General features: G+C 38.1%; 2 protein-coding genes across 2 annotated transcripts; both read left to right on the top strand.

The window, feature by feature from the left end:
- The first annotated feature begins 42976 nt into the window (after positions 1–42976).
- On the top strand, positions 42977–46914 carry LOC114369302 (serine carboxypeptidase-like 45). The gene is made up of 10 exons (XM_028326507.1): positions 42977–43349; positions 43450–43551; positions 43650–43745; positions 43914–44006; positions 44112–44182; positions 44288–44578; positions 45002–45126; positions 46030–46122; positions 46259–46376; positions 46478–46914. Exons 1-10 carry the CDS (start codon positions 43097–43099, stop codon positions 46628–46630), a joined length of 1395 nt encoding a protein of 464 aa, XP_028182308.1. The 5' UTR covers positions 42977–43096; the 3' UTR covers positions 46631–46914.
- A 16423-nt stretch (positions 46915–63337) lies between these two features.
- LOC114371506 lies at positions 63338–70170 on the top strand. The gene is made up of 2 exons (XM_028328922.1): positions 63338–64355; positions 70076–70170. Exons 1-2 carry the CDS (start codon positions 63338–63340, stop codon positions 70168–70170), a joined length of 1113 nt encoding a protein of 370 aa, XP_028184723.1.
- Positions 70171–72089: the final 1919 nt, after the last annotated feature.

Raw genomic sequence — 72089 nt, 5'->3', positions numbered from 1 at the left:
CACATTCACACAGTAACCAATAAAAGATATAGAAATCATAATTAAAATGAAAATTGAGAAATGTTACCTTTTTATCCACAAAGATCATTTCAACTATCTTTTTTTGAGACTACAATCTACTCCAAATATTTTTTATTCTAAGGCAATTTCTAGGTCTCTCTATTGTCATCGATCTCTTTAGTGTTGTTTACCTTTCATGAAATCCTTAGGTAGCGCTTGGTTTGAGTGTTTTCTATTTTCATTTTCAAAGAAAAAAGAAAATAAGGGTGAAAATACATTTATTTAAAATTTAGAAAACATTTTCTCCAAAAACATTTTCCAAAACAGGCTCAAAACTAAAAATAACAAATCAACGTTTTTAGCCTTTTTTGAATAAATGAAAACGCAGTGGCACCTTATGGTACTTTCTTCTCGATATATATTTTCTAAATCTTGAAAACTTGAAAATAGAAAATGAAAACAGAAAATAAACACTCAAACAAAGCGTCACCTTAGATTTTCCACCAAAAATCAAAAACCAATACATAAGTACTACTCTAACTAAAAGCTAACCGCCATGTTTTTCTATTTTTGCATTACCATATTGGTTTTGTTTTGGACTATTATAGTTTGTGAAGTTATATCATGAGGTCTGCTAAGTAATTAGTTTTGAAGTGATCAACCACATAATATTCCCTCAAACAACTCAATATTTTTCTGGTAGACAAACTCCTCAGTCTTTGAATTATTGTTTGGGTAATACTTCATGAGACTGAAATTGAAAAAAAAAGGCATGAATAAAAGCATTACTCTGAGTAAATACAATAGTAGTATAGAAAGAAAAGCTATTAACAACAGAATGTCCAAACAAAAAAAAAGTGATTAAGAGAAAAAGCCATACAGAAAGGTATGAAAAAGTTTCTCTCTCTTTCTCCCATGTTGATTTTCTAGAGTGACAAGAAACATACATTAACCATAAACAAAAGCCATACAAAAAGGTATGAATAAATCCATTAACAAAAAAGACAACAAATTAAAGAGATGAATACATTCACAAACCTAGATGAAAATCATGAGAAAAAGAAAGCAACATGCCCGTTCTCTACCAGCAATAAAGGAGGAGAGATTTTCCTGAAATTAAAACATTCACAAACCTAGATGATGTTGGATCAAGTGGCCTCGGAATAATTAAGAAGGGGGGGTTGAATTAATTATTAATGTGTCTTGACTAATTAAAAATTTATCCTTCTTAATATTACTAGACTCAATTAGGCTTTACTACTAAGTTATGAGAAAGTAAAGAACAGAAACAATAACTTAGACAAAAGTAAAGCGGAAATAAAAAATACACAGCGGAAATTAAAGAGTGTAGGGAAGAAGAAGACAAACAAAAGATTTATACTAGTTCGGCAATAACCCGTGCCTACATCCAGTCCCCAAGCAACCACCGATTCTTGAGATTTCCAATAACCTTGTAAAATCCTTTACAAGCAAAGATCCACAAGGGATGTACCCTCCCTTGTTCTCTTTGAACAACCAAGTGGATGTATGCTACACTTGAACTGATCCACAAGAGATGTACCCTCTCTTGTTCTTAGTATAACAACCCAAGTAGATGTACGCTCTACTTGTACCACAAAGGATGTACGCTCCAATGTGTTAAGACAAAGAATTCTTAGGCGATTAGTCCCTTGAATCTTTGTAAGGGGAAACAAAAGATATCTCAAGCGGTTAGTCCTTTGAAATCTTTTGTTTAAAGGAAAGGGAAGAATCAAAAGAATTCTCAGGCGGTTAGTCCTTTGAATCATTTGTCAAGAGGGGGAAGGGAGAATCAAAAGAATTCTCAGGTGGTTAGTCCTTTGAATCTTTTGTCAAGAGGAAGAAGGGATGAAAAGATAGCACACTTTTGTTTTCTGCAGAATTTCCACTTGCAGAAAAACAATTTTGAAACAAAGTTTAGAAAGCTTTTTGGCAAAGAAAAAGCAATAGACAATGGTTAGAGAAAGACTGTGAAAAAGAATTGTTTGGGAGAATATCATATATATCTTTTGAATGTGTGCCAAAGTCATGCTTTTATAGACTCTTCATGTCTGGTCAAAGAAACCATTGGAAGAGTAATGACTTTTGAGAAAACCATGCTAAGAGTTATAACTCTTAACTTTTTCTTCAAAACTGTTCACTGGTAATCGATTACCACAAAGGTGTAATCGATTACACAATGCATTTTATGAAATGTTGTGACTCTTCACAATTAGATTTGAATTCCAACGTTCAGATTCACTTGTAATCGATTACTAATATAGTGTAATCGATTACACTGTTTGAAAATCATTTTGGAACGTTGCAAACCATTTGAAAACATTTTGGAAACCAAGTTGGTCACTGGTAATCGATTACTGATAACTGGTAATCGATTACCAGAGAGTAATCACTTTGGTAACTTAGAAAATTTGAGAAAATTCTTTTGTAAAACAAAACTATACTATTTGGTTTTTGAAAAAATCTTTTAATACTTATCATGTGTGAAGTCTTGACTTGTTGCTTCTTGATTTCTTCTCTTGAATCTTGAATCTTGGATTGGATTCTTGATGCTTGATCTTGAAGTCTTGAATCAATCACTTGGGCTTTTGGCATCATCAAAATTGCTTGGTTCATCATCATGAAGCTTGCTTCTACAAATGAAAATTAAGAGAAAAAGAAAGCAACATGGTCGTTCTCTACCAATAATAAAGGAGGAGAGATTTTCTTGAAATGAAAACATTCAAACAATACTTTATCAGCTGTTCGAAGGAGAAGATTTTGTGAGAAGGAGAAAATCAAAATCACAAATCTTTGATGAAAAATTAAAAACCCTGGATTACCCACTACCACATCAACAACATGTGTAATGCGTCGGAGATGGTGAGAAGACAAGTCAACGAGAAGGAGAAGAAGGAAAGCATTCAATATCAGTTGTGAAAAGGAGAACATCATAAACGAAAATCAGAGATAAATCAAAAAAAAATTCTTACCAATTATCGTAGTAGTAGAGGCTTGCATTTTGCATTTGAGAGAGTGACAAGAGGAGCCGATGAGAAGGAGGAGAAGAGGAAAGAGGAGAGGGAAAGGAGAGATCGAGACAGAGAAAGAAGCAGAAATAGGAGAAGGATAAAAGGAATGGAAGAGGCATAGAAGGTTGTAAATGAAAGAATGAGAATGACAAAAACTACTTCTATTTCGATTTGATTTTGGCCGAAAAAGAGTATGGATAGTGAAAAAAGTTTCATTTTAACGGTAGAGAAATATCACATATGCAGGAGAAGTTTAGTTTTTTTTTTTTTTGTAGAGAAGGCTTTCTCTCTCTTCAGTACATTTTTTTTTTGTCAAAGGAAAAATAAAATGTTTTTTTTTTCAAAATTCCATTGGTGCAACTAGGCAGGAATTTCGACAAAGGACAAGCTGACACGTGAACAGGGAGAACCTTGTTTTATAAATGAGTAATAGATAATAGATTTCTTCATAAAGTATTCAATGAATATAACTTAGTTGACAACACACGTTGATTTTGTGAGAAAAAAAAATTGAGTTTGATTCTCGCATTATATACTATTAGATAAGGATGAAGAGCTTTAAGTGTCACTAAGACCAAAGCAAAGATTGATCTCATTGGATCAAAACTTATAAGAGTACCTTGAGTATCAATGAAGAATCTGAAATCCTAATTTCGATAGTGTCAAATAAAAAAAATTCATATTAAATTAAAAATTGTTCAATTTAAAAATAAGTATGTGCGTATTACAATAAGTGCGTGAATATTACAATACAAAATTTTATTGTTAACTATGATATCATATTAATTATTTTTTATTAGATATAAAGTCTTCTGTTATTTATTTTTAAAATCAGCTTATTATAATTATAATCATTTAAAAACTCAACCCGTGTAATACACCGGTCAAAATCTTGTTTGACAAAATTTTGTGACTCCATGGACGACAACTCATGCTACTACCCTTTCCTTAGTTTGCTAATTGGTTGTTTACACATCACACTTTGATGGCATGTATCCTGAAATCACGCCGTGTGTATAAGCGTTAAATGAGTAGACTAACAGTAAACTTTATCTTTAGGACCTTTCGACCCCACGAACATAAGTAGCGAGAGATTTTTATAATTATTTCAATGCTTAAATAATTTTTTAGTATCCGTAAAAATTGATTTAATTACCTGTTATTAGTGAATTTATATTAATCGATAATGTGGTTAACGAAACACCATATCTACAAATTCAGATTATTTAAAAATTGTTGGTTCAAATATTCATGTCATTTCTAGGATAGGTACCTTCTTTCAAAAATAAAGGTTAAATATCAAAACAAAAACACTCATATTTTATCAGCATTAAAAAGTTATTTAAACCTAAAATAAATAAATAAAAGTTATCGTTATTATACCAAAAATTCTTGGCTACCTTCTTCTTCCTCCCTTAACAGCAACGACCCTGAACTATAATGAAATTTAGTGGTTGAGTAGTTATAAGCATCCAATTCTGGCGAGCGAATCGAGAACAACGTCTGGAGAGCATAATCACAGTGGAAGTAAAGGAAAACAAAAATGATCTCAGGAGTCGCTTAAGAGGAAAACCCGATGCTTATATTGTCAGCAATAAAAGTAACGGGTTAAAATTTGCATTAATTGGAATGAACAAATACAACATACAAGAGATATTAAGTGGAGTGAGTTGTGATGCATAACATGTGACAATGAATAATTAACTTTTATTTTAGTTGAAGAGTATTATGTTGGGAAAACGTAAAAAGAAGAGAGTGAATATAATTTGTGCGATGTAATGATAATGATAATTTTTTTTTTAGTCTGAAATAACTTTTGATAAATAGGATTGTTTTGGTTTTGATACCTAATCTTTATTTTTGTTTTGGTATATGATAAATTTTTATTTTTAAAAAAGATTAATTTATTTAATTTTTATACCTAACCTTTATTATTTTTGGTATATGACAATTTTTTTTGAAAAAAAGATACTTTATCGTGAAAATTAAGTTAATAATTTTTAAATGACTTGAATTGATATAATATTCAGTTAACTATATCATCCGTTAACAAAAGTTTACTAACAACAAGTAGTTAAATCGAATATTAAAATATGTGAGGTACTAAAATAAAAAATGATAATTTAGGTATCAAAATCAAAATCAAAATTGTGTATTTTATAGCTAGTAGAAAGTTATGTGAGCCTTATTTCTATAAGTAAGATTTTTTTAAAAGCATGTGATAAGCTGGCGATAGAATATGAGAATTAAGAAAAAAGAATTATAAAGAGATGCTAGAAAAAAAGTTTTCGGAAGAAAATAATATAACTCTTAGGAATATGTTTGGGTAAAATTTTTTAAAAATACTTTAAGAAAAAAGAAATAAGAAAAAAAAGATGAATTTTACTATAGATTAAAATGAACTTTTCATTAGTTAATTTGAAAATTTTGTGATATAATTTCTCTAAAAAAATAAAAATTTATAAATTAACTAAAAAATAATTATTTTCATTAATAAAAAAAGTATTTTATTTTATTTTTCTTAGAATTTTCTTGTCTTGAAGTGCTTTTGATAAGGATATCGAAATATGCTCTAAATCTGGTGATATATGCACCAAGCAGTAAGTACTCGGTAGGACATATGATAAGTGGTACAGAAATTTTTTATTTGTATTTATTTTATTTTCACAAATATTTACAAACTGCCATGCTATAGCAAATTAGCAATGTGATAATGTGGAAGAAGATTGGACAAGAGGGAACTGATTCATCCATCATCCACCTTTGTCCAAGGAGTAATGGCCCACTCTTTTCTTCAATTTTGTCTTATTGACCATCTTTCTATCTCCATCTGGAATGCCCGTGAGTCGTTGCTGGTTAGTCAATTAGGCAATAATTTCAAATCGGTGGAAGTGGAACCAAAGAATCTCATGGTTCTATTTTTAATATGTAAATTTTTACATGACAGTGACCGTGAAGCTATTCACACAGCTATCCCTATGCTGGCAACTGCTCAGTGCTCACACTCTTTAGTCCTTTTTCTACAAACAACTCAAAGTGGAAAATAGTAATCAACTAATCATGACGAGAAAAAAAGAAACAGGAGAGCATAACCGAATTTCCATATATTTGTTGGGCTTTAAAAAAAGTGATGGTGTCGGTGGACTATTATTTCAAATGATCCTCTTAGTGCACCAAGGTAAGGATAAATAAGAGCCTAGGCTTAGAGGACCATGACCTCCTAAATAAGAGAGGCATGGAAATATCTAGGTAATTTTCATTATTGTGTCTTATTACATGGGTCCTATATATATATAATATTAAAAATAACAGAATTTGTAATTTTGTAATAACAAAATCATAACAGAATTAATTGGAAAATGGAAATGGCAGACAAAAAAAGATAAGGCAAACAAGATTGTCAGCTCAACTCTCAATGCCATTAGATGTAGTTCCTAAGGTACCCAGGTGTTGTAACCTTTCCCTTAATCATGCTTGAGGTTCCTCCTTCCTAGCATTCCCTACGTCTTCCAAAATCACTTTGTCCTCAAGGTGATATGTGGATTTAAGCTAGTCCCAGTCTTCCCATGAAGTATCCTCGGGTGATAATCCCTCCCACTGGACCAACACCTAAAGCTTGGAGTCAACGAAATCAGGATCCTAATGAGTGCTGAAAATCACTAAAGGAGTAATGATGGGTTAATTGCCAGTGGAGGTAGCTGGTAAAGGCAAGGGCAAAGTGAGGTCCTCCTTGGTGGAATAATGAAACAGTTTGAGCAAGGAACAATAGAATACAAGGTGAATACATGCACCATCAGGCAGTTTGAGCTTATAAGCAGCCTTGCCAATGTGTTCCAAGATTTGGTAGGGCCCATAATATCTTTTAGCAAGCTTCGAGTAAACTACTAAAGTTCAAAAGATAGTGGATTGTCGATGAGGTCATAGTTCACCATGACCCAGTCCCCTTCGTGAAAATTAACATCCCTTCGTTTAGTGTTTGCAATTTGTTTCATAAGGGCTTGTGTTTTCAAAAGCTTCTTTCTTATTTAAGTGAAAACTGCCTCTCTGTTCGTTAGAAGTTCATCCACGACCTCGAGGTTAGAAGTTTTGACAATGTATTATGGAATATTGAAAGGCTTTTTGCCGAAAGTGATCTCATATGGAGAAGCTCCAAAACTTGAATGCAATGAGGTATTATATGACCATTCTACCCAGTTCAAGAATTTACCCCGTGATGATGGTTTCTTATGGACAAAAGCTCGAAGGCATTGTTCAATAATATGGTTGAGCACCTTTGTTTGGTCATCGGTCTTTGGATGATACGCAAAACTCATTCGTAAGCTAGTGCCACTCAGCATGAACAATTCTTGCCAAAAAAAGACTTATGAACAACGGGTTGTGATCTGAAACCAGACTACAAGGCATCCCGTGAATCTTCCCAACAATATCCATGAATAGGACGACGACGGTGTGTGATGTATGGTGGGTGGGTAGCATGCCCAGATGGATTCCTTTCGAAAAACGGCCTACGACCACCAAGATAGTGAAACGGAAGCAAGTCAACAATGAAGTCGAGAGAAAGGTCCTCCCATGGCTGGAATGGGACCGATAAAGGGCACAACAGCCCAACCACCTTTATGGTCTTGTACTTCGTATGCTAGCAATCAATGCACTCTACAACAAAATGTTCCGCATCTTTTCGAATTCCTGGCCAAGTAAAATTCTCACTGAGGCGTGCCAAGGTTTTGGCTACCCTCATGTGGCCACCTATGGGAGAAGAATGATACTCCATGAGCAAGGTGGAAGTAAACGATGAACCTTGAGGTAACCAAATGCAGCCACCTTTTAGGATCAAATCTTGAGCAATAACATAGTGTGGGTATGCCTTTGGTTCATTCAAAATAGCCTAGCGCAACTGAAGGAAAGCCTGGTCTTGCAAGAGATTCTATTTCAGTTCTTCCAAAAAAGTCAAACATGGAATCGATAAAAGCAACAGAGTGCTCGAAGAAGGTTCTGAGATTCTGGATAAAGCATTTGTGGCCACATTAAATTTTCCTGAACAATATTGAATTGAGTTATCCTACCCCATAAGTCTGGCAAGGTATGTTTGTTGTTTTGATGTTTGGACCACTTACATCATCAGCTCTTTTAGACTATGATGGTCCATAAGAATGGTGAAGTAATGATCCAAAAGGCATCGTCGTCGTTTCTTCACCATAGTGGTGATAGCAAAAAGTTTGTGAACATAGGTGGAAGCGCAAAGTAATTTGGGGGTAGATGGTTTGCTGGGGAAGGGGATAGAATGCCCTCTCTGTGATAAAACGATGCCCATGCCGAGACCAGAAGCATCAGTCTCCAAGGTAAAAGGAAAGGAGAAATCCGAAAAAAGCGGAACAGAGGTTGTGGTGAGAGCACCTTTTTAATTCACTGAAAGCATGTTGGGTTGCAGGGGTCCACTCAAATGAATCCTAGGTTGTCAACTTGGTCAGGGGAGCCGCAATGGAAGCATAGCCACGGATAAAACGGTGATAAAATCTGGTGAGTCCCTGAAAGCAACGCAATGCCCGTGAGGATTGCGGTGTGGGCCACTATTGAATAGCTTGAACCTTAGTTGGAATAGGTTCAACTCCCTGAGTCGAAACCATGTGACCAAGATACCCAACCTGTTTCTGGGCAAAAGAACATTTCAACAATTTAAGAAAAAATTGTCCATCCAAAAGAATTTGGAAATCTTTTCCCAGATAAGTTAAATGTTCAGTGAAGGTTCTCTTAAAAATTAGTATATCGTAAAAAAAATGATGATGAAATGGCGAAGATATGGCCAGAAAATGGTATTCATTGTCGCCTAAAATGATGACGGAGCATTCCATAATCCAAATGATATGACTTTGAATTCATAGTGGTCGTGGTGAGTGCGAATAGCTGTTTTGCAGACATCATCCTCGTGCATCAAAAGTTGATGATATCCCTGGAGAAGGTCTAGCTTCGAAAACCAAGTTGCACCGCCAAGTTCATCAAGGAGCTCATCGATGGTCAGGATTGAAGAACAATCCTTGATTGTGATGGCATTTAACGCACGATAGTCAACACAAAATGTCCAGGAATCGTCATGTTTTCTGACCAAGAGTATCAACGATGGAAAAGAGTTGGTGCTAGGACGAATGAGCTCCTTCTATAACATCAAGTCAACTTGGGCTTCAATTTCCTGTTTCTAAAAATGAGGGTAACGATAGGGCCATTCACAGGTTCAGAGTTTGGGAGATGGTGTATATGATGATTTGTAGGCCGTGAAGGAGGTAAGGAGGATGGTTTCTGAAACATGGAGGCAAATTTAGTGATGAGATCATGAATTGTCGGGGGGAGGTGGTCTATGTTTGTTTAGGTTAAAGGGAGGTCTGTTGGGATAATGTGAATATGAAAATAGGCACTGGCTCTATCCTTGCGAACCAAACATCGACGCTATGGTGGGGTAATGGGATAAAGAGAAGAATCAGTGTCTCCCTACAACTCAATAATGTGTCCTTTGCGTAAGAACTTCATTGATAATGCATTGTAGTTCGCCAATACTGGGCCAAAGGATTTGAGCCACTACACTCCTAACACGAGGTTCGCACCACATAGCGGTAAGACATGGAGGTCAACGGTGAAGGTGACGTTCTGAACGTGTAGCGGAATAGCTTCGTGGAGAAGGTGGCAATCGAGCTGATGCCCATTATCCACCATGACTTTGAGGGGAGTAGTGGTGCAAGGAGACCGTCCCAATTGGTGTACCAGATGTTCTTGGATGAAGTTGTGGGTACTTCCCCCATCAACTAAGATCACCACCTGTTGTGCTGCAATGTGGCTCAAAAGACGCAAAGTCTCAGGAGCTAAATGACCTGAAAGTGTGTGTAAGTTGATCAAGGCCTGAAGCAGTTCATGGGTATCTGGTGGGTCAGGTAAAGGTTCCATGACAGGGTTGTCTTCTTGAAAAGCCTCATCATCATCTGCAATCAGAAGAAAGGCCTTAAAGGCACATTTGTGGTCGTGATAGAACTTCTCATCATAATTAAAACAAAGGCCACCCTCACATCTCAAGGTTAACTCCTCCAGAGACAGTCTCTTGGTAGGTAGAGAAGGAAGAGGTTTTGACGGTGTAGGTAACAAAGGAGAGAAGGAGGTTGCGGAAGAAGGTAAAGGAGACGAGAAGGTGGTGGAAGGTGGAATTGGAGTAGGTTTGTCGCGGAAAGAACGACGACTATCGAGAACCTTCTCCTCTTGGAGAAGCTATAGTTAGACGCTCATGGTCCGGGGTTGAATGATATTCAAAAAACTGATTTATCTTGAATATCCAACCCAAAGGGTTTGTACCATCAAACCTTGGAACTTCAAGCTTCATGCAATAAGAAGAGGAAGGTGAAACAAGTGGTGGAATGACGGTAGAGGACCATGGTGAGTGGCCAGGTTATTTAGGGGTAGTGAGTTTGGTAATGAGTTCATCTAGCTTAAGGGTCACAGTGTGCAAGGTCTCACTGAGGGTGATGGAAGCTTGCTTGAGAAGCTTCTATGGAGGCTAGATCTTTGAGCTTAAATGAGGTCCTTCAATGGTGATTTTCAACCATGGAGTTACAGAGAAAGATAAAGGAGAATAGGTGAGAGGAGGAATCATCCACTAGGGAATAAGCCATGGAAGGAGGAGCTTCACCACCAAGAGAGTGTCTTGGATAAGAAACTTAGAGAGGAAGCTTCGATGGAGGACGAGAATGAGAGAGAGGGGGGGAGGGGCACGAAATTGAAGGAAAAAAAGAGGGAGAGAAGTTGAACTTTGAAGTGTGTTTCACAAGTTTCACATTCATCAAAGTTGTGACAAGTGTTACACATGTTTCTATTTATAGCCTAGGTCACTAACTATTTCATTTCATGCGAATCTAAGAGGAATATTCCAAGGATATGCCAAAGACATCTTAGCATATTCCCTTTAGATGCCACAAGAATGGAAGGTGTGACTCTAGCACATGGGAAAAAAATATGCCACAAGAATATGCCAAATGAATATTTCAAGAATATGCTAGAGGCATCTTAGCATATTCCTTGAGAAGCTAGGGGGGACTACAACCACCCCTCCAATAGTTAAGCTCACTCCCATGCCAAAATACATGAAAATAAAAAAAAAATCTACTACAAAGACTACTCAAAATGCCCTAAAATACAAGGTTAAAACTCTATACTAATAGAAGGGCCAAAATACAAGGCCTAAAAGAAGAAAAACCTATTCTAATATTTACAAATAAGAGTGGACCCAACCTTGGCCCATGGTTCAGAAATTTGCCTTAAGGTTCATGAGAACCCTAGGGCCTTCTTTAGCAACTCTAGCTCAATCCTCTTGGAGTCTTATATCCAATACCCTTGGGGGGGTAGGATTGCATTAGAGGGATAATTGATGGGTCATGAGCTTGGTGATGGAATCCTCCAATCTATCGGAGTTCACCGTTGATCGAGTAGATTCCGCCATCGAAGACGGGACAACGAGAGCACCAAATTTTTAATGCACAAAGGTAAGGATAAACCAGAGCCTGGGCTTCGAGGGCCAATGACCTCCTAAACAAGAAAGGGAAGGAAATATCTAGGTAATTTTCATTACTTTGCTTTATTACAGGGGTCCTATATTTATATTAGTATTACAAATAACAGAATTTGTAATTTTGTAGTAACAAAATCATAACAGAATTAAGTGGAAAATGGAAATGGCAGACAAAAGAAGATAAGGCAGACAAGATTGCCAACTCAGCTCTCAATGTCGTTAGACGTAGTCCCAAAGGTATCCAGGTGTGGTAACCTTTCTACTAGGCCTTCCCCTTAATCATGCCTGGGGCTCCTCCTTCTTAATAGATCCATTGGTTCAGAATAAATCATTATTTTGAATCATTAGATTAATCTCATTTCATAAGTCAAATCTATATTTTTTATACCAGATCATTCCTCCTACAAATCTCCTCTTGGAAACCACTATGGCCAACCACCTAGGTGCATTCTCTTCACACAAATCCATACCCCAAACCCTTTCTTCTAGCTACGTGTTAGTCAGTTAATACGACTAACTTTTGTGTAAAAAAAGTTGTGTAAATTGTATTCGACTCCTTCCATTTACAGTTCTATTTGTAGTATTGCAAGTACTAGGTAATAAGTACTTAGTATCCCACTTTTGAGTATTTAATAATCTTTCCATTTCAATTTCAGGTAAAATAAGCAAGTTTGGTGAAGTTGATTTTTGTAGCTCACTGAGCCATCCTCTTCTGGTTGAGCGCATGATCTGCTGGGTGCAGCATGATTGGCTGAGCGCATAGAAGAACTTGGAAAAAGATGACCTGTACAAGTGCGCTGAGCAAGAGTCAAACTCGCTAAGCACACCGCTTGCACCTTCAGGCTGAGCAAAGAAGAGGCGCGCTAAGCCAAATGTCACTTAATTTGGCAAAGCGAACTAGAATGTGGCTGAGCGAACGACAAAAAATCAGCAACACTATTTAAAGCCTAAAATCAGAAATGGAAGGGAGTTCTTAATTTTTGGCGTTTTCTCTGTTCTTGGAAGCATTCATCTGAGTGGCTGAGTGGTAGAGAGAACTTCTGGTGTGAAGATCTTAAGGGACAACAGAGATTAAAGAGGAAGTTATCATACAGAGTATTGGATGAGAGTTTGAGTGATTGTGAGGTTTCTAGAGGTGAAGGAGACATCCTTACCACTTGTACTTCCTAATCTTTCATTTTCTCTTTTTCATCTTTGTAAGAGAAGCTTCCAAGTTATGGAGAGCTAAATCCTCAGTTGGTTCTTCCTATGGGGTGCTTGATGTAAATACTCTTATATCTATCTAACGATGTTGCACGTGTTCTCTGTGCTATCAGTACCTCATTTTTAGTATGCTTTTGCTTTAATCACATAGATGCATGCTCAGTTAGGGTCATTCGACATTGGGAAATGATTTGATCCTTAGAACTAGATAGGACGGGGCTAGTTTATCGTATTTTCATGAGGGATCGGGTTACGGTAATGTAGTTGTTGGTATATATGTCTTAATGCAGTTCTGGTCAAGTTTAGTCCAACAAGAGGAATCTGAGGATGACGCTTGGCTAGGATTAGGCTAAACATGCACGAGACATTGGGGTTTAGCAGTCCAGGAGACAACATAGAACACAGGAACGCTGTTAGGTAGAGAACATCTTTAGTAGCCTCAGTCAGCCAGTAGGAAGACCAACATGTTGACCATCTACCTTCGCACCTACCACTACTCACCTTTTATTTACCTTTGTTTAGTTGGTTTACACACGTGTCCATACTACACACAACCCTTTTATAACAAGACGCTTATTTACTGAACCACAGTTTTACCAAGTAAAACAAGTTCCCAAAGAGTTCGATACCGGTTCTTACTGTTTTATACTACTTGCGCGATCCGGTACACTTGCCGGCCATCGAACAAGTTTTTGGTGCCGTTGCCGGGGAATCTTCTTTCTATTTGGAAAGTTTAGTTTAGTTCTTTAAGTGCCTATTTATTATTCTTTGATTATTTGTGAATACTTGTTTTGTCTATATTTGTTTTCTTCTTGAATTGGATAACCGTTGTTTCTGTCAGTATTTTGTATGCATAGATCTCCTACAGGTAATTTAGTTCCTCTGGACTTGGAAATTGAAGCTACCTTAAGAAGGAATAGAGCCGAGAGGAGAAGAAAGTTGTTGCAAGATAGGACAGTAGCTTCCATTCTAGAAGAAGAAGCTCAATCTTCTGACTCTACATCATCTGATTCACCGTCATCAAAGGAATCCGCTATAGATCTACCAGAAGCCTTTGTCATGGCTGAAGAAGATCAACACAGGGTTACCCTTGAGGATTATTCTAGTAGTTCAGTACCGCAATTCTTTACAAGTATTGTGAGGCCAGAAGTCCAAGCACATAATATAAACTACCCTCATTCATTGATTCATCCGATACAAGGGAACCTATTTCATGGATTACCAAATGAGGACCCCTATGCACACTTAGCAACATACATAGAGATTTGTAACGTTGTAAAGATTGCAGGAGTGCCAGATGAAGCCATTAGGCTCAGTTTATTTTCATTTTCTTTGGTAGGAGAAGCCAAGAAGTGGCTCCATTCATTCAAAGGTAACAGTCTGAAGATGTGGGAGGAAGTTGTTGAGAAAATTTTTGAAGAAATACTTTCCCGAGTCAAAGACTACAGAAGGGAAAGCTGTTATTTCATCATTTCACCAGTTCCCTGATGAATCCTTGAGTGAAGCATTGGAGAGGTTTCTGGGTTTGTTGAGAAAGACTCCCACACATGGATTCTCTGAGCCAATTCAATTGAACATGTTTATAGATGGGCCGAGACCACAAACCAAGCAGTTGTTAGATGCTTCAGCAGGAGGAAAGATAAAGTTGAAGACCCCTGAGGAGGCAACTAAGTTGATTGAAAATATGTCTGCCAGTGATCATGATGTTTTACATGATAGAGAGCATCAACCCACCAAGAAGAGCTTATTGGAGTTATCATCACAAGATGTTGTGTTGGCACAAAATAAGTTGCTTTTTGAGTAACTTGAGATCTTAACAGAAACAATTGGTAAGTTGCCAACTAAATTGTCTACTGGGCAACCTTCACTGTCTTCTATTTCGCAGGTTACAGGTTGTAGCATTTGTGGTGGTGCTCATGAATCCGGCCATTGTATTCCTTTTGAAGATCAAATGCAGGAAGTTAGTTACATGGGAAATCAATAAAGGCAAGGATACAACCAAGGAGGATTCTCAGGTTTCCAGCAAGGTCCCTACAATTAGCAAGGATAATGGAGATCACACCCTGCTAATCAATTCAATAAGGACCAGGGTGGACCTTCCAATAGGCCGCCTCAACAAGGGCCTAATATTTTCCAGAGGACTACCAAATTGGAAGAAACTCTGGCTCAATTCATGCAAGTGACCTTGTCCAATCATAAGAGTACTGAGTCAGCCCTGAAAAACCTTGAGATCAGGTGGGTCAACTGGCCAAGCAGTTAGCTGAGAAGTCATCAAACAACTTTGGGGCAAATATTGAGAATAATCCCAAAGAAGAGTGTAAAGTTGTTGTAACAAGAAGCAGAAAGCTTGTGGCGGTTGAGGATGAGGATGTTGTTGCTTTGAAGGAGCAAGTTCCTTTAAAGGACACTAGTGTTAAAAAGAAAAATGAGGTAACAGATGCAATGAGTCAGAGGGGGGAAAAACAAATAATGGTCGAAGAGAAAGAAATAAAAGACCAAAAAAACGAAATAGAGGTAGGAAAAGAAAAAGAAAAAGTTAAAAAAAATAAAGATGAAGAAAAGAGTAGGAGTGAAAAAGAAAGAGAAAAGAGGAAAGAAAAAGCTTCATATAAGGGTATGGAAGTGCCATATCCCGTGGTACCATCCAAGAAAGATAAGGACCACCATCTGGCGAGATTCCTAGACATTTTCAGGAAACTGGAAATAACTATGCCTTTTGGAGAAGCTTTGCAGCAGATGCCACTTTACTCAAAGTTTTTGAAAGATATGTTGACAAGGAAGCACAAATACATTCACCAAGAGAATATCGTTATGGAAGGCAAGTGTAGTGTTGTGATACAGAAGATCCTTCCACCAAAACACAAGGACCCTGGAAGTGTGACTATTCCTTGTTCAATAGGTGAAGTCACAGTGGGAAAGGCTCTCATTGACTTGGGAGCCAGTATCAACTTAATGTCACTCTCCATGTGTAGAAGGTTGGGAGAGTTGGAAATCATGCCCACCAGAATGACTTTACAGCTTGCTGATTGATCCATCACAAAGCCTTATGGGGTAATTGAAGACGTTCTGATAAGAGTTAAGCAGATGTTCTTTCCAGCTGACTTCGTGGTCATGGATGTGGAGGAAGACCATGAGGTTCCCATCATTCTGGGACAACCCTTTATGTTAACTGCAATCTGTGTAGTTTACATGGGAAGAAAGACATTGGAAATGGGTTTTGAAGATCAGAAGATCAATTTTGATCTATTTGAAGAAGACAAGCCTATATCAGATTAGAATGTCTGCTTGCAAGTGATGGAGGGTGGTAAGGAGGTCCTGAAGTTAAAGGACAAAGTGGATATCACCCATTGAGGTAAAAGCGTTAAGCTAATGACGTTAAAGAAACGCTTCCTAGGAGGCAACCCAGTTTTAATTATGTTATTTTGTTTTTCTTGAATGGTAAAAGTTAGAACTTCATAATCATTAGACAGGGGTATATCAGCTTGTTTGAATAATAGATATAGGGGTTTTTCTTGAAAGAGGACTGAGTTTCAACTTAGAAATTTTTTTTTTCTGAAAAATAGTCCTCTCACTAAGCCAAATTGCTCTGGCTGAGCGCATAGTTGTCATGCGCTAAGCGAGCCATAGGCTGCGCTAAGCGATTCAACCCCTGCATCTATAGATGACTGAGCGTGCTAAGCGGACCATCATTAAGCTAAGCCCAATTCAGTTCGATTTGAGTTGGGCTAAGCCAGTAGTCACCTTGCGCTAAGCCTCATTCTTTGTGGCCTAAATAGCGCTAAGCGCATACCCCTCTGCATGTAGCATGAAGTATATCAGCTAAGCCGGCCATGAGCCCGGCTTAGTTAGAGTTGCAGGAATTTTCATCTGCACAACTCGCTAAGCACGTCTATTTGTGCAAAGCTCTGTGCTAAAAAAGAAAAAAATTGAATTTCAAAATTTGGGCTTGGGCTCAGTGAGAAGGCCCGCTAAGCAAAGAGCGTGTTGAGAAACCAAACGTCTCACACATTCGCTTAGTGTGCGAGCTCGCTAAGCGAACACATCAGTTTTGGCTTAAGTGAGTGTAAAAAATCTATAACCTCCTCCTGCACTCTCTCTACCTACAAAATCTTTCATGCATTTTCAAGCATCCTTTAGCGCAATTCTTTTCCGATCATCAACGAACATCTTTGAATCAAGTAAGCTCCTTAACTTTACCTCTGCTTATGCTTTTGTTGAACCTTAGGATAGAAAACCTTAGGTTAGAGACTTTGATTTTCTTTAGGTTAGACTTTAAGTAGATTAGGTAAAAATTAGGACTTTGTAAGGGATTGTACTGTGTATGTAAATGTGATGGTTTTGCATGTTTGATAGGTGCCTTTTAGAGGCCTAAAAAGAGAAGAAAATGAAGTTCATTTTCTACATTTTTTGTGGAAAACACGATGAACTCGCTAAGCATGTCTGTTGTGCTAAACGAGTTCATCAAAAGTGCTTGAATGAATGCATTTCCAGTGGAACTCGCTAAGCCAGCCATGATGCACTAAGCGAGTTCATTTTTTTAAGATGAATATTCATCATTTGGTATGAACATGGCTAAGCGACGGCAGTGTGCGCTACGCCACAAGAGCCTTGGAAGAGACAAAACTTAAGGCTAAGCGAGTGTTGTCTCGCTAAGCCCAAGAAACTTAGAGCATTTTCTTATCAATTGTTGTGGGCTAAGCCAAGGATATTTGAGCTAAGTGCAATTCGTTGCGGCAATCATTGGGCTAAGCACGTTTGATGCGCTAAGCCACTTAACTTAGAAAAATTTTGTGAAGTTTTGGGTGCGCTAAGCGCTATTCAGTGCGGCCTTGATTCGGCTAAGCGTGACCCTGTTGCGCTAAGCCACTAGGTGAAATAACCTACTCTTGGCTAAGCGAGTGCCTGTCTCGCTAAGCCAATTATATAGAAACAAATTTTCTATCATAATTGGCTAAGCGTGCCCCTGTTGAACTAAGTCGTAGTGTTACATTTTTTAGGGTGCGCTAAGCGAGCAGTATCCCGCTAAGCGCACATAGTTAATTTCAGCTTTTATTTTCTATTTTTTAACTTGAATAAATTTTGGTCTAATGTGAATTTTGGGTTCTTTTTACATATGGCATCCAGGAAAAGGAAAAGCGCCACTTCCAGGCCTCAAGCTCAGTATGATACTAGGAGATTCCAATCCTTGGAAGCCTAGAACCGATACACAGATAACATTCTGGACCGGAGGATCCTTCCGGAAAGGAATGCTAAGATTTATCATATCGAATTTGACGAGTTTAAGGTAGAGTTGGAGAGGCATAACTTACACCAACGCCTCGCCAATCTCCAAGATGGAAGCTTAGATGTAGCTGTGGTGAAGGAGTTTTATGCCAACTTATATAGCCCGGAAGACCAGAGCCCTAAGCAAGTGAGGGTAAGAGGACATTTAATCAAGATTGATGATGGCAGCCTGAATACCTCCATGGGAAAATTTTTTTTCTCTCTCTTTCTTTTTTTTTCGCACTGTTATGCATTTCACGATAATTAATTTCAGAAGGAAAATTATCACTATAGAGTCCTGAATGGCCAGTTCACAACTCTATTCAAATTCATTTCTTTCTGATCACTCATAACCTCCAAACTATTTTTCTCTTTCAAAAATATACCAGCCATCATTTTAGGTCGTCACGTGAGAAATAATAAGGTGCGGTCGGTAAACTCTTTTCAAATAAAGTTTGTTAACATTTATTTTTCAAATAATAAGATAAAACATATTTGTTTCATCATCAAAAACTGTCCAAAATATGGGAGTTTGCAAAATAGCACAGTGACTTCCAGAGCAAAGGTAACAATTGTGGTGGCTTCAGCCACAATATATACAATCATTAAAATTTCTATACAAGAGGTCTACCCACCCAAAAATCAAAAGAGTAAACCTAGCAGTCTGAACTAGATACACCCACCTACAAAAAGTATGTACGCCTAATCTAAGGAGCCGTCTGCTATGATGAAGAGTCGTCACTAATCGCTATCCCTCCAGGGCCACTCTCCTCTGTAGAGTCTGCCTCAGATGCTGACATATTATCCTTTGGAGAATCAACATCAGGGAGTGGGTGTCATACCCTAATTTCGTCCGGGGACCTTTGCTAAATGACATGCGACCTTTCTTTGGTCCTTGTGAGGTGCTTGGCACCCATCATTAGGCAATTTGTGAAATTCCGGGACATGCCGAAAAACAAAAGAAAATATTGATGCACAATCCGTAAGGTTCCGTGACACACCGGAAATCAAATGGAAGCATCGTTGCATAAATAAGTGAGGTTCCGTAACATTCCGTAAGTCAAAAAGGGGATGATTATGTAATCCACAAGGTTCCGTAACATTACGGAAAGAAAACAAGTATCGTTACGAAATTCGTAAGTTTCCGTAACTTTACGAAAAAAGAATCACCAAAAAAGGGCAAGGGGGTGTACTTAGTAAAACAGGGGGTACAAACAGTAATTTTCGAATCTACACCCTTCTAGAGGTTTCTGGGCAATTTCTTGCTTAAGGTTGAAGTAACCTAGCTCGCCTGGACGAGCTAGATGGCCACCACACCCCCCGTTTTGTTGAAAAATGGGATTCCGGGGCTTCCGGGACACCCGTAATGCTTCCGTAAAATTCCCATAACTCTAAATAAGCATAATTAACTTAATACGGGTGAGACGGAAGAGAAAAAAAGAAGAAAATCAAGTCCTATATGCTTCCGTAAGGTCGCCTGGGTTGCTTCCGTAAGATCCTTTAAAGCTGGGTTGCTTCTGGAGGAAGCAACCCAGCTCGCCTGGGCGAGCTAAGGTCGCCTGGGCGAGCTGGGCGGCAACCTCTTCCCCCTTTTTCCTATAAATAGGCTGAAGGGGGTTGTTCAAAGGATCCCTCAGCCCCCTGGCTATGTATTTCAGCTGTTTTGGGTGAAAAAAATTGTTTCCGTGAAGAAAATCCAAGCCGAGATGCTTCCGTAACGCTTCCGAGATGTTTCCGTAAGCAAATCCGTGAAGGTTTTCGTCCGTTCTTCATCCGTTCTTTGTTCTTCAACGGGTAAGTTTTCGAATCCGAGACTTTCAATTCATTTCTTGTTTTTTAAGCTTTCATCTTTATTGCGTTCATTTTCGATTTCTTTTCTTCCGTCTTTAACGCGCTTTTACCGTTTATTTAAGCCGTTTTCTCACCTAATAAATGATAAAATGAATTTCAACCGATCATTTGTGTTGTAATCTCATTTAATCACTTTTAAAACGCTATAACCTCGGTTAAACCAAAAAAAGTAAAATAATAATAAAATAATCAAAATATCTTGAAAAATAATAATAAAATAATCAAAATATCTTTGAATAAAATAAATCAAAAAAATCAATCGGACGTTTTTCTTTGGAAGTTTCCTTGAATGAATTGATTAATAACCAAAGTGAAACTAAGACTAAAATAGACTCACAAATCAAGTTTTGTCCGAAAATCACTAAAAACCGTTTTAAGGTCCAACGCCTTAAACGGTCCTCTTTGCTTTTATCGGTTAACATGGACCGTTCAAAAGCATAAAATCAACATGTAACTTTATCGCTTTTGCAAGAACTACGTAGGTCTGATTTCCTCATCGCAATTGAGGATACGTAGGAGCAAAAGCCCCGCTTTTGTCGACCACCCCAAGAGATCGTTAATGGTCCAATGCCTTAACGTTTCTCTCCTTTCAAAAACAAGAGATCGTTAATGGTCCAATGCCTTAACGTTTCTCTCCTTTCAAAAACAAGAGATCGTTAATGGTCCAATGCCTTAATGTTTCTCATCTTTCAAAATCAAAAGACAGTTTAATGGTCCAACACCTTAAATGACCTTTTGTTCAATAAAAACATACTTTGCAAAAAAGACAAAAACAACTTAACCAAACACTTTGTTCCGAAAGAACTACGTAGGTCTGATTTCCTCATCGCAAATTGAGGAATACGTAGGAGCAAAGGGAAACACCCTTGTCGACCACAAAAAGAGAAAAATATAAAAAGGGTATAAAGGACATAGAGACATAAAAAGGGAAAATAAAAAATTAAAGTCATGTTTGCACATTCGATTAAAGGCTGCCGTCCCTTGGGACGGACGTGTGGGGTGCTAATACCTTCCCCGTGCGTAAATACAACTCCCGAACCTTTCACTTAAAAGTTCGTAGATCGCGTCTTTTCCGGTTTTTCCGACGTTTTCCTCAAATAAACGTTGGTGGCGACTCCGCGCGTATTCCTTTCATGGAACACGCATCCCGCGAGTCACGCATCGCCCTCCCTCCGAAGGGTAGGTTGCGACAGTGGGTCTTCATCATCCTCAGGTAAGTCAAGGGCATCCATAGCAAGTTCAGGAGGTAACTCCTCTGGGTCCTCTTCAAGATCCTCTCCGGAGGATGACACCTCTATCACTTGAACCGGCTCAACTAGTCGATATGGAGTAGGTGTAGGTAGTATCCACTCCATAGGCTGTTGAAGTATGCGTGCGGGTTGCTCCAGATGTACTAGCGAAGTAGCAGTGAGTCGAATTGTGCCACGGAATCGACATCTCTCATTGCCTTCGAGGGTCTCCCAAACACCCTCTAGGCACTCCATCACGACACGATCATGGATCAACTGTGCTGCCATCGCGATCTTCAAGAGATAAAAGAAAGGGGTAGACTCTTTCACAAGAAATCTACTACACAGGTAACAATACAATGCGTCCCATAACTGTGACATCCTGGAAATTTCTACCCGGAATTTTGTAAACGATGCATTTTGAATGATTATATATAAGTATTATTCAGTATATATATATACTTCTGGTAGAAGTAGGTATATTGGGGAAAAGATACGCGGGTTAGGCTGATTAAGGAAGAGAAATCCATAACTGGATAGTTATAGATTAATTCTCAATTAATTAGTCTAAAAATTATCGTTTTGCGTGCAACTTAAAATGTAACAAAACCAACCTCTGAACCACGCCCGGGGTTTCATTCTGAGCGTTTTGGTATATATATTGCCTACTTTCGGAAACTGGCCCCGACGGGTGCAGAGAAACGCGAGGGATTGGAACCAGAGAAATGGCACGCAAACCGAGGTAGGATTTTAGTGTTTCAAAAGGTCAGATTTTTCTCTTCTTGTGACTGAGTATGAGTCACATCAAGAGAAAAAGTGGGCCCCTTTTTGCTCCACTCAAAAGAAGACATGTGGCACAGCTTTTTTTAAAAAAAAAAAATAGGAAGCCTTTTAAACACAAGCCACATTCTCTCTCCTCACTCAGCCCAAAAATTTCAGAAGCTTTTCTCCCTCTCTTTCTCACGTTGCTATTCCTTTCTTCTTCCTCACCATTGAAGCTCCATCAAAGCTCCAACCTTTGCATGTCATTTCTGCTCCAAATCGCGAAAGGAAGCCATTTTCGGAGTCGTGAAGCGCACCTCTCCATTGTGGGACTTCACATTTCAGGTTTGGGTAGACTTCTTCTCACATAAATTTTCGTGGGTATTGGGTTTTGGGAGATATGATGGGTAGTTTTACTAGGTTTATGCCTTATGATAGTTATTTGTGAAGGAATTTGATGAAAGCATGCTAAACTTGTCATGTTTGGTATGAGTCAAGCTTACCCATTCTATTTTAGGGTTTTTATGATGATGCTTGTGATGCTTGTGTGCTGAAATGGCTGATGGAAAACTGATAGAGAAGAAGGGTAGGGTTAACCTAGGGTTAAAAAGTGAGAATGTAGTGATATGAGTGGAAAAGTGTGATGCTTTGAGGATTTGAAAAGCCAAATCTGGATTTAGTGGTAATTGGAGGTTAGAGTGAGTTAATCCTAGTTTGGAATGTCATTTAGGACTGTGGGAAAGCTTGGGCTGTGCAAAGGAGGAAAATGAATGACCAAAGTGAAGGTAAGAGCCATTTCTAGGGTAAATTGGGTGTTGAGGAGTCAAATTTTGATTCGGTAGAGTTTTCGTCGTAAAACCAGTTTGAGCGAGTTTAGATTAATGTTATAGACTTGTGTGAGATGAGAGTTTGCTCCAAAATTACCCCATTCTCATTTTCACTTCTCAAACCTTGAAAATTCACTAAATTGAGGGGTTTTAGATACCTAGATTTTGAATTGCTTTGGGCTGAAGTTTGCCTTTGGTTTAGGTATGATTTATACTTGATTTAGGACTTGTAGGATCCAATTTGGGCAATTTTGGATGAGGGCAAGAGTGATTTCGAAAATCTGCACTTCTATGCAGAATTTTGCTGTTAAAGTGTGCAGCAGAATTTTGTGTTGGTGCAGAAAATGCTTATGCATTGCTGGTTGTGGAAAGGGTTGTATATATTGGGTTCTGGACGTTTCCTAGAAGATCCCAACGGTCAAAATGTAGACTTATGTACTAGGGATCTCCAGTAAAAGTTTCGAGTCGATCCAACGGTGAACGAATTGGAACGAAGAGAATGTTGCTGGGGTAATTGAGTAAGAAAAAGTTGTGGTATTGGTTTGTGTTTTGGGCAGAGTTTTCTGCCTCTGCCCTGTTTTCTTGGTTTTGATAGTTCATGATGTTTGGATGTTGAAATTGCTTGGATGTTGTGGAAGCTTGGAGGGATTGATGGGGACCCAGTGTTGAGAGGAACGAGGATAAGGGCTACGTGGGAGTACGTGAGCTCAGTTGAAGGTGGGCAACTGGGGATGGTGGATTTATGTGTGATTTGTGAATGTGGAAAGTCGACTTGCACCATCGCCCGATCGCCACCTAGTACCACATATGATGGGTACCCCATAATCCTATAAGCTTGAAGTGAGGAAGTGTGGAAGAGTGAGTCTTCCTACTTTTATTCGTTGACCACAGAGTGGTACCTGGAGATATGTCGCGGGGGTCAGGAGACCTTGGGGACGTCAGGTGGGGTGCTATTGCCCAAAACCAAGTTTGACCAATCCCGACCCAACCCGGGCATAGTCAGTCAGTGAGAACCTGTGATGTACCTAAACAGGCGAGCTCCTAGCAGTCAACCGATAAAAGAACAAAGACCACAAAGCAAGGAGGCTTGTGTGGTGGCTGGCCAGCTATGGATCTTGAGTAATATTTGGAATATGGCCTCTGGTAATCGATTACCAAGGATGGGTAATCGATTACAAGGCTTAAAAATGAAGACAAGAAGTTAAGATGGCCTCTGGTAATCGATTACCAAGGATGTGTAATCGATTACCAGGCCTAGAAATAGGATCAGGAACGTGAGAGGGCTTCTGGTAATCGATTACCAGGCTTAGAAATGGAGACAGTATGTTGTGGAGGCCTCTGGTAATCGATTACCAATACTGTGTAATCCATTACACAGAGTAATAGGCCACTGGTAATTGATTACCAGTTATGTGTAATCGATTACACAGTGCATATTGCAGGTTTTCATGTTCTAAAGCTGTGTAACTCGAGTTGGGCCTCTGGTAATCGATTACCAATGTTGTGTAATCGATTACCAGAGAAGAAAAGCCTTGAGGCACACCTTTTAATTGCATGTAGTGGTTATGGGACACATTGTGTTGCTACTGTAGTTAGATCTCTCGTGAAAGAGTCTACCCCTTTCTTTTATTTCTTGTAGATCGTGATGGCAGCGCAGTTCATCCATGACCGAGTGGAGATGGAGTGCCTAGAGGGAGTTTGGGAGACCCTCGAAGGCAATGCAAGGTGCCGATTCCGTGGCACGATCTGACTCACGGCTACTTCGTTGGTACATCCAGAGGAACCAGCACGCACGCTTCAGTGCACTGTGGAGTGGATATTACCTACACCTACTCCATATCTACTAGTGGAGCCAGTCCAAGTGATTGAGGTGACGTCATCTGAGGAAGACCCCGAGGAGGACCCAGAGGAGCTACCTCCTGAGCCTGTTGTGGATGCTCTTGACTTTCTAGAGGGTGATGAGGACCCACTCCCTGAGGTGGATTCTCCCGAGGACGTCATGTCGGTATCTGAGGCAGACTCTACGAAGGAGAGCGGTCCCGGAGGGATAGCGACTAGTGGAGGTTCTTCATCATAGCAGACGGCTCCTTAGACTAGGATTATATACTTTTTGGGGGTAGGTGTGTCTAGTACAGACGGTTAGGTTTACTCTTTTGTTTTTTGTATGGGTAGATCTATTGTATAGGAATTTGATGAATGTATACATGTGGCTAAAGCCACCACATTGGATACCTTTGCTCTGGATGACACTATGTATTTTGCAAAACTCCCATATTTTGGACAACTTTAGATGATGAATGTACTTATGATTAATCTTGTCATTTGAAAAGAATGTGTTAACAAACTTTATTTGCAAGAGAGTTTACCGACCGTATTTTATTTTACTATTTTACACGTGACGACCTAAAATGATGGCTGGTATACTTTTATTTTTGAAAGAGCAAAATAGTTTAGAGGTTATGCGTGATCAGAAAGAAATGACTCCGAATAGAGTTGTGAACTGGCCATTCAGGACTCTATAGTGATGATTTTCCTTCTGAACTTAATTACTGTGAAAAAAAGAAAGAAACGAAAAAGAAAAACCAAAAAAAAATTTCCCATGGTTTTTGTTATTTAAATCATTACTATTAAACCAGTCATTATTTAGGGACGCCACAATTGGTGGTATCAGAGCAAAAGTTGGATTCTAGTGAACCTGTTTATGGTCTTGCTGTGTGAATGTTGTGTATCTCTGAAACATGGGAGTAGGTTTCGGGGAGTGACGTTAAGTCACACATTGTGTGTGTTTCTACTTTCTTATCTTAAGCAGGAATGTGCAATTGATTTAGTAGAATTGTTGTGTGTATATGTATGTATAGAGAGAAGGATATTGTTGTAACTGTCATAGCCTGTGTGGTACACTCTCTCAGAAGAATTTCTTGGATACTAATAGCTTCCCTACAGGATTAGGTATGGCAGGACGTGGTAGGGATCAGAACCGTGATGTCCTGGATCGCATCACAGCTGTGCTGGAAACTCTAGTGCAGGAACGTGATGTGGAGCCAGCGGAGTATCGGGGACTCATGGCTTTCCGTAAGAACCACCCGCCGAAGTTCAGTGGGGACTATGATCCAGAAGGTGCTAGGTTGTGGTTAGCAGAGATTGAGAAGATTTTCGAGGCGATGGGTTGCCTCGAGGAGCATAAGGTCCCTTATGCGACATTCATGCTCCAAGGAGAAGCCGAGAATTGGTGGAAGTTCGTGAAGCCTTCATTTTCTGCACCTGGAGGCGTGATTCCTTGGAATGCCTTCAAGGACAAATTTCTAGAAAATTATTTTCCACGAGATCTCAGGAAGCAGAAGGCGAGGGAATTTCTGGATTTGAAGCAGGGGAACATGTCCGTTGGGGAATAGACGGCCAAATTTAATGAACTTCTACAGTATTGGCCTCAATACCAAGATGCTCGGAATGAAGAATATTTATGTGCTCAGTTTGAGAATGGGCTTCGATTGGAGATTCAACAGGCGGTTAGCTATATGCATATCACGGAGTTTAATCAGCTGGTGACAAAGTGCAGGATTTTTGAGGACAAGATGAAGGAGAGGCAAGCTAGAGGCTTTGGAGGACCACAGAGAAGCCATCCTTTTAGAGGAAACAGTAGGAAGAGGATGAAGCCATATTCCAGCAACAAGGGGAAACAACCTATGGCTACGTCCACCGTGAGCCAGTCAAGGGGCACTGGGGTACAGTGCTTTCAGTGTGGGGGACTGCATCTGAGGAGGAATTGCCCACAGCGCCAGCAGACACAGGAGAACCGTTATTATATTTGTGGCAAGGTAGGCCATTAGGCTTGAGAATGTAGGGTGATTGGGAGACCGACGGTAACTGCCAATTCCAACACCGTCAACCGTGGACCCACTAATTCCACAAGGAGCGGTAATGTTAGCAACAACAACAACACTAGTGGTGGAAGACAAAAAGTACCCTCCCGGGTATTTGCTATGAGTGGATCAGAAGCTGCTGCCTCCGACGATTTGATATAGGGTAAGTGTTTGATTGCTGATAAACTACTAGATGTACTCTATGATTCGGGTGCCACGCATTCGCTCATATCTCATGCATATGTGGAGAGGTTGGGGTTATGTGCGACGGAGTTACCATACGATATGGTGGTGTCTACTCCGACTAACGAGCATGTAACCACCTCTCGGGTGTGTTTGAAGTGTCCTATAATTGTTGAGGGTCGATCTTTTATGGCGGATTTGATTCGCCTACCCTTAGCTCATCTAGATATGATCTTAGGGATGGATTGGTTATCTGCTAACCATATCTTTCTAGATTGCAAGGAGAAGATGCTAGTATTTGGTGGAAATGTAGTTCCAAATGAACCATTGAAAGAGAATGCAGCCAATGATGGAGCGGGGGATGTTCGAACTTACATGGTGTTGTTCTCCATGAATGTGGATGAAGTCGCTGAAGTTAGTAGTATACCGGTGGTGTCAGAATTTCCAGAAGTTTTTTCTGATGACATTTGTGAATTACCACCTGAGAGAGAAGTGGAATTCATTATTGACTTGGTGCCTGGAGCGAATCCAGTGTCGATCGCGCCCTATAGGATGTCTCCGGTAGAACTAGCAGAGGTAAAGGCACAAGTGCAGGATCTTTTAAGCAAACAATTTGTTCGCCCAAGTGCATCACCGTGGGGAGCGCCGGTCTTATTGGTTAAAAATAAGGATGGAAGTATGAGGATGTGCGTAGACTACCGGCAGCTAAACAAGGTCACTATCAAGAACAAATATCCTCTACCATGGATAGATGATTTGATTGACCAATTGAGGGGAGCGACGATATTTTTGAAGATAGATTTACGATCGGGGTATCATCAAATACGAGTTAAGAAGGAAGATATCCCAAAGACTGCGTTTCGGACTCGGTGTGGGCATTACGAGTATTTAGTCATGCCATTTGGAGTGACTAATGCTTCGGCTATCTTGATGGACTACATGAACCGTATATTCCATGATTACTTAGATCAGTTCATGGTTGTGTTCATTGATGATATCCTAGTATATTCAAGGAATAAGGAGGAGCATGAGAAGCACTTGAGAATTGTCTTGCATATCCTGAGGGATAGGAAATTGTTCGCCAAATTGTCGAAATGTGAATTTTGGTTGGAGAAAGTGCAGTTCTTGGGGCACGTGATTTCTAAAGACGGGGTTGCGGTGGATCCAATTAAAGTTGAGTCGGTTATGGAGTGGCAAGAACCGACAACTCCAACGGAAGTTCGAAGTTTCTTGGGGTTGGCTGGCTATTATAGAAAATTCATTGAGGGATTTTCTAAATTGGCACTGCCCCTAACTAAACTGACTCGTAAGAATGAGAAGTTTGTCTGGAATGAGAAATGTGATCAAAGCTTCCAAGAGTTGAAGAGGCGGTTGACAACATCTCCAGTGTTAATTTTGCCCGACCCTAAGAGACCATTTGAAGTGTATTGCGATGCAAGCGGGCAAGGCTTAGGGTGTGTGTTAATGCAAGAGGGAAGAGTAGTGGCTTATGCTTCACGCCAATTGCGTCCTCATGAAGTTAACTATCTGACCCATGATTTGGAACTGGCAGTTGTGGTCTTTGCCTTAAAGATTTGGAGGCATTATTTATACGGTACTCGTTTTGAAGTTTTCAGTGATCACAAGAGTCTCAAATACTTGTTCGATCAGAAGGAACTCAATATGAGGCAACGAAGATGGATGGAGTTCCTCAAGGATTATGATTTTGGTCTTTCCTACCATTCAGGAAAGGCAAATGTAGTAGCCGATGCGCTGAGTCGAAATTCTTTACATGTTGCGACTATGATGAGTTTGGAGCAGAGATTGATAGAGGAATTTCGAGATCTGAATCTCGCAATCGAGATGCGACCCAAGAGCTTATTTATGGGAGCGCTGCAGATCACCAATGAATTCGTAGATCACATACGCGAGGCTCAAGAGGATGACCCGTTTCTGCAAGGCAAAGTGTTAGATGTGATGGGAGATAAGGATGTGGAGTTTAAGAAGGACACAACCGGGTTAATTAGATTCAAGGGGAGGATATGTGTACCATCTTTGGATGATTTGAAAGTTAAGATCTTGGAAGAAGCACATAAAAGTCGTCTTAGTTTCCATCCAGGAATGACTAAGATGTACCAAGATTTGAAGAGAAGTTTTTGGTGGCATGGCATGAAGAAAGATGTAGCTGAATATGTAGCAAGATGTTTGACATGTCAAAAGGCTAAGGCTGAGCACCAGTGACCATCAGGAGAATTAAAGCCACTAGAAATTCCGGAATGGAAATGGGAGAGCATATCTATGGATTTTGTATCTAGTTTACCCAAGACTAGTCGTGGACATGATGCTGTGTGGGTCATAGTAGATCGACTCACCAAATCTGCTCATTTTATTCCGGTGAATATGAAGTATAAGATGGAGAAGCTAGTAGAGTTGTATATCAAAGAGGTAGTAAGGTTGCATGGAATTCCTTCCAGTATTGTATCAGACAGGAATCCGAGGTTTACCTCGCGATTTTGGACAAGTCTACATGAAGCATTGGGGACAAAGCTGAAGCTCAGTTCAGCTTATCATCCTCAAACAGATGGTCAGACCGAACGAACCATTCAGACTCTAGAAGATCTACTTCGGGCGTGTATTATAGAGCAACAAGGTAGCTGGATGGAATGTTTGCCATTGATTGAATTTACTTACAATAATAGCTACCAATCCAGTATTGGTATGGCTCCTTTTGAAGCTCTATATGGACGAAAGTGCAAAACTCCTATTTGTTGGTACGATGATGGAGAAGCAGTACTCCTTGGGCCTGAAATGCTACAACAGATTACCGAACAAGTGAAATTGATTCGAGAGAAAATAAAAGCATCTCAGGATAGGCAGAAGAGCTATTATGATAGAAGGAGGAAGCCATTAGATTTTCAGGAAGGAGAACATGTGTTTTTGAAGGTTTCTCCTATAACCGGAGTCAGAAGAGCTCTCAAATCTAGGAAGTTAACGCCCAAGTATCTGGGTCCGTATCAGATTTTGAAGAAGGTTGGGCCTGTAGCTTATCAAATCGCATTACCCCCGAGTTGATCAAATTTGCATCTTGTGTTTCATGTCTCTCAACTGAGACGGTACAACCCAGATCCATCACATATACTTGCAGTGGACGAGGTACAGGTGAAGGATAACCTCACCTATAGAGCACAACCTCAGAAGATTACTGATCGAAGAATGAAGTCGTTGAGAGGGAAGGAGATTGCGTTGGTGAAAGTGCAGTGGGGACCCGACGAGGGTGATTCAACCTGGGAGTTAGAGGATAGGGTGAGAGAATTGTACCCAAGTTTGTTCATAGAGTAGTTAATTTCGGGGACAAAATTCCTTAAAGGGTGGGAGTATTGTGACATCCTGGTTAAGTCTAGGATTTGTGCTCTCTTAGAATTTAAGCCTTTGAATCTTAGAAAAACCAATATTTTTGTAGCCCAGCCTCATTACAAGCCAATAAAAGTCCTTATGATTCAATTTGTGCATTTCTGACTTTATGACATGAGATGAAGTTCAAAGATCGGACCTCTTGCTAGTCCTTAATGATAAAAAGCTTAAACACTTGTGCTTGAGTGAAACAGAAGCCGTGAGATTTTGGTTAAGCATCTTTCCATGAAATCTGTTTCCTGCCTAGCTTTATTGAGTTGTGTTCCTTGCTAACATGTTCTTTTCTCTAAAAAATTTCATGCCTTGTGAAAAGCAATTGATAAAGGCATTTTTGTTTCATTTTTTATCATGCAACTAATATTTTGGAAGTTACACACCTTTGTTCATAATCACTGCATGTTTTGTCACTTGGGGACCAGCGAGTTGTTCTTTATTTGCTTGAGGACAAGCAAAACTGTAAATTTGGGGGAGTTTGTTAGTCGGTTAATACGACTAACTTTTGTGTTAAAAAAGCTGTGTAAATTGTATTCGACTCCTTCCATTTATAGTTCTTTTTGTAGTATTTTAAGTACTTTTTGTAAATTTAGGTAATAAGTACTTAGTATCCCACTTTTGTGTATTTAATAACCTTTCCATTTCAATTTCAGGTAAAATAAGCAAGTTTGGTGAAGTTGATTTTTGCAGTTCGCTGAGCCATCCTCTTCTGGCTTAGCGCATGATCCGCTAGGCGCAGCATGATTGGCTAAGCACATAGAAGAACTTGGAAGAAGATGACCTGTATAGGTGCGTTGAGTGAGAGTCAAACTCGTTGAGCGCACCGCTTGCACCTCCGAGCTGAGCGAAGAAGAGGCGCGCTAAGCCAAATGTCACTTAATTTGGCCAAGTGAACCAGAATGTGGCTGAGTGAACAACCAAAAATCAGCAACACTATTTAAAGCCTAAAATCAAAAATGGAAGGGAGTTCTCAATTTTTGGCATTTTCTCTATTCTTAGAAGCATTCATCTGAGTGGCTGAGTGGCAGAGAGAACTTCTGGTGTGAAGATCCTGAGGGACAACAAAGATTAAAGAGAAAGTTATCATGCGGAGTATTGGATGAGAGTTTGAGTGATTGTGAGGTTTCTAGAGGTGAAGGAGACATCCTCATCACTTGTGCTTCCTAATCTTTCATTTTCTCTTTTTCATCTTTGTAAGAGAAGCTTCCCAGTTATGGAGAGCTAAATCCTTAGTTGGTTCTTCCAACAAGGTACTTAATGTAAATACTCTTATATCTATCTAATGATGTTGCATGTGTTCTCTGTGCTATCAGTACCTCATTTTTAGTATGCTTTTGCCTTGATCACGTAGATGCATGCTTAGTTAGGGTCATTCAACATTGGGAAATGGTTTGATCCTTAGAACTAGATAGGACGGGGCTAGTTTATCATATTTTCACAAGGGATCAGGGTACGATAACCTAGTTGTTGGTATGTATGTCTTAATGCAGTTCTGGTCAAGTTTAGTCCAACAAGAGGAATCTGAGGATGACGCTTGGCTAGGATTAGGCTAAACATGCAGGAGATATCAGGGTTTAGCAGTCCAGGAGACAACATAGAACACAGGAACGTTGTTAGGTAGAAAACATCATTAGTAGCATCAGTCGCCCAATAGGAAGACCAACACGTTGCCCATCTACCTTCGCACCCACCACTGCTCACCTTTTATTTACCTTTGTTTAGTTAGTTTACACACGTGTCCATACTACACACAAACCTTTTATAGCAAGACGCTTATTTATTGAACCACAGTTTTAACAAGTAAAACAAGTTCCCTGATAGTTTGATACTCAGTTCTTACCATTTTATACTACTTGCGCGATCCGATGCACTTGCCGGTCGTCGAACACGATGGTAGTCCTACTCCCCTCCTCAAATGTCAATTGGCAATAGTGCTTTATTCTTTTCCTTCTTTCTCTTCTTCCCCAGATTTGTTCCTCCCAACCACCACAATCTCTCTCTTCCTCTCCAATGATATTTTCGATGTTGACGACCACGTCTATGGAATCCATTGGTGTAGGGCATGCCACACCAAATTAGCAACATATTCACAACGACATCAACTTTATCATATCATATTGGCTTTGTCACCACGATTTGGACAAGCACTACGAAGGGTTCACGCTTGACGCTCAATAATCCTCAAGTTCATGGCGCTCTCACACCAAATCTATAATGTCATCGAGTTCTTTGGAGCCCAGATTCATATTCATTTTAGTTCCTTATCACCGGTATTTCTCTTTATTTGTTTATGTATTTATTTTTCTAAGAATCGTATTCACTAATTCATTGGTGGAATTTTGTGTTTGTTTTGCTTATTTGATGTCATTGCATTTGTCAATTTGAAGCATTGAGTTAACAATCAAAAAAAATTTCTATTAACAATGTGTAGTTTTTGAATGTTGAAGGGTTCTGAATTCTGCCTTGGAGGATCCTTGTTGTATTTTTAATTTTAGTTTTAGTGTCGGCAAAGTTTAACAGGTTTTGGAGGTGAGGAATGCTATGAATTTTGGTATGGAAATGTTTGTCTCCATTATTTTGGAGTTGGGGAACAGATCTAGAGAGGGGGGTTTGCCAAAAATTGCGTCTTGTGGCAACTCCAGGAAGGGGACATGAATCTGGTGGGAAAGGTGTAGGATAAGATAAAAAAGAGTAGATGAATTTGTTGGTAAAGAATAATGGACCACTTTAAATCACATGTAAGGGTGGTTCACCATAGAAATGGGCTTAAAAAAGATCATACGTATTTTACGTCATTTTTTAAATATGTTGTAACAAAAAAATAAAATAAAAAACAATAATATACTAATATTAGATGCTTTCTAAAAAGGATTGATTTTATAAAATATAGAAAAAAATCTTTAAAATATTTTGCTCATTGCTATTTTGTAGTAATGTACTATTTTTTATTTTTTTAAGGAAAAGAACTTAAATTATATCCAAATGAATAAGAGATGCAACACAACACAAGATGGACTATAATAAAAAATGAGTTGACAAACAAAAGATCGAGATGCTCTTCCTAATGAATGAACAACTTGATTAGCTTACCGTCTTACAAATGAACAAAACAATTTTAAAAATTTCCAAACTTTGCAAAGCAACTCTGCAAAATACCTCTAGCTTCGTTATTCTGGAAATTACTCGCCTTGATACTGTTCACTAGCTGCTTGCCATTCATTTCGAAAAGGACTTTTGGAAAGCTTCCATTTAATAACTAGTTGAGTGCTATAGAGAGAGCCATAGCTTCAACTTCTTGAGGATGAGGTTGTCTGCTATGGGTGCTGGTGTTTCTGGAGTTCGAGGCCCATAATTCCTCCAAAGAAAGGGATAAGATAAGGAAAGGAAACTTTGATTTCTGCTTGCAAATTCATTACATGGATTGGCAATTTATAAGCTTAATTTTCTAATTATTCGTTCCTTTTGTAGGTTCTAGAGAAAGCTAGCAATAACAGAATTTCAACAATTATCCTAACAGAAAAAAGCATATTCCCGACAGGATCATCCAAGGGCCCAATCCCGCAATGCCAGCTCAGCAATCCTGCTCCTATTCTGTTAGCGCTTGCCTCCTCATGGTTTGGTTTGTCTGATGGCTGATTCATAACATTCCCACGCTCTTCAAAAAGATCTTGTCCTCAAGGTGTTGGGACCTCAAATCCATACCTCGAAACAACACAGTTCAAAAATAAAATAGCTAAAACATGAGGTGAGTTTAGAAAAAATAACACGTGAATGAAAGTTGGGCCATGGTGAATTGGGCTGAAACAAGCTGAAACAGGGGGTGAATATAGAAAGAAGAAAGGTTCATGAGTGAAGTTGTTGGGCTAGTTAGGGCCTGACAATAATAATCCTCTAGGGTTACCAACATCCTAAAGGTGAGTGGCCTGGGTGGTGACCTACACCGCAGAACAATAATCCTATCCCTGCGTCTTTCCTCTGCTTGGTTGTGGCTCATGGAAACACCAACAGCTCTAACTGCTGCTCCAAGAGGGAGTGATAGTTGTGAAAAGCGATTTGCACAACCAAGACCTTGACGGCCGAACATCACTGTCCACAAGGTGCAAACCCGCACCGACCGTGCTCCTGGTGGGGGAGGTGGTTTCGGAGGTGGTGGGGGTGACGGCGGCGGATACAGTGGTCGTGGGAGAGAGGCAAGTGAATATCTAGTAGTGGCGCAGGGGCCGAACGCGTTAGCAGCACCACTGTGCCAGATGACGCTGCCGTAGGGGACCATGTTTCAGTGGCCGTGGCGGTGGCGGTAGTGTGGGTGGTCAATGTGAAACACCTCCGGCAAAACCACTGGCACCGCCACGTGTTTCGTCACCAGAGGGAGAAGCTTGGCCGAGAACTCCGACGCCGATACTGGTCGCAACGACAACCACACCGCTTGCGCGTCACCGTGTGTTATGGGCAGAGGGGGCACCTCTAACGACAACTTCGACGAACCCACAAAGACAAGTTCCTCCACGGTGTCGCTGGGAACTTCCTCGTCGACGTGGTGACTGTTGATCAATGAAGAAGATGGGATCGGGATATGCCGTTTCAAAAGAGGGTCACGATGGAATGGAGTTGAGCGGCAGTGAGGTTGGTAATGAGAGCTTCGAGACAGTCCAAGCACTTAGAGGAGAGTTCGTCGTCCACCATCGGAGCTAAATCAAAGCACCAAATTGTTATGGGTGCTGGTGTTTCTGGAGTTCAAGGCCCAGAATTCCTCCAAAGAAAGGGATAAGATAAGGAAAGGAAACTTTGATTTCAGCTTGCAAATTCATTACATGGATTGACAATTTATAAGCTTAATTTGCTAATTATTCGTTCCTTTTGCAGGTTATAGAGAAAGCTAGCAATAACAAAATTGCAACAATTATCCTAACAGAAAGAAGCATATTCCCGTCAGGATCATCCAAGGGCCCAATCCCGCAATGCCAACTCAGCAATCCTGCTCCTATTTTGTTAGCGCTTGCCTCCTCATGGTTTGGTTTGTCTGATGGCTAATTCATAACATTGTCCCTTGAACCAAGCCGTTCTTGTCGAGAGGAACATGCCATTGGAATTTTTAATGCAAATCCCTACTTCGAAGAGTCTCTAATCATGGACGTGATTCTCCATGATTACTTATAGAGTACAATAATGAGATTTCAATCTAAAAGTCTGTGTAAAGTATCTAAATTTCATACCACTTATAGCATGTTTGATTTATCATCATGGATGTGATTTTTCACGTCAAACTTAAAGCTTTTAATTGTAGCTTCTGCATCAAACAGTCAATTGATGTGATTTTATCGAGTCTGGATGCGGTTCCAAACATGAGCTAAGCCAATTTTAGTAAATGCTCTCTTTTATTTTAGTTTTTATATTTTTTTAAATGATTCTGTAATATTTAAATTTTTTTTATGTTACCTCTTCTTATTACTTTGTCATTGTTATTCATTAATTATTGTGATGACTAAATTAGTGAGGCCTAAGATTAAAAAAATATGTTATAGTAAAGGGTTAAAAATACAATATATTTATAGAAACTAAACTAAAAATATATTCTTTATAATTGATAAAAAAAAGTAAAAATATTATCTAAAATGGTGTCTTATTAAATTGAGTTAATTATATTGACTCTCTTAAAGTTTTGGTTTATTATAGTCTATACTCCATTTTTTTTTACTTTTAGTCCCTTGTACAAACAACGTTAACTTTTCTGTTAAGTATAAATTTCAAACAAAAAGAAAATACTTGAAAAACCCAATTTGCCCTTTCCATAACCCATTTCTCTTTCTGAGTTGTTGATCTCGAATTCCAGTGCCCTCCCCCAATTCCATTCTGATGGTTTGCATCTCCGAACCATCTTCTCTGACGAGGACGACCTCTACAGCCCCCTAAAATTGCTGCAACGACAACTTAGTTTTATTATTGCCGTGTTGACTTAAGGATCTCAAACCCGTGTTGATTTTCCTTTCCATTTTGTTGATTTTTATTTCAATGTCTGTGTTTTGTTTTTTTTTTTTTGAAAGATTATTGTTTTCTTTCCATTTCATTTATTTTGTATTCCTTTATTTGGCTGAATTTCAAGCACGGTATGTGCAGAATGCGAAAGTAGAAATTTTGAGATTTGGATGTCCATTTGAGTATGAATAGGGGGGAAAGTTTTCATACCTTTTCTATCTGCTGATGGATTGGACTGCAAAAATATTGGCTTTAGTTTGAAATCCATGGAATTGTAGTCATCTGTTATGGATGTTTAGGAAACAGAGTAAATCCTAGGAATCTATGCAATGATTCGAAGAATTAGAGTGAAATTGTCCAGGAATTCCTATGGGAAGAAAGGAATCTGAACTGAATATTATTGATTATAGAATCAATTACAATGAGGAGGATTCAAGAATATAGTTTTTTACAATAGCTGCGTAACTTGACTAACAAATTATCATTTATAGCAAGTAACTAATTAACTAGCAACTAATTATAGAATTCCGTTACAGCTTTCAGTTACAACTACCCAGGCTATATTGGTAATAACATAAGTAATTACATTTCCCTAGCATAGCCTTCCCCTTACAAAATTCTTGTCCTCAAGAATCAAATTATGGAAACCTCCTCTTCAAGTCATAATAGAACTCCCAAGTTGCATCCTCTGGAAGTTGATGTTTCCATTGAACCAAGACTTTTGTGACAGCTTGTCCCCTTCTTTTGACTGTCATTCGATCCAGTATTGTTGTTGGTTCTTTAGGCCCTGTTGCTTCAAGAATAAAATCAGGCATTGTTGGAGAATGAATGAATTGACCAATATGCTTCTTAAGTCGTGAAACATGAAAGACATTGTCAAATTTTTGCATGATCAGGCAGCTTCAATTCATAAGCAACAACTCCAATTCTACTAATCATGGGATATGGCCCAAAGTATTTAGGTGCTAGCTTCTCATTAGCTCTCGCAGCAATGGACACTTGCCTATAGGCCTGCAATTTCACATAAACGAAGTCTCCAACAGAAAATTGTCTGTCGGACCTATGCTTATTAGCCACCTATTTCATCCTATTCTGTGTTCTTTGGAGATGAAATTTTAAAACCTTCAACATCTCCTCTATTTTTGCCAAACTGCGATCCACCAATTGTACCTTTGATTCACCAGGCAAATAGGGTAGATGAATAGGAGGGGGCTGACCATATACTACCTCATATGGTGTAGTCTGAATAGCTGAGTGGAAAGTGGTATTGTACCACCACTCTGCCAAAGGTAACCACTTAGGCCATTGTTGAGGAGAATCAACACACATACACCTCAAATAGGTTTCTAAACACCTATTGACTACCTTAGTTTTTCCATCCGTCTAAGGGTGATAGGCACTAGATAGTTGCAATTGTACACCTTGGAACGCCATTAATTCTTGCCAGAATTTGTTGAGGAAGATTGAATCCCTGTCACTTGTTATAGAGGATGGAAAACCATGTAGCTTGAAAACATGATCCATAAAAGTTTGAGCTACTGTGCTGGCAGTATATGGATGTGATAAAGGTATAAAATGTGCAACTTTACTTAAACGATCCACCACCACAAAGATAGCTTGTTTGCTATTCGAAAGGGGTATACCCTCTATAAAGTCCATTGATATGTGTTGCCACACATGATCTGGCACATGCAATGGTTGCAGCAACCCTAGATAAGCAGAATGATCATACTTACACTGCTGATAGGTGGCACACTGCTGCATAAATTGTTTGACATCCAAGGTCAAACCCTTCCAATATAGAACAACCTGTATTCTTTTACAAGTTGCAATTTTGCCTGAGTGACCTCCTGGTGTAGAATTATGAAACCAATGTAGTAATTCTTGTCTAAGTTGGAGATCTTTTCCTACCACCAATTTACCCTTCCTCCTCAATTGATCATTAAGCCAAGTGTAATGCTTATGAGAGCTGCTATTTTCTTTCAATGCTGGAATGATAGTTGCTAATGAAGCATCAGAAACCCTAGAGCTTTGAATCCTGTCCAATACATTTGGTTGAATTGTTTGGGCCGTTAGTGCCTTGCATTCAATATCCTTCAACCTTGACAAGGCATCAGTTGCAACATTCTCCTTGCCTTGCTTATACTCAATGGAGAATTCAAACTCCATGAGTTTGACCAACCATTTTTGCTGAAATACAGTAGTCAATCTGTGTTCCAGCATATATTTGAGGCTCATGTGGTCAGTTCTAATAACAAATGGCCTACTTAAGAGATAGTGTCGCCACTTCTAGACAGCAAACACTACTGCCAGTAGCTTTTTTTTGTAAGTGGAGAAGGCCCGCTGCTACGGATTCAGCATCCTGCTGATAAAGGCAATGGGATGATGTTGTTGTATTAACATAGCACCTATGCCCTGACCAGAAGCATCAACTTCAATGACAAAAATCTATGTGAAATCAGGCATAGCCAAGACAGGTGCAGAGGTGAGGGACTCTTTGAGTTGTTGAAAGGCTATTTTGGCTGTTGGAGTCCACTGAAACTTGTCCTTTTTTAGCATTTCAGTCAATGGTCTGGCCATAGTACCATAATTCCTCTCAAATCTTCCACAGTAACCTGCCAAGCCCCAAAACCCTCTAAGTTGTTTAAGAGTAGCAGGCATAGGCCAATTTTGGACTGCCACTATTTTGGCAGGGTCTATTGAAACCCCTTCAACAGATATGACATGCCCTAAGTACTCCACCTGAGGCATACCAAAGTAATGTTTGGATTGTTTGGCAAACAAATGGTTTGATCTTATTGCTACAAAAACCTTGTGTAAGTGTTGTAAGTGCTCATCCAAGGATTGACTATAGATGAGGATGTCATAAAAAAAGACTAGCACAAACTTCCTCAAGAACTCTTGGAAGATAGTGTTCATCAGGTTTTGAAATGTAGGAGGGGCATTGGTGAGGCCAAATGGCATGACCAAGTATTCAAAATGACCATTGTGAGTTCTGAATGTTGTCTTGTAAATATCAGTAGTATGCATTTTAACTTGGTGGCACCCTGCCCTAAGATCAATCTTGGAAAAGATAGTAGATCCGTGCAACTCATCCATGAGGTCTTCTACTAAAGGAATTGGAAACCGATCCTTGATAGTTTCTTGTTCAAGTCCCTGTAGTCAACACACAACCTCCAAGTGCCATCTTTTTTCCCAACCAACACTACTGGACTAGCATAAGGGTTGTTGCTAGTTTGAATGATTCCTGAGTCCAACATCTCATGGATTATCTTATCAATGATATCCTTTTGTTGCTTGGCATACCTATAAGGTTTTTTGTTGACTGGTTTAGCAGATTGCAAGAGAGGGATTCTATGGTCATGCTCACCTCTACTTAGTGGTAGTTGTGTCGGTGTCACAAACACATCTGCATATTGGCATAGAATCTGTTCAATAGCAGTGGGAATGTCCACCTTAGTGGCATGAGTTGTTAATGCCTGTAATACTCCACCTTCCATCCCTACTTGGATCATAGACAAGTGCACACTATTGTTCACTATTTTGTTAAGAGTTGGGCTCTTGACGGATTTACAGCTGCTTTGATTAGAACCTCTTAATACATGTCTTTTGCCCTGAACCATAAATTCCATACTCAACTTGGTGAAATTCCAAGTGATATCCCCTAATGTGATCAACCATTCAATACCCAGCACTATATCACAACATCCTAGGGGAATCAACAGGACATCTGAAGTGAAAGTGGAATGCTAAATTACCCAAGTAAAATTTTGTACAACTTAAGATATTTGCACTTTTGTGCCATCTGCCACTGTGACTACTAGAGGTTTAAGATCTTCAATCTTGCACCCAATTCTTGCAACTACATGGACATCCAAGAAGTTATGGGTGCTGCCACTATCAATAAGTATGTGCAGAGGCTTTTTGTTGTATCTCCCTGTGACATGCATGGTTCTGAAATTTGGAACCCCTGTCAAGGCATTGACAGAGATTTGTGCCTCCTCAAACTATGTTGCAGCTCCCCCCACATGGTTTTCTATCTCAACAGTGTCCTCCTCTATGTCAACCTCCATGAGGTGTGAATTTCTAGTTTCTTGTGTGTCAAGCCATGCTCCACAGAAAATGGCTTATCACAGAAATAACACAACCCTTTGGCCCTTCTTTCACTCATGAATGCTGGTGACAAATTCTTGGTGAGTCTTGGTTTGGTTTTCATGGATTTTGGTTCAGTTACTGCTGGTGGTTTGGGTCCCAACAAGGATTTGATTGGGACAGCATATTTGTTCTTGCTAGGTAATGTGACTGCAGTACCTTGCATAGCCGTTGATTCATACAATTTGGCTAGGTTATATGCTTTCATCACTGACTGGGGTTGAAACATACGAACCATCATTTGCACTTCAGTTTTCAACCCTCCCAAGAAACAACTTAAGGAGTAGTCTGCTGGTAAATCCAATCGTGTCATGATGGCGTCAAATTGCTCATGGTACTCACTAATGGTACCCTTCTGTCTCAAATTCATTAGCTCAGCCATGGGATCATCACAAGCATTCCCAAATCTTTCAGTTAAGAATTAAACATATTCTTCCCAACTAGGGAGGTGTTGAGACCAGAGAATTTTCCTAGATGCATGATGCCATTTAAGGGCTTTGCCTTCCAAATGCATGATGGCTAACTTGGTTTTAACTTCTGGAGGAGTTTCATCCATTAAGAAGTAAGTTTCACATTGATATAGCCATTCTTTCACATTATCCCCATTAAACCTAGGAAACTCAATTCTTGATAACCTAGTATAGCCAACATAATGTGTAAATCGATCACCTGAGGCCCCGTTGCCATCATGACGCCCTTGTATTGCCCGATTCTACCAAGAAGAGCTGACATCCTCCTTGTCTTTGGCGGCCAGCCTTTCATCCATTGCCATCTTGAGTGATTCACTCAATGTATGCTGTAGGAGCCTGCTAATTCTGCCAGTTTCAGTTCCATTTTCTCAGTAATACGATTTTCCAATCTTTCTTCCATATCTCTCAGAGATGCTTGAGTGCGCGTGGCTTCAGCCATTTCCCCAGAAAAAAAGCTCTAGATACCAATTGTTATGGATGTTTAGGAAACTGAGTAAATCCTAGGAATCTATGCAATGATTCGAAGAATTAGAGTAAAATTGTCCAGGAATTCCTATGGGAAGAAATGAATCCGAGTTAAATATTATTGATTATAGAATCAATTACAATGAGGAGGATTCAAGAATATAGTTTTTTACAATAGCTGCGTAGCTTGACTAACAAATTACCGATTATAACAAGTAACTAATTAACTAACAACTAATTACAGAATTCAGTTACAACTTTCAGTTACAACTGCCAAGGCTATATTAGTAATAACATAAGTAATTGTATTTCCCTAACATCATCCATTACATTAACAATAGTGGAATGCATATTTACTAGAATTAATTTGATTTTTGAGCTAATATGTTATACTGTTAAATGTTGCTCTTTCTCTTTCATTCACTTAACATTTTGCACGGTGTTTAGGTGGGGGGGTTAGTGTCACAAATCCTAATAAATTAGGGGTTTTTCTATGTACAAAAAATAGAAAAGTATCATGTGTAATAAAATAAAACCTGAAAGTGATTGGTGTAATGTACTCCATTAAATAAGGCGATGAAGTATCAATCGTTATTTTTGTGTGTGTGAATAGAGAAATAGAAATTAACAACTAAAGTGATTCCAAAGAGTAACTTTTAAAAAATTAAATATTATAAGTGTTATTTAAAAAAATAATTTAAAAAGTATTAAAATAAAAAATATATACTGTATATTACTACTACATAGACTGAAAAGATAAAAAATATCATGTGTCACAAATCCTAATAAATTAGGGGTTTTTCTATGTACAAAAAATAGAAAAGTATCATGTGTAATAAACTAAAACCTGAAAGTGATTGGTGTAATGTACTCCATTAAATAAGGCGATGAAGTATCAATCATTATTTTTGTGTGTGTGAATAGAGAAATAGAAATTAACAACTAAAGTGATTCCAAAGAGTAACTTTTAAAAAATTAAATATTATAAGTGTTATTTAAAAAAATAATTTAAAAAGTATTAAAATAAAAAATATATACTGTATATTACTACTACATAGACTGAAAAGATAAAAAAACAAAAATGTCAATCACAAAACAAACACATTCCAACACATTATTTTTTTTAAATAATTAGGATTTCATTGATCTGTGTTCCCCTTTTCATAGTTAATTCAAATTGTACTTTCAACATTTCCAATATTCAATGAACGCTTGATTATCCGATTGGTAACACGCCAGAAAAAAACAAAAAAGACCCTTAATTTGTTTTAGATAAACAATATTCCTCTGGTTTCGATTTTAAGAAGAAAAAAAAAGACACATTCCACGTTTATTAAGAAGATTGATTAATTTAATTAAATTGTATCTAAACAATTTTTTTATTAGAATTTGATATTAAACATAATTTTTTTAACCTTATTAAATGAAAAATATTTTAAAGAGAATCTTATTAAATAAGATATAAATAAGTGAGATTTACTTATATTTTTTTAAAAAATAAAATAAAAATTATTACTCATAATCAAAACCGGAGGAACTACCAGCATGCACCAAATGAGGTCAGAATCAAACTCCAAGACTCAAGAGTCAAGATATTGGGGTCACCGCAAAAATTTATTTGCAGAGTCATGGACCATATAATATGCACATTGACACATACTATAGTGCTATAGTAATAATAATAATAATAATAATAATAATAATAATAATAATAATAATAATAATAATAATAATAATAATAATAATAATAATAATAATAATATTCATATAGTCCCCTTACTATATTCCTTACTTTGCGTTCAACCTTCACCCAATCACTGGGTTAGTACGGACACAAACTAAGAAGCCATACTCACATCACACAACACAACCATCCTCAAGCCAACAACACCTTCTCAGATCTTACAATGATATTTCAATCGTGTTTTATGATGACTGCAACTCTGCTATTATTTGTTATAGCACAATGTGTTGTGGGAGTTAATTCACTTTCACAAGCTGATAAGATAAGCACTTTGCCAGGGCAGCCACCAGTCAAATTCCAGCAATATGCTGGTTACATTACAGTGGACGACAAGCAGAAGAGAGCCTTGTTTTACTACTTTGTTGAAGCTGAAGTGGAACCAGCTTCAAAGCCACTAGTTCTATGGTTAAATGGAGGTATTATAATATACATGCTGTTTTTGTATATGTCAAAACTTTTATTTATTTATTTAGACTCAGTGGAAGAAGCAACTAAGATGCTTTGTGGGTTTTGAAGGGCCTGGTTGTTCTTCTGTTGGAGCTGGAGCTTTTGTTGAGCATGGCCCTTTCAAACCAAGTGAAAATGGTCTTTTGAAGAATGAACATAGTTGGAACAAAGGTAATCCAACAATTCAGCAAATCTTATATTTTTGGTTGAAATATGCTTTGAGGTTTAATCAAAATTGCTTACTGATTTTCATTTCCTTCTTGTTGCAGAGGCAAATATGTTGTACTTGGAATCACCAGCTGGTGTTGGTTTCTCCTACTCTGCCAATAAATCTTTCTATGACTTTGTGAATGATGAAATGACAGGTTCTTCTCTTCTTCAATTTAATTTTGTGCAAAATAGCATGTAAATGAGTCACAGTTTAGCTTCTAATAAGTTGAATTGAATTGCTTAAGAATTGACCATCTTATAGTTTAGTTTAGATGTCACATTTCTCAAAATCTGATGTGTAGTTCCACTTCCATTCTTTACAGCAAGGGACAATCTTGTTTTCCTACAGCGTTGGTTCACTAAATTCCCAGAGTTAAAAAACAATGATTTCTTTATCACAGGGGAGAGCTATGCAGGTAGTAATATATATATGTATATATAGACACACACACACACCTTTGTGTTAAATGAATAATGTTTCATTTTGGAGATGCGGTAGAGTAATGCATACTAGTTTTCAGGTCATTATGTACCCCAACTTGCACAACTCATTGTTCAAACCAAGACCAAGTTCAATCTCAAGGGGATAGCAGTGAGTACACACAAATGAGAGGTTTTTAATAATAATTGATACATAAGAAGAAAAACTTTGGTTAATTTGAATAGCACAACTTGCTTTATATGTTGATATTTACAGATAGGGAATCCTCTTGTCGAATTCAACACGGATTTCAACTCCAGAGCTGAGTTTTTCTGGTCCCATGGACTAATATCAGATTCAACTTACGAAATCTTCACCAAAGTATGCAACTATTCCCAAATTAGGAGACAACATCAGGGTGGGACGCTTACCCCCATTTGTTCCGGAGTAAATAGGCTAGTGTCAACGGAAGTTAGTAGGTATATTGATACATATGATGTTACACTTGATGTGTGTCTTTCATCAGCAGATCAACAGGCTTATGTGCCGAATCAACTGACTCAACTGGTATATGCTTTATCCATTCTATTGGGGAATGTGACTAATATAGGTATTTTTTTAAAACTAAATATTCTTTTGGGGTTGTCTTCAAACATTTACCAGACAGGATGGTTTTTATCACGTAGGAAATTGGTTCCCCTAATCAACTCAGCTCCACTCGGTGAAACGTGTTTGACTGTGTGAAGCCATTCAGAGTGATACCACCAAGTCATTCACACACCTAAACTGGTGACTCTGTGGTGCCATTAATTTCTTACGTGGCATGAATCAACTAGTCGAATAAATTATTTGAAGATTACCCAAAGTGATATTTAGTTTTAAAAAAAAACTATTTTGGTCAAATTCCCCATCTTATGCCCATTTTAATTGACTTTTGCTTTAGATGTTTTCCTACTTATTTTATTTTGTTTGCTTTCATCTGTTATGTAGCAAGAGGGTGCCAAGATAGATGTTTGTGTGGAAGATGAAACTATCGCATATTTGAATAGGAAAGATGTGCAGGAAGCTCTCCATGCTAAGCTCGTAGGGATCACGTCATGGTCAACTTGCAGCGAGTAAGTTTTGTAGCATAAAAGATGGCATTGCACTAATCACAACCGAAGAGTCACGTAGGGAGTTCATGGTTAGGGCAGGACCAAATAGAACACATGGATTCTATTTATAAGGGAATACACGACCAAAAGATGAGAGAAATGTTAGGATGAATGTGTGGCAAAACAAGAAAGGACAAGATACGGAGTGATAGAATATAATGAAATATTGATGTAGCACTAGATGAGGAAAAAATGACAAAAAATAGTTAAAATAGTTACATATGTGGAAATTTGAAGCACCAATTAAATTACATAGTTAACAGACCTATGAAAAAGGATCAAGGAAAACCAAGAAGAACATTAGAGAAAATTGTTACGAGGGATCTCATGATGGCTAGTATCTTTGAGAATTTAGTCTTTAATTGAGTTTAACGATATTTTTGTTGGAAATAAAGTGTCCCCATAGTCGAACTTCATGAGCCTAACCCTCAAAGTGTAGAGATCACCAAAGTGCATATTGTCTCTATCAATAAAATCATTTTCACACGTACAATCAGGATATCAAATCTCTGCCAACATGCTAAAGGAACACAACCATCTATCATTTATGTTGAACCATTTATGTTGAACCTTGTTGACGATCAATATAACTTACCTTATCTAATGAGATTTAAACTTTTCGTTGTTGTTCATACATTTCCTAATTAGAACAGAACATAACATGGAATTAAAAATTAGTGCATTCTAATTTCAATAAAAGGAGCGGAATGAAAGAGAGAGGGACAAAACAGATGTTTCATCCACGCCCCAAACTTTCCAGATCTGGAATTTTGGGTGCTTGTTAATACAAAAATATGTTCTCCTTTTCTCCGAGACCTGTATTGGATAGCTAGTTAGCTACTAATATTTTCCCTTATGTCACAGTGTTCTTAAATATGACATGCAGAATCTAGAGATTCCAACCATTTCTATTCTAGGTGCACTTGCTAAGTCAGGTATCAGGGTTCTGGTATACAGGTAAATGAGTTTCTTTTTTTTTTTTCTTTTTTATTCTTTTGTCAACATCTTAATTATGTCTATACATTGTATTCCTATCACAATGATTCAAGACAGTGCATTTTTTAAGCAAACAAAGAAATTTCTCTTTCTGCAGTGGAGATCAAGATTCAGTCATCCCATTAACTGGGACAAGATCCCTGGTAAATGGATTAGCCAAGGACTTTGGACTCAACACAACAGTGTCCTATAGAGCATGGTTTGAGGGAAGACAGGTTAAAACTGAAGACTTGGAATGCATTAAGATCCTGAAAAAGGTTTCACTACATTTTGATGCCCTGCCATTCAACTCAAACCATTTTCTGATATTTTTCAGGTGGCCGGTTGGACACAAGTATATGGAGACATCTTATCATTTGCCACCATAAGAGGAGCTGCTCATGAAGCTCCATTTTCCCAACCAGAGAGGTCACTGGTGCTGCTAAAAGCATTTTTGGAAGGAAAGCCACTTCCAGAACCATTCCTTTAAAAATGGAAATAGATAACAGAGGGGTTGTTCCTAGCACAGTAAAAATACACCCATTCAAACCCCTCACATAAACTGATTATTCCTAATGGATCACTTTTCAATTGTTATAAGCATTCCTTCTATCTTTCCCTACATTATTTTTTTTTTTTCTTTTTGAGCACTGAGTGAATGTTACATGTACTGGCATTGACATTATTATATAGTTCACCAAAACAAAGTGATCTTCCAAATGTACTTACTAATAACTAATTCGTTGGTTCTGTGCCTCGAAACATTAATCGTGATTTGAATTTGCCAACCTTGTTAAGCATGGAAGTATTGCCAACTAATTTCGTGCATGCTATGCACAAAAGAGAAAAAAAATATAATTTTAATTATGTTTAATTAAACTAGCTGAAAAATTAGATGAAAGATGAAAAATTAGTTTGAAATTGAAAGTTGAAAAACTATCTTATTGAATTGTAAGTGTTTGATAAAATTATTTAGTAAAGTAACTAGAATTTGTAAAATTACATAAAGGATAAAAATTATAAAATTTACCTTAAATAAAAAAGATTAGAATGGATATCTAACAAATATTTAAGGATAAAAAGAAAATAATTATAAAAAAATTAAAAACTATTGTTTTAAAAATATTACATCAAGTAGTGTTAAGAAATATTAGAAAAATTTATTTATCAAACATTTAGATAAGCTTTTCAGAAAGAAAAAAAAAAGTTAAAAATAAGCTAAAATGTTTTACCAAATATATCCTTATAAAATAAAAGAATGGTAAGGGCACATTTTTAATAATTTTTTAAACATTAATTTTAGTTAATATTTATTAAAAATAATTGTATCTCACTTCTCATTCAATGTTGCAAGTCTTATTATAATGATTTTATAATTTTTAATAAAAAATAAAAATGTGTCAGAAAAAGCGTACTAAAAATAGAAAAATTGTATAACATTCAACATAAGGGAAAGGCGGAAAGCATTTAAAAGGGCGTGTTTTTGTTAATGTGGGAGGGGTGAAAGTTGGTAGGACTTGAAAATAATGAAAGAGAAAAGGAGGGTGTATTTGTTATCAGTGAAACAAAGCTGAAATGAGAAGCATTATAGTGGGTCCCATGCATATAGACTTCTTAAATTGAGATGAAAGGAGCCGAAATGAGACACAAGAGAACATCCATTTTTCTTAGACAAAATTACCACTCTTGGTGCTAAAAATTTAAGGCGAGTTCTATGGTGAATAAGGATTGCATATGATTCAAGTGAAGAAGTAAAATAAATTGTAAAAAGTGAATACTGTATATAAAAATAATATTATCTGTTTTATTATTTTTTTATTTTTCGAATACAAAATTTCAATTGTGCCCCTATTTTTAAAATCAAAATGGCGATGGTGCCCCCACAATTGTTTGGAAAGTAAGAGGTGTTTTTTTTTATCTCGTTATTTAAAAGATGGAGTCAAAACTGAGAAGGCCCAACAAGGACAACACGAGATAAATGAGAGTCATGAATAAGTGAGTTAAATCAGTTTCACGTTTCCACCATTTGTGGTCGGTGAACTTGAAGCAACGAGTGTTTTCGCCAGCAAGAGAGTAAGTTGGAGATATAATTTTTTTGTTGGATTTTAATGTGGAGATTGTTTTTGTCATTGTTGTTTTTTGATTGTTCAAGCTATGGAGGCAATTTGTTGAAGCATAGTTTGTTGGTAGAGTCGAGTGGTGGAACTTAAACATAAAAAGTGGGGGAGCCAAAATACACAAGTCATCTGGGTGTTTTTTATTTTAATTATTTGACTTTTTTTAAATAATAATATGACATTAAATTTGTGACTCATTTATTTTTCTCACTCTTAATAGCCATGACACTTTTTTAAGGAAATAAAATGACACTCTTATTAAATATATCTACACACATAAAGGGGATCGGACAATAAAATTAATTACACCATTATACCTTTAAAAGTGTTATACCTATTTTAACCATTGATTTTATTAAAATTTAACAACACTAACTTACCAGACCAGAACTCATCATTAATCTGTCACTTTACTTTCACATTAAAACGAAAAGATCCATGGCCCACGATGAGAATATGATGAAGAGTCATGAAATTCTGAATTTTAAAATATAGTTTGAAAAATTAAAATGAGTGGTTTTCTAAATTTAGAGGTTAATGTAAATGGTTTTATAAAATTAAAAAGAAAATGAATGACAGTGGTGATCAATAGTTTATGGAAAGGGGTTGTATTCATTCACCTTCCCCTACATATTATTCTACGCCTCATTTTTGCAACTTAAAGTTTGGGAGGGCATATCCCCCCCCCCCCCCTCTGTCCCAATGTAGCTCCGTCGAGTAATTATCTAATTCAAGGGTTGAAAATGTGATTCGCCTATATAAAAATCTCTCAATGCTAAAACTGATTGGTACCTGAGGTATCTTCTTAGATTTTGCTTTAGGAATTAGTAATTAGTAATTTTCTGAGAGTTCAAATTTACAACACTAGCCTACAGATGGAATAGTTGCAACTGCCACATGCATTCTATTATTTTATTTTTTTGCTAGATTGCTTTTCTGTTTTCTGATTGCTTTTCTGTTTTCTGAAATCCTTTAATTTTCTTTTTGTTATGCAGTATTGTTTGTGAGGTATTTCTTATGGAAATGTCCATGGATGATAGTGGTGGTGGGGAATGTTCATTAATTGAGTCAAGTCGATCTTGCTCCACAAGCGACGGGTATTTCTATTTTTCCCTTGAAACTTGGAATTGTTGTTTGTTAGGTAGTAGTGGATGAAAATTATGTTTGTGTTGGACTTTGGTATGAGTTGAATATTCGTAATTTTGTGTGTTAGTGAATGTTGAGATTAATTCAAACCTTTGGTATGTTACTTATTTTCATGATGTTCACAAGCATAAGTGATTGAGAGATCAGGATTGTCGGATGTTGGCAAGGCATAGAAAAATCAATGAGTTAGATTTAATGCAAATCAATAATGAGAGCCGTTGGTATAGCTATGCCACATATATATGGAGCAGCTGCATATCAGTGTGGAGGTTATGATAGGTTGCCTTACAGTAATTCTTTAATAGTGTGTTTGGATGGAGCAATTCAGAAAGGAAATTCATTTTTTCAAGGAATTTAAAATGATTCATGATAAAAAAAACTTGTTTGCATAGAATATTTGAAAGGAGATTTAATTTTTAGTATTTTTATGAATCATTTTGATTGACTAAAATAGTGAGATTTTAAATTCTCTCAAAAAATATAGAATTTGAAATTCTTTTTCCAGTGCTCACTTTAACTCATGTTCTTGTTCGCGACTCTTTCTCGCTCAACACTCGCAATTACGGGTGACCAAAGTTTTTATGACTGACATCGACATAAGTTGTTTTTCACTGACATTGGTTGAGGTTTTTTCGGTCAGAATATTTTTATATGATGTCAACCAAAGCTATTTTTACCAATATCGGCTAAGATTTTTTTTAGATGATATTGGTTAGGGTTATTTTCTCACTAACGTTAGTCATGAGAATTTTTTGCTGACGTCGAAAATTTTTTTTGGCTGTTGTCATCCAGGTTTTTTCAGTTGATGTTCACCAATGATTTTTTTGGCCGACGTTGGCTAGATTTTTTCTACTAACATCGGTTATGACTAACCTTTGAGTAGACAACTGCTAAGGTTTTTCAGCCGACGTCAACTAGGTTTTTTCAGTCAACATTAGCCAAAGCTATTTTTTAGCCAATATCGACTAGTGTTATTTTTTAGCTAATGTTAGCTTTGGTGTTTTGGCTAATGTCAACTAGATTTTTTTAGCCGACGTCAGTTAGGATATTTTTTGCTGACATCGACTAGGGTTTTCTGACTAACACAAGCCAGAGATATTTTTTAATCACATTAGCTAGGTTTTTTTGTTGATGTTGACTAGGGTTTTTTCTGCTAACACCAGCTAGGTATTTTTGACCGACATCAAGTATGACTATTTTTAGTCGACATCCACTAGAGTTTTTTCGGTCGACATCGGTCAAAGCTATTTTTTTAGCCAACATTGGCCAAGGCTATTTTATAGTCAATGTTGGGTAGGTTTTTTGTCCGACATTGGTCATGGCTATTTTTTAGCCAACTTCGACTAGGGATTTTTCGGTTAACGTTGACCAATGATGTTTTTCGGCCGACATCAGATATGTTCTATTGGTCGGCATCGACCAAGCTATTTTTTATCCGATATTGGGTAGATTTTTTTGTCAACGTCTGCTAGGATTTTTTAGACCGACATTGGCTAAAAATATCCTTGGTCAATGTCATTCGAAAAGACCCTAGCCGATGTCGGCCAAACAAACTCTAGCCGACGTTGGTTAAAAAACCTAGCTAACATCGGCTGAAAATTAGACTCAACCAACGTTAGTCGAAAAATAGCCCCGACTGACGTCAGCTGACAAATATTCCCAGCATACTTTGACAAAAAAACTCTATTTGATGTCGACCGAAAGATAGCCTTGGTTGATGTCGGTTTAAAAATATCATTGGTTGTGGTCAGGCAAAACAACCCTAGTTAAAATTATCAATATTTTGTATTTTTAAATTATTAAAAATTGAAAAATATTTTTTAATTAATATTTCAAAATTAGTTTGTGTTTATTTTTTATAAAGTTTAGTATTAAAATTTCATCTATTTAAAATATAAAATTAAAATTTTGCACATGGAGGAAATTGAATTGTCCTATCCAAACAAAGAATTTAAAATTGAAGAAATTTGAATTGATTTATCCAAACAAAACATTATTTGAAAAATGAAGGAAATTAAAATCAAAGTAATTCACATTCTAAGCATTTCAAATTTCCTAAAATTTTGAAATTACTAATCCAAACACAAGGTAAGGGTTTGGAAGTGAATGACCCATTGATGTTTTTTTGACACACAGTTAATGAGGAGAATAGACTTCAACACTTGTTTTGGTGTGATGGTGTGATGCGGGTCGGTTGACTACAATTTTTTGGATGTTTTGGCATTTGATGCCACTTATAGAAAGAATAAATATCACACTACTAGAATTAGTGTTTTCTAAGTCGGTCTTATAGGACCTTCTATGACGATTTTGAACTGTCATAAAAATTGTGTCGTACAATAGCAAAACATATACAACGATGGTTTTTGAACTATCTTAGAAAGTTGAATATACTAAGACAGTTATTCAATAACCGTCTTAGAAAATTTCACCTTCGAAGGTGGTTTTTGCTCCTAATCCGTCTTAGTATACTTGATTTTCTAAGATGGTTATTACATTAACCGTCTTAGAATGATAGAGATATTAAGACGATTATCAGAATAGAATATTACAGAAAATAAGACGGTTATTCCAATAACCATCTTAGAATAAGTATACTGTTGTTGTCTTTCTACGACGGTCATTCTAATAACCGACTTGGTTTCTCTACCATTCTAAGATGGTTAGTAACATAATCGTCTTAAATTTGATTTCTTTTTTTTTTGTTTTGGTGTTGTTTTATTGTATTTTTTTTGTTTGTTTTTTGGTGGTCTATTTTTTTTTTTGGAAAAAATAGAAGAAATATAAGATGCCAAATTTTGGAAAAATAGAAGAAATATGGAACATAATTGAGGGATATTATATTCTATAAATAAGCAGTAAAAAGCATCCTGGCATTAACATGTATTAAATATGCATTGCTTTTGGCATTTTGCTTTTGATTATATGCATAGTTATATATCCATATGACTAGCTCATCACCATCATACACAAGCGGAATGTAATTTAGTGTGAAATCAACAATCCAGTATACAAGTAAGCATACCAAAGACTCCTCAGGAGGAAATATTCGTAGAAGAAGGCATATTTTTGACAGTTCCACCATAGCATCAACCTGTTTGCCTTGCATTTCCAGAGCCTATAATTGAAAACAACAAATGCATGAATTTAGCATAGCATTCCAAAGGAGAAATATGATCTTTCTAAAAAAGAGATATCTAATGAAACCAAAATTTCAGACATTAATTCTAGGCTCAACACTCATGTTTAAGACCTGTAGTCAAATTATAGATTTTACATGCATGCCACACTTAAACTGGCCACATTCGATGTCTGTGACCATCAAAGAGAAAAAAACACAGACAGTGCATTTAATGGAATGATGTTATACCACAATCTAAGAATGATTTCAAGACTGCCTCCACTAATATTTGTTACAAAAATACAATCTTGTAAAAAGCACAAATACTAAAACAAAATATTACCAGATCATAAGATATAGAGTAAGAAATTTACCCAAGCCTGTAGAAGACAGGAACGAGTATGAGCAGCAATAGCTGCAGACACAATTGTTGCAGTACGAACATTTTCAAGGCCAATATTTTCAGCAAATCCAGTAAGGAATTGTGGAGCATCCTCACCATTAATATCAATTGATGTAGAGTGAGTTGGTGCCCTGAAAAGAAACAAATTTCATAAAATAGGAGAAGACAACATGATTAATAGGTGCCATTAAGGAGTGAACAAAGAGATAGACAACAATTCAAGGCTAATAATATCACACCTGCTGCATACATTTTTTTAAAAAAATAATTCCCTTTTAGTATAGAAACGATTTTATTTTAAGCATGCATTAATAAAAGAATTAGAAACCATCAGTTCACATTTTAATTATTTAGTGTTCATCAACATCAATTCGACAATATTCTACATACATATTATCACTTGCACTTCGGAGAACTTTATGCTAGCTAGTTAATATTAATTAAAAAGAGATATTTTTACATGAGAATTAGGAAAAATGCAGGGAATGTTAAAATTGACACAGGTTCAGGTTCAGTATCACATAGTACTGTAGTAGTAGTAGTAGTAGTAGTAGTAGTAGTAGTAGTAGTAGTAGTAGTAGTATTGAATTATATCATTCTCCATGCACTACTAAAATAATAATATTCTACGACGCTCCAACCACACCGGTTTCAATAAGCTGTCGTTGAACAAAATGCGATGGCAATATTGTAATTGATGTAATTTATTCTATTCAACAATGTTTTTTAAACAAACCCGTCGTGATCTTGGGGTTCTGCATGCAATAATATTTTTTTTTGTTTTTTATTCTTTCTCGCTCCTAGAATATGGAAAGGCACAATGTAGAACCAAAAGCTACCAAAATCTGACATAGAGAAGAAGCACCATCACTGGCACCAACAGCGGTAGCAACATCGTAACCATATATAGAACTAAAGTGCAACTCCCCTACAATTGAGCATGTATATATAGAACTAAGGCAAGACTATCAAGTATGTGTTTATCATTCCACACATAGATACATAAACACCTCAGAGCACCTCTGACTTGCTCGTCAGAGTCTGTTGGATCGAGTGGCCTCAGAATAATTAAGAAGGGGGGTTGAATTAATTATTCTTAAACCTTTACCAATTAAAAAATTACTCTTTTAAGGCTTTTAATAAATTGTTAAGAGAATGAGGAGTAGAAGAGTATCTTAACAGAAAGTAAAAGCGGAAATTAAATGCACAGCGGAAAGTAAAAGAGTAGAGAAGAAGGAAACAAACACACAAGAGTTTTTATACTTGTTCGGCAACAACCCGTGCCTACATCCAGTCCCCAAGCGACCTGCGGTCCTTGAGATTTCTTTCAACCTTGTAAAAATCCATTTACAAGCAAAGACCCACAAGGGATGTACCCTCCCTTGTTCTCTTTGAACCTAGTGGATGTACCCTCCACTAGAACTGATCCACAAGAGATGTACCCTCTCTTGTTCTCAGTCAAACCCAAGTAGATGTACCCTCTACTTGTACCACAAAGGATGTACCCTCCAATGTGTTGAGACAAAGATCTCAGGCTGTTAAACCTTTGATACTTTGTGAATGGGGATACAAAAGAATTCTCAGGCGGTTAGTCCTTTGAACACTTTTGTATAAGGGAATGGGAAGAAGGGAGACACAAAAGAATTCAGGCGGTTAGTCCTTTGTTCTTTTGTAAAAGGGAGAACAGAGACACAAAAAGAATTCAGGCGGTTAGTCCTTGGCGAATTCTTTTTGGCAAAGGGAGAAGGGAATGAAAAGATGAATAGCACAAGTTTTCAAGGTTTGGAAAACCAGAAAACTTCAGAAAGCTTTTGGTACAAAGAAGAAGAAGAAGTTCAAAGAGATTCAAGGCTTGTAAAGGATTGTAAGAGATTGATTGGAAAAGTATTCAAGATTGAATTAATTAAAATGCAAAACAAAGCCTTGCTTTTATAGACTCTTCATGTCTGGTCAAGAAGACCATTTAGAAGAGTTATAACTTTTAGAAAAACTTAAAACCAATTTGAAAAAGTCAAAAACCTTTTGAAGAGTTACATCTTTTGATTTTTTTTTTCAGAAACAGTCATTGGTAATCGATTACCAAATAAGTGTAATCGATTACACAAAGCTTTTGAGTGAAAGGATGTGACTCTTCACATTTAAATTTGAATTTCAACGTTCAAGGGCACTGGTAATCGATTACCAAAACATTGTAATCGATTACAGCCTTTTGAAAATAATTGGAACGTTGTAAATTCAGTTTGAAAACTTTTTCAAACTCATTTTGCTACTGGTAATCGATTACAACAATATGGTAATCGATTACCAGAGAGTAAAAACTCTTTGGTAAAGGTTTTGTCAAAAACTCATGTGCTATTCAAAGTTTCGAAACAACTTTTTAATACTTATCTTGATTGAGTCTTTTCTTCATTCTTGAATCTTGAGTCTTGAATCTTGATCTTGATTCTAAAGATCTTGAATCTTGATTCTTGATTCTAGGCTTTCTTCTTGAGTCTTGAATTCTTCTTGATTCTTGAACTCTTGACTTGTTCTTGATTCACTTGAGATGTTCTTTGACTCACTTGAGCTGTTCTTTGATCCACTACTAGAAAATACACTTTCAACATCGGTTATTTAGAACATTCTACATCGGTTCTAAAACCGATGTTGAAAGTGGCGATGTTGAATGTATGAATGTTAACATCGGTTTTGGAGAACCGATGTTAACATACATATGACAACATCGGTTCTCCAAATAACCGATGTTAAACACAATGAACAACAGCAAAAAAAGTGTAGGCATGATGAACGTTGACATCGGTTTTCTAGTAAAACTGATGTTAATATGTTAGTTTAACATCGGTTTTCTAGAATAACCGATGTTAATGTATGCCCTTAACATCCGTTTTTCTAGAAAACCGATGTCAACGTTGATGATGCTTACACTTATTTGGTGTAGTTCTTTGTGTATAACATCGGTTAATTATAAATAACCAATGTTACTATTCAAATATTCACATCGGTTATTTATAATTAACCGATGTTAATGTACAATAGTTGACATCGGTTATCCATAGATAACCGATGTTAAAATACAAATGCTGACATTGGTTATACACAAAAAACCGATGTTAATATACAAACGTTAACATCAGTTTTCTATTATAACCGATGTTGGTTATGATATTAACATCGGTTTTTGTTAATAATCGGTGTTGTTTTCAAATATTTTTTTTTATATATACTTTCTGTTTTTACAGTAAACCCAAAATTGTACCTATCAAATGCAATTTTAGGAGGCCCAATTCACAGCAAATAAACATTTTATTCTGCTTTCAAGCAGTTTTAATGATAATAAACATCAAATAATTGATTTATATATTATAAAGAACAATCAACAAATGAATTCAATGTTCGTGTTACATAGAAAATGTAAAAAATGTCAAAAATATTTAAAAATGTCCCTAAATCCTAGGCCTGATCTCTAACTCGGAGATAAAACTGTGCCCACTGAATTCGCAATGCTTTTAATCTCTCGGGCTCCAATGGTCTAGGGTCGTTAAAATACTGCAGAATTAAATAAATCATATTAAGTTAATAATGTAATACAAATTATAAATAAATTGATTTTCTTTGAAATAAACTTACCGCTTCCCAATTATTTCTAAAACTTCCTAAAATGATGGTGGACATCCAGTGCATGACATAGTAGCCGCACTCAGTAGTTCCTTTTTGTCTATTACACTAAATACATAATGAAATTTGGATATTAATTAAACAACTAGTGTACAGACACATAAAAAAATATATATAAGTGGAAGTTTTATGTAAATGACGTACCTTGACGACAATCCACCTAGCAGGAGCCTTTGATTTAGGCTGTGGAGCATCATCAAGACCCTTGATAGCACTGTTCCATATGAGTAACAATTAAAAACTGGTGTTGTACGTTGAGGTATTACAATGCAAATGTATTGAAAAGAACACTAACCTATTAATAATCCCCTTAAGGTAGTTGTGTGGCCTGTTATGCAATGAACAAAACCAGACAACTAAGTGTTCCTTGGGCAGGATGACCACCATCTGCCAATGTCCGCTGCAGTGGAACCTAAAATGGGTTAGTACATTAGTAAACATTAATTAAATTTTGTTATTTTGTGACTTACCCATTTAGGTAGGCTCCAAGATACACATCGCGTTGTGAACTCTGCATCCAACTCTTTATGTAACTTTCAGATTCAAAATGCGATTCCCAGACCTCTGAATGGACTGAGGCTCGAGGAATCCATAGATATCAGAATTCCCCGCTCGCATACATGTTTCAGTGAGATGCCTGTTTATGTTAAGTCAAAGTTAAATATTTATGAATTGAAAGCCATAACTTAGGTAAATAAAAGCCTTTTATATGAAGACTTACAGAATCCACAACTGTAACACTGATATGCTGAGACATTGACCACCGTGTGCGATTTCGGAGAGGTCTTCGTGCTTTATGTACAGTAAAATCTTAAGGACAAATAGTTAAGAAACTTGTTCATTAGCTGCAAATATCCTTCCCTCCTCAAGTGCAAACTTCTTGCATAGCCGCTCTTGGTGCTCAGAAAATCCAAAAAACAAATCCCTCTTATTACTAGCTATTTTGAATTCTTTAGTTCCTGAATATACAACCTTCAAATTGTTGCTCGTTCCCCTCTTTGAGAATGAGGAGGATCTTCATAGGACCTCATCCAGTTGATGTTTGTCGGCAGTTTCATCATCCACCACCCTTTTCTTCTATGCCTTCTCACGTTCATTGTTGTTAAACCCATATTTATGCCTTCTTCCCTTCATGTCTTGTTTGATCACAACTTTAGCTGAATCTCCCATCTTCAGCATAGTTGAATCTCCTGTCTTATTGTCCAATGCCACATTTTGATGGCCTGTATCTCTTTTGTTCGTATGTTCTACTGCTTCAGCTTCACAATGCATAGAACAACTTTCTCAGATCTTCAACCAACGGACTTAGATAAACGTCAATGTCATTTCCTAGCTGTCTTGGGCCCGATATCATCATACACAACATCATGTATTTTCGCTTCATGCACAACTAAGGAGGCAAATTGTAAATTACTAGCAGAACTGACCATGAACTGTGTTGAGTGCTTAAGGTGCCATATGGAATCATTCCATCACTGGCTAGTCCAAGTCTAAGATTTCTTGGCTCATTCCCGAAATCCGGATACAAACCATCAATCTTCTTCCACTGGGAGCAGTCAGCCGGATGACGGACCATTCCATCAGAAATCCTTCCATTTGCATGCCATGTAAGGTCTTTTGCGTCGTCCTCGTTAGCAAACAGACGCTTAAACCTTGGAATGATTGGAAGATACCACAAATCCTTCGCTGGGGGGCCCTTGTTGCAGTTTTCATCAGAATTGCTTTCCTCTTCATCCTTCACTTTGTACCGTGAAGTCCCACAGACAGGGCATTTGGACATTTCTTGGAATTCATGCCTGTAGAGTATGCAATCATTGGGGCAAGCATGAATCTTCTGATACTCCATACCCATGGGAATTCATGACTTTGTGTGTGTGTGTGTGTGTGTGTATCTTTATGTGTGTGTGTGTGTGTGTTTGTGTTTGTGTTTGTGTCTGCGTGTGTTTGTCTCTATGTGTGTGTGTTTGTGTATCTGTGTGTGTCTCATTGCAGGGTAGCAAAGGATCATTTCAGTGGCCTGACACAACACAGTTTGTACTAGACAGAGATTTTTCAGATCATCGCCCTATCCTTCTAAGATCCAAAAGTGTTGATTGGGGTCCTAAGCCTTTCAAGGTCATGGATTGGTGGCTGCAGGACAAGGGATTTCAGGAAATGGTGACCCTTAAATGGAGCAATTTCCACCCTAGTGGATGGGGAGGATATGCCCTCAAGCAAAAATTGAAGTTCATTAAAGCTTGCATTCGACAGTGGAGCTCATCCAATGGAGTTATTAATGCTAAGAAAATTCAGGTTTTAAAGAAGGAGCTGAATGCTTTGGAGGCTGGTATCTCTGACAGAATTCTGAATCAATTTGAAGTGGAGCTCAAGAAGTCTCTTCAGGAGCAATTGTGGCATGCTGCTAATGCCTATGAATGTATGCTGAGGCCAAAGGCTAGAGTGAAATGGTTAAAGGAAGGGGACAGAAATTCAGCTTACTTCCACAAGCTGATAAATCATAGAAGAAGACATAATGCTATTCAAGGATTGATCATTGATGGGGAATGGGTTCAGGACCCTAGTAGAGTCAAAACTGAGGCCTTCAATCATTTCAAAGATAGATTTTCTGAGCAGAATTTTAATAGACCAACCCTGGATGGTGTGCAGCTACCTTCCCTTGGTCAAAGTGAGAATGAAGCCCTTGTGGCCAGATTTTCTGATGCTGATACAGTTTGTTTACCAAAAGCCAGAGGTGGATTGGGTATTAAAGATTTGAACAAGTTTAATGAAGCCTTGCTAGGTAGCTGGCAAATAATCCTCATCAGCTTTGGGCAAGAACTCTAGTGTCTATATATGGGGGATGGCATGCCTTATTACATGGTAGAGGTAGTGTTGACAATTCTCCTTGGTGGAAGGATTTAAAATCTATCTTCCAGCAGCAACACCAGAGTAGGTTGGCCACTAACTTGAGGTGGAAGGTGGGTAATGGGGCCAGAATCCAGTTTTGGAAAGACAAATGGAGGGAAGATGATATAACCCTTAAAGACAAATACCCTGTTTTATATCAGGTGAGTCAGCAGCAGGACCTTAGTATCAGTTTAATGGGTCAGAATGTTGACAATGGGTGGGACTGGAAGTTTCAATGGAGGAGAATTTTTTTCGATCATGAAATTGATATGGTGGCAGCTTTCATGGATGAGATTGATGGGGTTCAGATTCACTCCTCTAGAATGGATCATCTCACTTGGAGGGCTGAACCTAGTGGATCCTATTCCACAAAGTCAGCATACATATTTCTCATGGAAGATGGCAGTTCAGAATATGAAGATAATGCTTCCAGGTTTATGTGGAATCTGAAAATTCCTCCAAGAGCAGCTGCATTCTCTTGGAGAATTTTTAAAGATAGATTGCCTACTAAGGCTAACTTAAGAAGGAGGCAGGTGTGCCTTCCATTGTATTCTTGTCCTTTATGTGATGGAGAGGAGGAAACTATTGGTCATGTCATGTTTGATTGCACAAGAACTAGATGCCTTTGGTGGGAGGCTTTGAGATGGGCTGACAGAGTGGGTCCTTTCACCAATGATCCCAAAGATCACTTCATCCAATTCTCAAGCTGGAGTAGCAAAAGATGTACAGACAATAGATGGGCAGTACTTTGGATAGCTTTATCCATGACTATTTGGAAGCATAGAAATTTAATGGTTTTTAATAACCAGAATTTCAACTCCGAAAAAGTCATGGATGCTATTTTAATAACCAAAATTTCTCTAATCAAACTTTTGATGGTAACAAGTTAATGGAGGATGCTATTTTTACACTATGGACATGGCTGAAGAACTTTGACAAGGACTTTGCCTTCACCTACAGCTATTGGTCATCTAACACAGCATCGGGATTTGTCTTTTCAGGGGGGTAGAAACCATAGACAGTGGGTGTTGTAGGTCTTTGTAATACATAGCTTTGGTTCCTTGCGAGACTGATCTCAGTCTGAGCTTGAAACCATGTTGCTGGCAAGTCAATCTAATTCATGTACTGTTTTGTACCTCTGGTACTCACAATATATATAAATATAATTTATCTTGGCTGATAAAAAAAATATGGGTGGAAAAATAAGCACTGCAGAAGGTTTTCTGTTTTTTTACATCAATTCATTTCCTAAGGGACTCAATTCCTCATTCATTGAAACCAGTATGCAACATTTTACATCAAACACCAGTATATAACATTTTAAAGAAAACACCACTATATAATATTTTAAATGAAACAGCAGTATATACATGCTAGTTCCTACGTACGTACCTGGAGTTGCTATAACCCGAACGACCTTCAACAACAATGTCAATTAAAAGTAGTCTATGATAACCTAAAAAAAAAGAAACCAATGGTCATGGACATGGCTGACACATTTGGAGAAGGATTTTGGTATTCATTTCAACCAATGGTCATCCAATATCAAAGCAGGATTTAATCATATATTAAGAAATGGAAGCCATTAAACCAAAGTCAATACTCATGAATGCTAGAACATCCATCAAGAATGATAACAAAGCAGTAATTTAAATTAAATTCATCTTAGTTTTTCTATTTTATGATCACTCTCGATTGCTGGAATGGTGAAGGAAATGGGCTTCTTTATACGAGGACCCTATATAGCTGCAATGTGACATCTTGAAGGAAATGGGCTTGTCTTATAAGGAAGAAGATAGCAAGGTTAAGGGGCTGCTGCTGGATATGGAGAATAAAGATGATTTGATGGCAGCAGAGAAGGGAATTAAATCTCAGCAATTATGATAATTCTCTCCTATAATTCTAGAGGTTTGGGGAGGGGAGTCAAGTGGGCTGCTGTTAGAAGGCTCATTGTAAAGCACAAAGTGCATCTTGTCTGCCTCCAAGAAACCAAGAGGGAGAACTTTAATAAAAGTATTTGCCAGGCCATTTCGGGAGACTCCACTGGTCATTGGGATTTTGTTCCATCTGTGGAAGCTGCTGGTGGCCTTTTATGTATGTGGAATAACTCCACCTTTGTGGTAGAAAGGAAGGAAAAAGGTAGAAGCTTCTTAATGCTTGAAGGCATATGTTGTAGTAATAATCAGAAGTTGATATTTGTCAATGTTTATGCTCCTTGTGATCTGGTTGGGAAGAAAGCTTTATGGGATGAGTTGAGGCAGCTGAAGGCTTCTAATCCTAGTGGAATGTGGTGTTTCCTTGGGGACTTCAATAGCATTAGAAGTTCTCAGGAAAGAATCAGCTTATCTCAAAAAGGGCAGATCCTTATGACATTGCAGCCTTTAATCAGTGGATTGATGATATGGAGCTTCAGGAAATTAAATGTTCTGGGAATAGCTTTACTTGGATTAGGCCTAATGGCTGTGTGAAAAGCAGGCTTGATAGATTCTTGGTCTCACAGAATTGGCTATCTCTTTGGCCTGAGAGCTGCCAAACTGTCCTTCAAAGGAACTTCTCTGATCATTGCCCGTCTATATTGCAAACTAACATGGTGGACTGGGGCCCAAAGCCCTTTAGAGTGTTTGACTGGTGGCTGCAGCAAAAGGGGTACCAAAAAATGGTGAGGGAGGCCTAGAAAAAGGACCAGCTGGGGGGCTGGGGGGGTATTGCCCTTAAAAATAAGTTGAAGAACTTAAAATCTGTTATAAAACAGTGGAGCAAAGTAGAGGGGAATATTAATCCTAAGAAGGTCCTTAATATTCAGCAGAAGCTAAATGAAGTGGAGGATCTAGCTGCTCATCGAAATCTGACTGATCAAGAGATTAAGGACAAAACTTTACTTCAGCAGGAGTTATGGAATGCCTTTAATGCTTTTGAATCTTTATTGAGACAAAAATCTAGGGCCAGATGGCTGAAGGAGGGGGACTACAAATACATGAATTTCAGGAGAGCTTATAATAATATTCCAAGTATATTTATATATGGGGAGTAGATCCAGCAACCTGATGCAGTGAAAAATGAAGCTGCTGCCAACTTCTTCCATAATAGATTCACTGAGCAGATGCATTCTAGACCTACCTTGGATGGAATTCACTTCAAATCTATTTCTCAGAGGCAAAGAGAATAGCTGACTGTCCCATTCTCTGACCAAGAGATCAAACAAGCAATGTGGAGTTGTGGAGGGGATAAGTGTCCTGGGCCTGATGGCCTTAACTTCAATTTTATTAAGGAATTCTGGGATGTGTTGAATCTTGAGTTTAGAAGATTCGTGGATGAGTTCTATGCTCATGAAAGCTTTCCTAGAGGCTCCAATGCTTCCTTTGTGGCTTTAATTCCCAAAAAGTATCACCCACAGTCCCTAAATGATTACAGACTCATATCCTTGATAGTCTGCATGTATAAAGTCATAGCTAAGCTTTTATCTAATAGATTAAGGTCTGTTATGGATGAATTCAATGATGAAAGACAGTCAGCTTTCATTAAAGGAAGACATATACTTCATGGGATCCTGATTCTTAATGAGGTGGTGGAGGAAGCAATGAGAAGCAAGAAGCCAGCAATGATTTTCAAGGTGGATTTTGAAAAGGCCTATGACTCAGTGTCTTGGTCCTTCTTGGATTATATGTTGCTTAGATTGGGTTTCTGCCAAAAATGGAGAAGATGGATCTCAGCTTGCCTACATTCAGCAACCATATCAATTTTGATTAATGGTAGCCCATCTAAGGAGTTCAACCCCTCAAGAGGCTTGAGGAAAGGAGATCCTTTAGCCCCCTTGCTCTTCAATATAATTGGGAAGGTCTCACTGGTATGATGAGGGAAGTAGTTCACAAAAATCTTTATAGAAGCTATCTAGTTGGAAAGAAGAGAGAACCTGTTAATATTCTGCAGTATGCTGATGATACTGTTTTTGTGGGTGAGGTTGATTGGCAGAATGTTCATGCTATAAAGACCCTGCTTAGAGGCTTTGAATTGGCTTCTGGCTTGAAGATTAACTTTGCTAAAAGTCAATTCGGGATCATAGGAGGTGGAGTTAATTGGGGTTTGGCAGCAGCTAATATCCTGAACTGCAGTCAAATGAATTACCCCTTTCACTATTTAGGCATTCCCATTGGTGCCAATCCTTCCAGTCTGATGGTTTGGGAGCCTCTCATTACTAAATTCAAAGCAAAACTATCCAAATGGGCCCAGAAAGATATATCCATGGGGGGGAAGGTCACACTTATCAATTCTGTTCTGAATGCTCTTCCAATCTATCTTCTTTCCTTTTTCAGGATTCCCCAAAGGATAGTCCAAAAATTAATTTCCTTACAAAGGAAATTTCTGTGGGGAGGAGACAATACTCATAATAAAATTCCTTGGGTGAAATGGGCTGATATTTGTCTGCCCAAGAATGAGGGGGGATTGGGTATAAAGGATATTTCGAAGTTCAATGTAGCCTTGATGGGTAGATGGATATGGGCTTTTGCATCTGGTCAGCAGCAGCTTTGGGTAAGAGTTCTAATCTCTAAATATGGTGGATGGCCTGAGTTCCAACATGATACAGATAAGAGGGGATTTTCTCATTGGTGGAGGGACCTTAGAAAGATATTTCACCAGTCAGATCACAATATCTTCAAGCACCAATTGACTTGGAAGGTGGGATGTGGGGAAACAATCAAGTTCTGGACAGACAAGTGGCTAGGGGAAGATTATACCCTTGAACATAAATATAATCAGCTTTTTTTTATTAGTAGGCAGCAAAATTGTCTCATCTCAAATATGGGAGAATTTAATCATGATCGCTGGGAATGGAACCTTAGATGGAGAAGGAACTTATTTGATCATGAAAGTGATTTAGATGTGCAGTTTATGGAAGAAATCTGCTCTGTTCCTATACAACGACATATCAAAGACTCTATGTGGCGTCCCCAAAATAATGACTGGTTTAATAGTAATGGTTTAAATAACAAAAACCATGGGAATTTTTTTTTTCTTTTCCGTTTCTTTCTCTATTTCACAGTAATTAAGTTCAGAAGGAAAATCATCGCCATGGAGTCCTGAATGGCCAGTTCACAACTCTATTCGGAGTCATTTCTTTCTGATCATGCATAACATCTAAAATATTTTGTTTTTTCAAAGGAAAGGTATGCCAGCCATTACTTTAGGTTGTCATGTGAAAACAATAAAATAAAATACGGTCGGTAAACTCTTTTGCAAATAAAGTTTGCTAATGCTTTATTTTCAAATAACAAGATTAAACATAAGTGCATTCATTATTTAAAGCTGTCAAAAATATGGGAGTTTTGCAAAAATACATAGTGTCATCCAGAGCAAAGGTGTCCACTGTGGTGGCTTCAGCCACATGTATACAATCATCAAATTCCTATACAATAGGTCTACCTATACAAAAACAAAAGAGTAAACCTAACAGTCAGTCCTAGATACACCCACCCTCAAAAAGTATATAAAACTGGTCCAATGAGCTGTCTACTATGATGAAGAGCCTCCACTAATCGCCATCTCTCCAGGGCCACTATCCTCCGTAGAGTCTGCCTCAGATGCCGACATGACGTCCTCGGGAGAATCCACCTCAGGGAGTGGGTCCTCATCACCCTCTAGAAAGTCAAGAGCATCCACAGCAGGCTTAGGAGGTAGCTCCTCAGGGTCTTCCTCGGATGACGTCACCTCGATCACTTGGACTGGCTCCACTAGACGGTATGGTGTAGGCGTGGGTAGTATCCACTCCACAGTGCGCTGAAGCGTGCGCGCGGGTTCATCTGGATGCACCAATGAAGTAGCCGTGAATCGAATCGTGCCCCGAAATCGGCACCTCGCATTGCCTTCGAGGGTCTCCCAAGCTCCCTCTAGGCACTCCATCTCCACTCGGTCATGGATTAGTTGCGCCGCCATCACGATCTACAAGAAATAAAAGAAAGGGGTAGACTCTTTCACGTGATATCTAACTACGCCGCAACACAGTGCGTCTCATAACCACTACATGCAAGTAAAAGGGGTATCTCTAGGCTTTTCATCTCTGGTAATCGATTACACAGCCTTGGTAATCGATTACCAGAGGCCAAACTCGAATTACACAGCTTCAGGACATGAAAGCCTGAAAAAGGCACTGTGTAATCGATTACACATACCTGGTAATCGATTACCAGTGGCCTATTCCTCTGTGTAATCGATTACACAGACTGGTAATCGATTACCAGAGGCCTCCATAATCTTCTAGTCCCATTCCTAAGCCTGGTAATCGATTACACCCCTTGGTAATCGATTACCAGAAGCCCTCCTAGCTTCTTGACCTCGTTTTCAAGCCTGGTAATCGATTACACTTCCTTGGTAATCGATTACCAGAGACCATCTTAGTCTCTTGTCTTCACTTTTAAGCCTTGTAATCGATTACCCACCCTTGGTAATCGATTACCAGAGGCCATATCCCATATATCAATCAAAATTCACAGCTGCCCAGCCACCACACAAGCCTCCTTGCTTTGTGGTCTTTGTTCCTTTTATCTGTTGACTGCCAGGAGCTCGCCTGCTTAGGTACATCACAGGTTCTCACTGACTGACTATGCCCGGGTTGGGTCGGGATTGGTCAAGCTTGGTTTTGGGCAATAGCACCCCACCTGACGTCCCCAAGGTCTCCTGACCCCCACGACATATCTCCAAGTACCACTCTGTGGTCAACGAATAAAAGCAGGAAGTTTCACCCTTCTACACTTCCTCATTTCAAGCTTGTCGGATTATGGGGTACCCATCACATGTGGTACTAGGTGGCGGTCGGGAGATGGTGCAAAACGATTCTCCACATCCACAAATCACGTATAACCCACCATCCCCTGTTGCCCACCTCCAACTGAGCTCACGTACTCCCACGTAGCCCTTATCCTCGTTCCTCTCAACGCCGGGTCCCCATCAATCCTCCCAAGCTTCCACAACATCCAAGTAATTCCACATCCAATCATCATGGACTAACAAAATCAAGCAAAACAGGGCAAAGGCAGAAAACTCTGCCCAAAACACAACTCAAAATCACAGCTTTTCACATACAAATACCCCAGTAACATTTCCTTCGTTCCAATTCGTTAACCGTTGAATCGACTCGAAAATTTTACTGGAAATCTCTAGTACATAATTCTACATTTTGACCGTTGGGATCTTCTAGCAAATGTCCAGAACCCCATATGTACTACCCTTTTCACAACCAGCCATACACAAGCATTTTTCTGCACTTATACAAAATTCTGCTGCACATTTCAACAGCAAAATTCTGCATAAAGTGCAGATTTTGAAAACCACTCTTTCCCTCATCCAATTTTGCCCAAATTGAATCCTACAAGTCCCAAATCATGTACCAATCATGTCTAAACCAAGGGCAAGCTTCAGACCAAGGCAACACAAAATCTAGGTATCCAAAACCCCTCAATTTAATGGATTTTCAAGGTTTGAGAAGTGAAATTGAGAATGAGGTAAATTTGGAGCAAACCCTCACCTCCCACAAGTCTATAACATCAATTTAAACTTGCTCAAACTGGATTTACACCTAAAATTCCACCGAATCAAAATTTGACTCCTCAACACCCAATTTTACCCTAGAAATGGCTCTTTGTTCACTTTGGTCATTTGTTTTTCTCTCTTGCACAGCCCAAGCTTTCTCATAAGTCCTAAATGACATTTCAAACTAGGGTTAACTCACTTTAACCTCCAAATACCACTAAATCCAGATTTGGCCTTCCCACTCTCAAAAACTCACTCTTTTTCCACTCATAACACCATATTCTCACTTTCTAACCCTAGGTTAACTCTACCCTTCATCTCTAACAGTTTTCCATAAGCAATTTCAGCACATAAACATCACAAGCATCATCATAAAAACCCTAAAACTGAATGGGTAAGCTTAACTCATCAAAACATGGCAAGTTCAACATGCTTTCAACAAATTTCTTCACAAATAACTATCATGAAGCAGAAACCTAGCAAAACTACCCATCATATCTCCCAAAACCCAATACGCACAAAAATCAAGTGAGAAAGAAGTCTACCCAAACCTGAAATTTCGAGGTCCCACACGTAGAGATGCGCTTCACGACTCCGAAAATGCCTTCCTTTCGCGATTTGGAGCAGAAATGGGCACCAAAGGTTGGAGCTTTAATGGAGTTTCAATGGAGGATGAAGAAGAAAGAAAAAGCAGCGTGAGGGAGAGGGAGAAAGCTTCTGAAATGTGGGCTGAGTGAGGAGAGAGAGAGAGAGTTGCTTTTTGGTTTAAAAGGCTTTTTCTCTTTTCTATTATTTTATTTTAGGTTATGCCACATGTCTCCATTTGAGTGGAGCAAAAGGCCCATTTTTCTCTTGATGTGACTCATGCTCAGCCACATGAAGAGAAAAATCTGACCTTTTGAAATGCCAAAGTCCTACCTCGGTTTGCGTGCCGTTTCTCTGGTTCTAGTCCCTCGCATTTCTCTGCGCCCGTCGGGGCCAGTTTTCGAAAGTAGGCAATATATATATGAAAACGCTCAGAATAAAACCCCGAGCGTGGTTCAGAGGTTGGTTTTGTTAAATTCTAAGTCGCACGCAAAATGATGATTTTTAGACTAATTAATTAAGAATTAACCTATAACCTTCCAGTTATGGATTTCTCTTCCTTATTTAGCCTAACCCGCGTATCTTGCCCCCACTATTCCTACTTCTACCAGGAACATATATGCATATACACTGAATAATACTTATATATATATATATATATATATATATATATATATATATAATCATTCAAAATACACCGTTTACAAAAATTCCGGGTAGAAATTTCCAGGATGTTACACTCTATGCTGTGGTTGGCTGAACCCCATGGCCAATATACTACTAAATCAGCTTATAGATTATGCATTAACCCCAGTACATCAAGTGTAGATGAGAACATTTATAAGATAATTTGGAAGCTGAAAATCCTAAGGTAGCCAAATGGAAGCAGAGACGTCTCTCTATGGGAGGCAGGATATTCCTAACAGCCCTTCCTATCTACCTACTGTCATTCTTCAAAATTCCTAAAAACGTGGTGCCTAAGGTAGTATCTATTCCACACTTGGTCTTGGTTAAATGGAATGGAGACAGACTTCCATCTTCAGATTTTTGCAGTGCAAAAAAAAAAAAAAATCATGCAAGCATATTTGAAAACTTAAAATACGAATAACTCAAGTTAAAATCAATTCATTTTTTACAACTGTTAACAAATTAACTAAGGTACAGTAGGCGAATTTGTTTTCACTAATATTAGTAGGTCATCACCACTGCAGTAGAATTTAAGTTATACTTAGATAAGTACCTTATGAAGAGGCCAACTACCTTGTCACAGCTAACAAGTCAGAACTGAACAAATTTCTGCATGTATAATTGAACAAATTTGTTATCAAACTTGTGTGTGTGTCTTTGTATGATGAGTGTGTGTGTATGTGTGTGTGTCATCAGTGTGTGTCTGTGTTTTTCTATCATACGTGTGTGTGTGTGTGTGTGTGTCATTAGGGTTTGTGTGTGTGTGTGTGTGTGTTTCCTGACCAATTTTTCTTACTGGCAATTCAGTGGTAGTGTATTGCTTAGGCTTCCATCGAAATGAAAGGAAAATCAACGAGTCTCACAGAACAACTTCAGTCTTCACTCTTCACTAGTTGAACACAAATAAAAAAAAAAATTAAACTACTTCAAGGATAAATAAAAGGTTCAGAAGCAGTAGACCTAGATTGTCTAAGCTATTTTATAATGGGCAGCTATAGTTACAATGATGATGAAATGAACTATAGAAAAAAAGTATAAAATACAGAAGAATAAAAAAAACAATTAAGGGCAGAACTCAAAAGCTTTTAGCCATGCTGCTTGGAATTTAATCAATTAAGGGCTAAACACTTGTTCTTCAATTGTAGCAAAACCCTCCCTTTATGGTGGGAATCAATGTCTTGGGTTAATCTTATCATTGTAATGCCACAAAATCATAAGGACCATTTTCTGCAACATGGAATGGAGGTAGCAGATGGAGTCAGGTCCAAAACCTGGAAATGCTGGTGGATTGCTTTAACTTGGACAATATGGCACCATAGAAATAAGGTGGTGTTCCAAGATACAACTTTTCATGGAATCAAATTGTTAGAAGATGCCCTATTCCTACTATGGTCGTGGATCAAAGCAATGGACAAGGATTTTACTCTTCATTTTAACCAATGGTCCTCTAATCTTAAGGAAGGTTTTAGGAACTAGGAGGCGTTAACTCTTAAACTCTTAAACTGTTACAAGAACACAATAAGGGTAAGGGAAACTGTTAAACTCCAATAATAGGCGTTAACTCTTAAACTCTTAAACTTTTACAAGAACACAATAAGGGTAAGGGAAACTGTTAAACTCCAATAATAGGCGTTAACTCTTAAACTGTTACAAGAACACAATAAGGGTAAGGGAAACTTCACTAAGGAGAAGAAGCACAATGTTGTCACGATGCTCGAGTTAAATATGAGATACCCTAGCCATGTTTAGTTCATTAAGTGTGCGATACATGAATGCAATCAAATATTCATACAGGATTAGACCAAACATACCTACGTGAGGTGGCGAAGGAGAAGAAGCACAGACTTCTGACGATGCTCGAGTGCGACGAACACGATGCTCGACCTTAGACAAAATGATGGTCAGATGGAGAACATACAGCTTCAAGGTAGATGGAGAACAAAGAGAGCAAGAAAGCTTAGATGGAGAAGAAGACAGAGAGAAGGACAAGACAACGCGAAGGAGACGAAACATACCTAGGTATGGTGGCGAAGGAGAAGAAGCAGAGACTTGTGACGATGCTCGAGTGCGACGAACACGATGCTCAGATGCACACAGGGAGAAGAAGAAGAGAGCACGAAAGCTTAGATGGAGAAGAAGACACAGAGTGCCAGCTTCTTAGGGCTCACCATATTTTTTAAAATATAACTTCAACATTGGTTTTTAAAAAAACCCGATGTTAACAAAATGATGTTAAGGTTAACATCGGTTTTCTGGAGAAAACCAATGTTAACATAACAAACGTTAACATCGGTTTTCTGGAGAAAACCGATGTTAACATAACAAATGTTAACATCGGTTTTCTAAAAACCCGATGTTAATAAACATATGTTAACATCGGTTATTTAAAAACCGATGTTACTAATAAATGTTAACATCGGTTCTCCAATAACCGATGTTAATGAACTTCGTTAACATCGGTTTTTCACAAAACCGATGTTAACGTATACACGGTATTTACAATTATGCCACTGCGCATATGTTAACATCGGTTTTTTTAACAACCGATGTTAACACACCGATGTTGAATCCGCTTTTTGTAGTAGTGATCTTTGAGCTTTTTGTTCATCACCTTTGTCATCATCTTTTGTTGTCATCATTGTTATCATCAAAACACCTTTGAATCATATTCACCATGAAGCCTTGCTTCTACAGAGTCCTTTTAGAAGGTACCCCCCCCCCGACTTCAACACAGAAGATCAGAGACTCTGCTGAGAATGAGGAGAATTAGGCAACTTGTTTAGAGCTTGCCGGAATTCAGTAGGAAAATTTGGGGCCCACTGTGGAGTCAAGGAAAATTTTTCCTTTGGTCGCAAGATGGTAGGAGCAAGGAAAGGCAATCCCAGTTCGTCTGCATGCTCCACACGAGCTGAGACATCAGTAATATGGGAATTTGAATAGATGGAACAATTACAGAAAAATGGAGGTCGATTTGGAGGCCTCGAGGCAACAACATGAGGTGGACATGTGACAATTAAGGGAAGGGAGAGCGTGAACCTCAGAGCATGGCTTACAATCCAACACCCACCTCCACCACCACCAACTCCACCTCACTCCCCATTCCCACCACCCACTCACACTGAAACACGTACCCAGGAAAGTCACACTCAGCTCTCCTCCTATAATCACCATGAGGAACATCCAATCCACTCCAGACTTGTATTGTTGAGCATCCATAATGATGCCATTCACTGACACCCTTTCGTAGATGGCATCAAGGATACCCCCTACCCATAACCTGGAAACCCCTGAATATTGACAAATGTGATAGTACCTTAGATCCAAACGAACACATAGACACATTCATTATACAAGTCAACTTGTACTCTAATGATGACGTCTTGATGTGCAAGGTAGTTTCCACTTCCCTCAAAGGGTCAACGCTAATGTGATATAAGTGCCTACCCCATTGACTCCTGTCATACCCTAATTTCGTCCGGGGATTATTACTTGTTGACATGCAACCTTTGGTTAGCCGCTTTGAGATACTTGGCGTCCTATGTTGCACAATAAATGAAGTCCCAAGACGTGTCAGAAATCAAAAGGAAGCAGGCTAGCGCAATCCATGAAATTCCGTGATGTGGCGGAAATCGAAAAGAGGTGTTTTTGCGTAATCTGTGAGTTTCCGTAACTCCTTCGAAAGCTAAAAAAGAGTAAATATATATTCCATAAGGATTCGTAACCTTGCGGAAGGAAAATAAGTATCGTTACGAAATTCGTAAAGTTTCGTAACGTTACAAAAAAAGAATTACCAAAAAAATAGAAGGGG

The sequence above is a fragment of the Glycine soja genome, chromosome 10 (assembly GCF_004193775.1).
Source record: "Glycine soja cultivar W05 chromosome 10, ASM419377v2, whole genome shotgun sequence".
Lineage (NCBI taxonomy): Eukaryota > Viridiplantae > Streptophyta > Magnoliopsida > Fabales > Fabaceae > Glycine > Glycine soja.
The sequence above is the reverse complement of the archived record's forward strand: the minus strand, read 5'-3'. Positions and strand labels throughout refer to the sequence as shown.

Coding starts and splice junctions, on each gene's coding strand:
- LOC114369302 (XM_028326507.1), top strand. CDS start 43,097: ATGATATTTCAATCGTGTTTTATGATGACTGCAACTCTGCTATTATTT. Junction 43,746..43,913: donor TGTGAATGATGAAATGACAG/GTTCTTCTCTTC, acceptor CATTCTTTACAG/CAAGGGACAATCTTGTTTTC. Junction 46,377..46,477: donor CATGGTTTGAGGGAAGACAG/GTTAAAACTGAA, acceptor GATATTTTTCAG/GTGGCCGGTTGGACACAAGT.
- LOC114371506 (XM_028328922.1), top strand. CDS start 63,338: ATGAGGGAAGTAGTTCACAAAAATCTTTATAGAAGCTATCTAGTTGGA. Junction 64,356..70,075: donor GAACTTATTTGATCATGAAA/GTGATTTAGATG, acceptor ATATTCATACAG/GATTAGACCAAACATACCTA.